Here is a 72,089-nt window from a genome sequence, read left to right as displayed (position 1 = left end):
GGTTCGCCTCCATCAGCCGCTGCTACACTGCTCGCCAGTCACTTCGTCCCGCACCCATTGAAGGGACGGCTGAGGCCAGAAGAAGTGACGACATGATAAGGTTTCACCCACAAATACGTCCCGAACACACTTCTACAGAGCGGAGCAGAGGACATGTCGCAATATTGCAGCCGCTTAATTTTTGCTTCAATTGCAAATGGAACAAGATAAAAACAAAACAAAAGAAAATGACCAGGTGCGAGTAGGAATCGCGCTCTGACGATTCACTATAAACTTATTTAAGCACACAGACTGTTCTTCCATCCCGGAAATTTTAAATCTGTACGATTTTTGTCCGTTATCTGCATTGATCCTGGCAAGATGTTGGTCCCGTGAGTTCCACGCCCTCCTAGAATATTTTAAATTTAATCTTGAAACTGGATAACAAATGACAAAAAAATCTGTTTTAATTACAAATTAACACTTTTCGGACGCTTTTGCTTTCCTTGTTGCTGTGGTCGCCCACTTCATACATCGTAGCTCCACTGTATCGGCATCCCACTTCGCTTCCAACCACCACGGGATGCCTGCATTACAGGGTGTATATTCACCAGGAAAACCTACGTCGTCTGTGTTGTCAACACAAGTATTTACCGGCGGCCACAACACAACACAACACAACACCAGGTTTAGCCGTGATAAAAATTAGCTGTTTTGAAGAGCGCGCCGCAGCGCGTAGTGTGAAGCAGTCGCCCTCCATTTCTGGTGGTGGTGCCGCTGAGGCAATCGCAGCTTTGGTGTCTTCCTCTGATGGGAAACCGGAAAGGCAGCCTGTTCACGTGCATTTAAGGGGCGCTATGAGCACGCTAGGCAGTGAGTCTGGTCAGTTGGTCAGCCGGGTCGGTGTGGGGCAGTCAGTGTCTGTCTGTCGTCCGGAGTGCTAGTACGTGTTAGGCCGCCAGTCTGCTCGAGTTTGTTCAGGTAATGGTCATTAGCGGTTGGATCGATCGGTTGGTCAGTCGCGCACTGGGACACAAGATGACTTGTCCACCTGGAGCGTCGGCGCATGTGAGGTCGCCACGTCAGTCCACTGGGCCGCGCCGTATAGCGAGGCGTAGTGGCTTCGCGGCCGACACGAGAGCAACAGGAGTCAACCCACGACATCGGTCTGGCCGGGGCGAGCGGCGACGCCTTGAGACGGGAGATCGGCGCGCCTTCCTGCGTCCGTTGAAGCGGCTGGCAGCGGACGATTCTGGAGAGCGTTTTGGAGGTGCTGCGCCAGGTCTTCGCCAGACATCGCAGTTTGGTAGAAGTTAAGTAATTCGTGATATGTTGTTTTATTTACTTGTTAAATTCTACTTGTTTTCTTGGTCAGTCTCTCGTCCCCAGCTTGCTCGTCTGTCTCTCGTCCGTATTTGTTAGGCAGTTAGTGTCTGTATGTCTGTCTGTCGGTCTGCCATACGTTAATAGCTGTCTCTGTCATGTTTGTCGGATTTGGTGTTAACGAATTTATTGCTTGAAATATAACGGCCGAATTCCTGAAATATGTTTTTATCTTCCCTATCATCTTGAGAGGCGATATATGTGTAATGTGAGGCATGTTTGTATATTTTATGTAAGACGGCATTTCATGGGTTTTTATTTAAATTGTCATTTTAGTATATAAAGTTACCACCCTGCCACCGTAAGAGATTTTTAAGAATCAAGTTGCACCTTCGGTGGCAAGTTAATTTTTTTTTACATTAGTGTTTTGTACCATTTCCCTCCCTCCTAAGGGGTGCATAGTTTATGCGCTTGTGTGAGTTGTTAAAATTTTTAGTTTAAAGTAATCTGGTGTGCTGCAGATTTGAACCAGTGTAGTCTTTCAGGGGTTGTTGTGAGCAGTCGTGACTACGGCCGTGTCAAAAGGCAGCGGCAAGGTTCTCAGCCCGAAAGCTCAGACTGTCAATATTTGTTCTTTCTGCCTCTGAATAAAATTGTAACTAGATATTTTGAGGGTGTTTTCTGATTATAATTTTAAATCTGTTTAAAAAAAGGGGCTTTTAGGAATAAAATTTCCATTTGTTGAAAGAAATTAAATTTGTTTTCATCAGTTACCCACTGGCAACTACTTCCACGCTGACATAGTGTGATTAAATGCGTTAATGTTATTGATGAATCGCTAGTAAATAATGTAAATTCTTAAGAAAAAGGTTTTGAAAGTAAATTCACGATTCACAGGTCTCCACCAACGGCCGGCAGGGACCTCTATCCGTTCGCGGAGCCTGCAGAACAGATTCACCAGAGATCGCAGCTAGCCCAGACACTACTTTGACACGCCAGGCGCGTGATCGCAAATAGTTCCGGCAGGTACATCCGCCAACCGGGCTTTATAGGACAGCGCACTGCCGGCAAAGAGCAGTTCGACGCACCGCTTGGTAGTATACAGAGCTGCCACCGTGGCAGCCACGGCCAGACGGCTCTTGTAGCTGGCCAATCTCTTGCAGATGGACTTCGGATAGTCGACGAACATCTTGACATTGTAGAACTGTTTTATTGCAATCAATCCCCGTCAGAGTCGGGTCTTTTCTATTATTATTTGTTACTTTATATTTGTGACTGTTGTGGATTGGTAAGAGAGCCAACCGACTATGAGAGGAAGCCGAAAGGCACGCGTTTTAGCTCACGCAGGCTGGCGTGAGGTCTGGAACCGGTCAAGGAAATGAGATTAACAAAAAACGTAAGTAGCTGCTGGAATACTTAAATTTAATCCATAATTGGTGAATATCTCTCTTGACGGTACATGTTTTACAGCATCAATAGTAACTGGTAATGGCGCCTTGCTAGGTCGTAGCAAATGACGTAGCTGAAGGCTATGCTAACTATCGTCTCGGCAAATGAGAGCGTATTTTGTCAGTGAACCATCGCTAGCAAAGTCGGTTGTACAACTGGGGCGAGTGCTAGGAAGTCTCTCTAGACCTGCCGTGTGGCGGCGCTCGGTCTGCAATCACTGATAGTAGCGACACGCGGGTCCGACGTATACTAACGGACCGCGGCCGATTTAAAGGCTACCACCTAGCAAGTGTGGTGTCTGGCGGTGACACCACATTCCTCCCCCGCAAATCGGCGGACGGTTGTGGCATAAGGCTTCCGCCCACCGGGGGAAGGACCCCATGATGACGTATGCGACGAGGTGGGGAGCCTAACAACAGGCGAGGCTGTGCCACCCTCACCCTGCCATTCGGTCCGAGGGGAGCTAGGAAACGCCTGATAACCTGCTCCAGGGTGCACGCCAACATGCGGTGTATGCGCCCGCAGAGAGACAGGAGGGGCCGAAGGGTCGACCTCCATCGGGCCGGGGCACCCGACGGGCGAAGACGCCATATGGTCCGGAGCGGGTAAGAGGTCCATTTCGGAGGACAACCGGTCACGGGAAGCGATCGGCGGCGCGTGACCCAGGGAGGCGCCCGGCGATTGCAGCGACGCGCCCACTGCGGGCGTCACCGGCGGGAGAACAGGCGGCGGCGGCGGCGGCGGCGGCACGTCGCCATGGGGCAAAATGGAAGGCAGCGTCGTAACACCTGGGGCTGAGGCGAGCCAGTAGATGGGTCTTCAGGGCGCTGACCGGACGGCACCGTCGCTGGAAGCATACGGGGAGCGGCAGATCCCGTGCGACGACAGAGGCGCAGCTGATTGAGATGCCGACACACCTCACCAGAGGCCCCCAAAACCAGATACATAGCGCGGCCGAGGCAGCGAAGAATGAGCCCTGCGAGCCAACGCCGTGAACCTCGATAGTTGCGATAGTAGACAACGTCGCCTGGAGCAAAAGCAGGTGTCTGCCGCTGCACAGGAACCTGATGCGGTGGATGTAGCAAAGAGATCAAGGTGCGATGAGGGCGACCGTGGATCAACTCAGCTGGCGAGCGACCATCTCGGGGCTGAGAGAGATACGAGGACAAAAAAAGCAATAACGCGTCCTCCCGAGAATGAGTCTCTTTCACCATCTGTGACTTGAAAGTCCTAACCAAACGTTCAGCGGCACCGTTTGACTGTGGCGGAAACGGCGCGGACGTCAGATGTTGAATACCATTGGCCTTGCAGAATGACTGAAATTCTGCGGACATGAATTGTGGGCCATTGTCGGAAATAATAGTCTGTGGAAGACCTCCAATGCAAAAGATAGCGGATAACGCTTGGATGGTGGCAGATGACGTCGTGGAAGACATCCGGACAACAAAAGGAAAATTACTGAATGAATCTACCACAACCAACCATCGACCATTCCAGAATGGACCAGCAAACTCGATGTGTAAGCGTTGCCAAGGGGAAGTGGCTTTTGGCCATGCAAAGAATGTCCGCGGTGGTGCTGATTGTTGTTCGGCACACACCATGCAAGAAGAGCACATATTCGTTATCGCGGCATCGACTCTGAACCAAGTACAGTGTTGACGAGCAAGTCGTTTCGTTCTCACTATACCCCAATGTCCTTGGTGGAGAAGCCGTAAGACAGAGGACTGTAACGAACGTGGGACCACGACCTGGACTGATCATTATCAGAACGCAACAGCAAAACACCACGTCGTTCAAAAAGTCTCTCCTTGTGAGCAAAAAATCGGCGAACCAACGGATCCTCGATCCGTGACTTTGACAAGGGCCATTGACTAGCAACGAAACGCAGAACGGTAGCCAGGACAGGATCGGCAGTTGTGGCTGTAGCTACACGACGAAAATCAATCGGAAACGAGTCGACCACGTCATCGGTTTCCGAATCAAGGAACATGCAAGCAAGTTCGGAGGAATCGAATGCTCTATCCTCAGCAACAGGCAAACGGGACAACGCATCGGCGTTTCCGTGCTTAGCAGTGGACCGATACAAGATATAGTAGCGGTACTGCGAGAGGAAAATAGAACAGCGAATGAATTTCTGCGCTGTACGTGGAGGTACAGGCTTGTACGGATGAAAAAGCGATGTCAAAGGTTTGTGGTCTGTGATGATGGTAAAGTGACGACCATACAAGAAATCATGAAACTTAGTAACACCAAACACGAGAGCCAATGCTTCTTTCTCGATCTGTGAATAATTTCTTTACGTAGACGAGAGTAATTTGGACGCAAAGGCAATAGGGCGATCGTGCGATCCATCTTTGTGCGCAAGCACAGCACCGATCCCAAAATCCGATGCAACCACCATCAACAAAAGGGGTTTCTGGGGATCGAATGGCGTAAGGCAAGTATTGGAAAGCAACGCCGATTTCAACTGGCGAAATGCGCGTTCGCATTCCGTCGTCCAGACGAACGGAACACCTTTACGGTGTAAGCGATGAAGCGGAGCTGAAATGGAAGAGGCGTGGCGCACATAGCGATGATAATAATTGATTTTTCCCAGCACACTCTGTAGCTGCTTCAAATTCTGCGGCGAAGGCAAGTCTTGTATGGCACGGAGGTGCTCTGGACGGGGATGTATGCCTTGGGCATTGAGTACATGTCCCAGATAGGGCAAGTCACGAGCAAAAAACACACATTTGTTCTTCCGCAAGCGAAGACCATTTTGTCGCAAGACCTGAAGTAATGTTCTGAGATTGGCTAAATGTTCTTCTTCCGTCTTTCCGGAGATCACAATATCGTCCAGATAGTTTGCTGCATTAGGGACCGACGCACAAACAGTTTGTAGATATTGCTGAAACAATGCAGGGTCGGATGCACACCCGAATGGCAGTCGTTTGAAGCGATACAAACCAAGATGCGTGTTAACCATCAAAATGCGCTGGGATTCTTCGTCCACCAGTATTTGCAAGTACGCATCTGCTAGCTCCAACTTCGAAAAATATTTACCCGGACACAGTTTATCAAAAAGATCTTCTCGGCGGGGTAAAGGAAAAGTTGCAGTCACTAGTTGTGGATTCACTGTTGCCTTGAAGTCCACGCAAAGTCTCAATTTTCCGCAAGGTTTTTGCAGAATTACTAAGGGTGATGCCCAGAGAGAAGCCTGCACACGTTGAATTACACCTTGTGATTCCAAATCGTGTAATGTTTTTGCGACCTCATCACGCAATTCGTGGGGAACATTGCGCGCTCTGAAAAATTTCGGTTGCGCGTTTACTTTCGGTTGCGCGTTTACTTTCAGTTCCAAATGTGCTTTATAGTTCTTAGCGCAACCAAGGCCCGGTGCAAAAATGTCTGCAAACTCTTCACATAGACGAGAAACACTGTCTGAAGGCACAGTCTGGTTCACTGATAGGACCTGATTGACTGTAGACAAGTTAAACAACTGAAACAAATCGAAACCAAACAAGTTCACTGCAGAAGAAGAACGAAGGACGTACAATGACACAAGTTTTGTTTGTCCCTTGTATGTTGCAAGAAGGCTTCACTGTCCTAACACAGGGAGCCCGTGACCTGAATATGTAGTTAGATTAACATTTGCGGCACGCAACGGAGGTGTGCCCAGCTGTTTGTACGTGTCTTGATTGATCAGTGAAACTGCAGCTCCGGTATCGAGCTGGAATGGTACCACTTTGCCGTTAATGTCCAAGTCTACAAAAAGTTTATTGTCCTGCTGACGACAAGAGCCACTGTCTCGTGCAACGTGAACTGACACTGGTACAAAATCACTTGTGACATGACGGGATTTCCGTCGATGTTTACTGTTCCGTGCAGCGCGCCCGGCGGGCCGGTTAATGTGACACACGGCTGGTGAAGTTTCAAATGATTCCTGAGCAAAGTCAAGTGTGTCCTGTCGACCCAATATGTCCATCACTTGTTGAAGGAAGGGATTGACTAGTTTCAAAATCTGTTCCCTTATACGAACATCAGAAACGTTCTGTGCAATTGCATCACGTACCATAGTATCTGAATAAGGGAGTCCACATTGACACTCAAAAGCACAATCCCTAGTAAGGCCTTGCAAAGTTGCAACCCACTCCCTATTAGTCTGACCTGCCGTACGTTTTGTACGAAAGAAGGTATTCCGTTTGGCAACTACATTGACTGATTCTTTGAAATATGCATCTAATGAAGACAAAATTTCGTCGTAGGACAGAGTTGCTACGTCGCGTGGAGGAAATAATTTGACTATCACACGGTACGTGTGCACCCCTACGGAAGAAAGGAGAAAAGGCTGCCGCTCATTACCTTGAATTCTGTAGGCGGCGAGATGGAATCCAAATTGGCGTGCCACTCCGTCCAGCTTTCCAGTGAAGCATCAAAAGGACGAAAGGTTGGTGCAACTGCGAGTTGTGGCTGCGTGAGCGGTGGAGCGGCGGCCGCCGCATCGTTTTGCATTGCACATTGACCCTGGACGAGCTGTCCAAGGGCATCCAGCAAGGCCTGCGTCTGCTGGTTCTGTAAGCGATAAAATTCGGACAGTACATCTGGAGATGGTGCCGAAGCCATTACACAAGTAAATCAGGGCAATATCGAAACGAACGCGGATTAGCCTCGTCGCCAAATGTTGTGGATTGGCAAGAGAGCCAACCCACTATGAGAGGAAGCCGAAAGGCACGCGTTTTAGCTCACGCAGGCTGGCGTGAGGTCTGGAACAGGTCAAGGAAATGAAACTAACAAAAAAGTACGTAGCTGCTGGAATACTTAACTTTAATCCATAATTGGTGAACATCGCTCTTGACGGTACATGTTTTACAGCATCAATAGTAACTGGTAATGGCGCCTTGCTAGGTCGTAGCAAATGACGTAGCTGAAGGCTATGCTAACTATCGTCTCGGCAAATGAGAGCGTATTTTGTCAGTGAACCATTGCTAGCAAAGTCGGCTGTACAACTGGTGCGAGTGCTAGGAAGTCTCTCTAGACCTGCCGTGTGGCGGCGCTCGGTCTGCAATCACTGATAGTGGCGACACGCGGGTCCAACGTATACTAACGGACCGCGGCCGATTTAAAGGCTACCACCTAGCAAGTGTGGTGTCTGGCGGTGACACCACAGTGACGACCCGCAATTGGGATCGAGTCAGTTGTTCTTTTGGAGACTGAATTATTGTTTCGTTTTGGTGAGTCCAATAAATTGTTTTCGGACTTGTTTTCCGCATTTCTATTCTGCTAGAGCAGATACTTCAGTTGCACTGTTCAACTTGCTTCTTTCCAAATATCCTCCAAGTTTTGATGATTCAGTTTGCGAGCATAAGAATATCTGACGTAAATGGCCATATAGTTTGATTTCATTGGCTTAGAAGCTTACATTTATTACACCGCCAGGGACCATAGACCTTGGTGTGTGACATGAATTTCAGTATGATACGACTATACTCGTTAGTGAGCATAAGGGCTCTAAACAGACGCAGCGACGGACAGTCAGGTAACATATTACAATTTTTCAAAAATGAGATCATTGCAAATTAATAATTTCGGATTTTTCCCTTGGTTGCACTGTGAAACCGTGCTTCTTGCGAAATTTCATGATATATGTCGATGGAAATTACCCTATACGTTTTGATGACTGAGTTTGCAAGTGTCAAAATACGTGACACAATTGGCCGCATGTTTTTATTCTGTTGACTTAGAAGATTCCACATTCTGCAGCCCCAGCGGACCGTAGTCCATAATTCGTGTCATAGATTTCAATTCGATAAGGGCTTCGTTCTTAAGAACTGAGGTACAGAACCATAAAAACGACAGGATATCCTCCTATGTGCACTAATCTGTCTTCTTTCTTCAAGGAAAATAAGCGCTGGAGCGCGAGGTAAATAGTAGTTAATTCGAAATACATTGGCTGACAAACAAAAACAGGGGGCACCCAAAAGGGGAGAAGGAAACGAAATAAAATTTCATGGTGAATACTGTATATGATGTTATTTCACTATTTACAAACTGAAGCATGAGTCCACCGTCCACTTATCAGTAGCTATGACACTGCAGCCCATGTATCCTGGAAACGAGCACCACTTCTCTTGGGTAGGGTACCAAAAGTAGCTGTATACCCCTTCGACGTAATCTGACCTAAGGTTGTTGTAACTCTTATTTTGTTTTTAATCAGTCTTATGACTGATTTGATGCTGCCCACCACGAATGCTCTACTGCGGTAACCTCTTCATCTCAGAGTAGTTCTTGCAATCTACGTCCTCAATTACCTTCCGGTTATATCGCAGTTTTTGTTTTCCTCTACATTTCTACTCTCTGCTCTCTGTAGTATTACGGAAGTTATTGCCTGATATCTTAACAAATGGTTCAAATGGCCCTGAGCACTGTGGGACTTAACTTCTGAGGTCATCAGTCCACTAGAACTTAGAACTACTTAAACCAAACTAACCTAAGGATATCACACACATCCACGTTCGAGGCAGGATTCGAACCTTCGACCGTAGCGGTCGCGCGGTTCCAGACTGTAGCGCCTTAAACCGCTCGGCCACTCCAGCCGACGATATCTTAACAGATGTCCTACCATGATACTTGCTCTGGGGACGGAGTTGGCATCCGAGCTGGTCCCACACATGTTCTAGTTGGGACATATCAGCGAATCTTGCTTGCCACGAGGATACCTCAACATTCACAGACAGCTGATATAGACACCTGTAACGTGCAGACGAGCATTGTCCTGTTGAAAAAGGGCACCACGAAACTGTCGCAAGAACATTTAACATATAACGACACAGGATTTGCGTGATGTTCTGTTGAGCCGTCACAGTTCCCTCAACCACTGCCAGCCGCCACCTGAAGTGATATCCAGTGGTTCCGTACGTCTTTGCACCAGGAGTAACGCCGTGCGTCTTCAAAACATCAATAGTATCTGACCTCTCCCCAGGTCCTATAATGCTGACCGGCCATGCTCTTCGCACGTAGAGGAGAACGACAATTCGTCACTTAACACAACGTGACGCCATTCATCATGTTTCCCAAGCATGGCACCCCACCAAACGTTCCCGTTTGCTGCGGGGTGTTATTGACAGCTAAGCGCTAAACGGTAATTCCCTGGTGCTGCTGCTGTTGGTGTCCGAGACATGGTGCGGGATGGTACAAAATGTTGCAGCGAGTCCATTAGTTCTGGTGTGGCAGGCGCAAGTCAGTGTCGATGACATCATTCACTACTCTATTTTAAACGTAAGTTTATGTACTAGGTTGTTGTTGTGGTCTTCAGTCCTAAGACTAGTTTGATGCAGCTCTCCATGCCAGTCTATCCTGTGCAAGATTCTTCATCTCCAAGTACCTACTGCAACCTACATCCTTCTGAATCTGCTTAGTGTATTCATTTCTTGGTCTTCCTCTACGATTTTTACCCTCCACACTGTCCTCCAATACTAAATTGGTTATCCGTTGATGCCTCAGAAAATGTTCTATCAACCGATCCCTTCTTCCGGTCAAGTTGTGCCACAAATTTCTCTTCTGCCCAATTCTACTCAGGACCTCCTCATTAGTTACGTGATCTACCCCTTTAATCTTCAGCATTCTTCTGTAGCATCACATTTTGAAAGCTTCTATTCTCTTCTATTTTAAACTATTTATCGTCCACGTTTCACTTCCATACAGGGCTACACTTCATACAAATACATTCAGAAAATACTTCCTGACAAATCTACACTCGATATTAACAAATATCTCTTCTTCAGAAATTCTTTCCCTGCCGTTGCGAGCCTACATTTTATATCCTCTCTACTTCTACCATCATTAGTTATTTTGCTTCCCAAATAGCAAAACTGATCTACTGTGTCTCATTTCCTAATCTAATTCCCACAGCATCACCTGATTTAATTCGACTACAATCCATTATCCTCGTTTTCGTTTGTTGATGTTCATCTCACATCCTATTTTCAAGACACTGTCCATTCCGCTCAACTGCTCTTCCAGGTCCTTTTTTGTCTCTGACAGAATCACAATGCCTTCGGCATACCTCCAAGTTTTTATTTCTTCACCGTTGATTTAAATTCCTACTCCAAATTTTTCTTTTGTTTCCTTTACTGTTTGCTCATTGTACAGATTGAATAACATCGGGTATAGGCTACAGCCATGTTTCACTCTCTTCCCAACCACTGCTTCTCTTTCATGTCCCTCGACTCGTTTAACTTCCATCTGGTTCCTGTACAAACTGTAAATAGCCTTTTGCTCCCTGTATTTCACCTCTCCCACCTTCGGAATTTGAAAGAGAGTATTCCAGTCAACATTGTCAAAAGCTTTCTCTAAGTCTACAAATGGTAGAAACGTAGATTTGTCCTTCCTTAATCTATCTTCTAAGATATTAATTGCTATAGTAGTGCCAAATTTTTACAGCTGTCAGCCAACTGCTAAGGCAATTTTTAATGCTGTCAACCAATTTTTGAACTGTATATTTTGATGAGGCTTTTGTTCATTTGAAGAGCGAAACGGTGAACAAAAACTACAATGTGGGAGTTGGGGCTGTCTTCGAAGACATCAGTAATGAATAACACCCAGAAATCCTCGGAGATCACAGCACTTCACATCTTCACTGAAAGAAAAGTAAATATCTCATTTTAAATGATCATGTTGATGGCTACATCCTTCTAACGCAAGCTGACTCAAACATATTTTCACCGATGTCAATGTGATAGCTACAATGGTGGCCACTTTCGCCGACTCACAGCGCCAGTGGCCCAGAACGAGCGGGAAAGTCGGTCCCCATTCAGCGGCTGGGAGGGATGTGGACGTGGGGGTTTCCGCAGCCACACAGTGGGTAGAGCGGCGAGTGCCCTCGCCTCACTGAAGAACAGATACCTTGCGAAGAGCATGGCAGTCAATGTGAAACGTACAGATAATTGGGAGGTACCTGGAGGGACTAAGAAAAAAATGCAATAATGCACATGTCGAGGTATGTAGCTTGCAGTAGACATTTTCATCTGCCTCTAAAAAGCGAGAAAGTGTCGAAAATTCAAGCATCTCCCACAGGCACTGGGATGGAGCGTAGACATAAAGTGCCAAAAATTTGTACAGGAAGACGTGTGAAACTAAAGAACTGTTGAAGAAGACACCCAGCTAAAAAAGAGAAAAAAAAAACGGTTTCTGGGAGTAAGAAGCTTATTATAAATAACAAACGGCAGCAGTTCCAGAGACTGGTTTGGGTTGGGGTTGGGTTGTTTGGGGAAGACCAGACAGCGAGGTCATCGGTCTCATCGGATTAGGGAAGAACGGGGAAGGAAGTCGGCCGTGCCCTTTCAAAGCAACCATCCCGGCATTTGCCTGGAGCGATTTAGGGAAATCACAGAAAACCTAAATCAGGATGGCCGGACGCGGGATTGAACCGTCGTCCTCCCGAATGCGAGTCCAGTTCCAAAGATTATCCTGGCCTCATAAAGAGATGGCCGATACAGATAATTGTTGTGTGGCTGCTGTCACAGCAACCAAAGTAATGTAGAAAAACATCGAAACAATGTCTGACCAACGATGGAAACAACCTAGACAATGAAATCGTGAGAAGGTAATTCTCGAGTCACGCACCAGCCCACCCTGCACTGGGAGGCGTGGTCATGAAGCGGCGATCAGTCACTGGGCGGCAACGCAAAATTAGTCCGTCAATAACAACGTCGGTTCAAATGGCTCTGAGCACTATGGGACTTAACAGCTGAGGTCATTAGTCCCCTAGAACTTAGAACTACTTAAACCTAACTAACCTAAGGACATCACACACATCCATGCTCGAGGCAGGATTTGAACCTGCGACCGTAGCAGTCGCGCGGCTCCAGACTGGAGCGCCTAGAACCGCTCGGCCACTCTGGCCGGCTAAGAACGTCGGGAGGAGGAATATTTTGAGGAGAGTGAGAGACCGTCGGTGAGACAGCGCCCACAGCCACCTCCCGAGACCGTCATATCGCTGCTTCCGCTATGGAAACGCACAGCGACAGCGGGGAAACCTTACCTGGGCCTCACCGTAAAGCAGCAGCTGCCGACTCTCCGCCGCCGCTACGAGGCGGCGAGCCGTACCGATCCGGCATCTCGCACCGCCATCACCATACGACGAACGACCACGAATAATGTTGACATGATTCATTCCCCACTCTCCTCCTCTTTAGTGTTTCATGTATTGGCCAAGCAAATCGGCTCTGAGATTTGTGACGTTTTTGTTTTGTGTAATTGGTACTGAAATAAATGTAGTCATTTCATGTTTTAATCTTCTTATCACTCAATTTCAATCTTACATGAGTCCTTTAATCTGATAATCTATTGCGGTTGGAGTGCACATAATTATTGCTGTCGCTTAGTTATTGACTCCCAGGATGGTGCGATCTCGTTGGTAATTTGTAGGCAGTGTGATCCCTCAGAGAATTTCGAAGGATCCACTATATTATTGGCGCCCAACGTGTGGAAAAATAAATATTAATCTTCATGTCAGTTTGTACTATAGATCAAGGAATTCTCGATTTACTACAGTTTGGCGCGCAGAGTGGGGCAACCTCATTAGCAATTTGCATACTATATCATAAAGAATTCTTTCTCATCACCAACTGTGAGGTCAGTAACCACCGCAGCAGAGAACAATTTGAAATAATGTGATACGAGAGTTTGGACATGTCTAGCGGTAGGAATTATACACATAAATATAGCTTTCGCAGACTATGGTTGTCATAAAAGGGATGTTAAGTTAGAGTTCCTGCAGGATAACAATGAGAAGTTACCTAAACAAAGCGATAAGCCCACAGCTTCTAAAATAGAAAGAATCTTCGACAGAGACGGCATTAGCATTTTGAATCAATTATAAAGACGGTTAACGAGACTCTGGACATGTCCAAAACTCCTTTACTTCCTTCAGAAAATCATTCCTTCTCTGTCCAATCATTTCCAAACTAATGCCACTGTTAAGTCTTTATAACATATTATACTGTCAAACACACCAATTTGCATTTCAAGTCTATTTCCTAAACTAAAGAATATGGTCTTATATCATCCCTGCTCCTTCGATTTTCTTCATAAGTTGAAGCTTCAGTACAGGAAAAATGCGAAGGAATCCAGAAAGAAATGGATAGTTTCAGGGTATAGAAAAGCCAAAGCAACTTTCAGTGTCCTCAAAAGTAAAGTAGATAACAAGTGTGCACTAGACGGCATCTGTCAACGTATGCACCATAAATATGAACTAATAAGCAGTAAAAAAAGCTGGAAAACAGAGCTAAATAATAGCAAAGTCAACTGAATTGTTTATATTGCCTTCATATCAAGAAATATTGGACCCAAGCAACGTTTAATTCACAATACACGTCGAAATACTAGCAATTATAAATGCTGAAGTTTCGTATAAGCGACTTAAACCATAGAAAACCTAAAGTGCGGGAGAGAATGATAAAATTGAGTGCATAATACTTCTGACTGTACGACTACAACGCGAGCCATAAACGAGCTCCCAACTCAGGAAAAGCCCAAAGACTCTGAACGTCTGTGGTATCCCACATCTAAATATCGGTTAATCTTCATAATTCATGAGGTGTTTAGCATGTGAAATGAGAGTAAAATAGATCGTATGACAGAAACAGCAAGCGAATGAAGTTATTCAGTACCTTCCATTAGCAATGACTGCAAATAACTGAAATGATCGCTCCAAGTCTCTAATCTTCTGTAAACTGCCTAAGGTGCTCGCTAGATCATTCGAAACCATGTTCTTTTTTTAAGTCATCTACTCGAAAGCACGGCCCAAGCTAACTGCCGAGCTCACCTATTGGTTGGAGGTGTGCGTAAGTCAGTACCTATACGGCATCTCCATAGTGGTTACTGGACGCAAAGATAGATAGCCAATTAAAGAAAGAAGACTGTGACGGTTCAGTCCAGTCAAGTCTGCGAGCTACTTCGAATATCCGCCCTACGGCCCCGGCGCGGCCAGCGCGCGTTGGCTGAGAGGTGTTGACGCCGGCTGCAACTGCTGAGTGGGAGCTGCATGGCCCCCTTCAGCTGTGCTGCTTTCCAGGGCAGTCGATACGTGAATGCCATCCTCCGATCTATATGTTGTTGTTGTGGTCTTCAGTCCGGAGACTGGTTTGATGCAGCTCTCCATGCTACTCTATCCCGGGCAAACTTCTTCATCTCCCAGTACCTGCTGCAACCAACATCCTTCTGAATCTGCTTAGTCTATTCATCTCTTGGCCTCCCTCTACGATTTTTACCCTCCACGCTATCCTCCAGTACTAAATTGGTGATCCCTTGATGCCTCAGAATATGCCCTACCAACCGATCCCTTCTTCTAGTGAAGTTGTGTCACAAACTCCTCTTCTCTCCAATTCTATTCAATACCTCTTCATTAGTTATGTGATCTACCCATCTATTCTTCAGCATTCTCCTGTAGCACCACATTTCGAAAGCTTCTATTCTCTTCCTGTCCAAAGAATTTATCGTCCATGTTCCACTTCCACACATGGCTACACTCCATACAAATACTTTCAGAAACGACTTCCTGACAGTTAAATCTACACTCAATGTTAACAAATTTCTCTTCTTCAGAAACGCTTTCCTTGCCATTGCCAGTCTACTTTTTATCCAATCTATAGTGCAACCATATCGGCAACATACTGGCAAGGCATTCGTCGTCATGGACGACCATTTGCGCCCCCATCGTGCACATCTTGTGAATGACTTCCTTCAGGGCAACGACATCGCTCGGCTAGAGTGGCCAGCATGTTCTCCAGACATCAACCCTATCGAAGATGGCTGGGTTAGATTGAAAAGGGTTTTTTATGGACGACGTGACCCACCAGTCACTCTGAGGGATCTACGCCGAATCACCGTTGAGGAATGGGACAATCTGGGCCAACAGTGCCTTGATGAACTTGTGAATAGTTTGCCACGACGAATACAGGCTTGCATCAATGCAAGAGGACGTGCTACTGGGTATTAAAGGCACTGATGTGTACAGCAATCTGGACCACCACCTCTGAAGGTCTCACTTTATGGTCGTACAACATGCAGTGTGAGGTTTTCATGAGCAATAAAAAGGGCGGAAATGATATTTATGTTGATCTATATTCCCATTTTCTCTACAGTTTCCCGACCTCTCGAACCGAGGTGATGCAAAACTTCTTTTGATCTGTGTAGGTACTTATGTACAAGTAACGCAGAACCTGAAAATTCGTTGTAGCACAGTCTTTGCTGTATCGACTTTATGTGGACACTGTGGGGAAGGGTAGCTTCTGACCACTACAAAAATTTAAAAAAAATACAAATTTCATTAACTGTCGTTGACTTTTATTCATAATACACTTTTTAAAGACATATAGATGTCTAAGAAGGGTTCTGAACCCGAAAACATGAGAGTGACATTGAAATCTGGTTTCGCAGGGCAGAGCGGAAAGGGGCCAAGGTCTATTACTGTTAGTTATATAAGAACACATACAACTTTATTCCTAGAAACCAATGAACAGTTTTCTCTTTAAAACAACAAAGACCCATTCGTGGCTGAGGGCTCAAGTAACTTCTCCAGAATAAGTTTCAATGATTGCTTTTAAAACATCAGGATTTAGAGTAACGGCTGAAGTCCTTACTTAAGTAAAATTACAATATCTTCTCGGTTAAAGGTCGAAATAATTTTCAGATCAGCTAGGAAAATTCTTTAAAAGCCAAGCATTTACAAATTCCTGATAAAGGCCATATTAAAGAAAATTCTAGTTGATTCTTCGGCTGAAAGCCCAATTAAAAATAATGTTCTTTACATAATAAAAGAGAGACTTTAAAGATAAGCTTTCACACACTACAACAGAAAAACATTTTAAGAAAACTTGAAGTATCTTGTCGGCTGAAGGCCCAAAAAATTACTCAAGAATAATTAAAGATAACCTTAAGATAAACATTTACAGAACACGGCTGAAGGCCGTTTCAAGGATTCGAGATAATTAAAGAGAAACCATACAGACAAAGGTTTACATATTAAAGCTACAGATTCTGAAACAAACACAGCTGAAGGCCTAAATACAGAGAAACAAGAATTTTCAATGAAACACGGCTGAAGGCCTAATATTAAAGTTGTTATGAAGTTCGTCTGACGGCTATGTCCTAAACATAAAACAGACAATATTAATACATGGCCGAAGGCCTGGTACAGTATCTGCGACTAAATAAAATGACAATCACAAACAACAAACAGTGGTCCTCAGAAGTGCTCCAAGGGTCGGCCTGGGGAGGAAACTCTAACCACAGTTTAGGTGAGACAGACAGCCAAGCGTAACACCTAACAATCGGACTGCAGCACGTCCTACGGACGGCTGACGAACCAACCAACCGCCTAATCAATTCCCTTCCACCTGACCAACAGCACGACAACCAAAGTATCAGCGAAGACGAGGATCGCAGCAGGATTATGTCTTAATAATAATTGGCGTATAAACGCAGTCAAGGCACAATAAACACTCAAAGAGTAAAAGAGAACAATACCAAGCTGTTGAACTGCATGCCGTGCAGGACAGCATCAACACGGCGAGGAAAACACACTGCCGCAAAACTAAGATAACGACCAGGGCAAGTAACCGGAACGTTAACAGCCATAACGCAAAACATACCGCTGGTGCACTTTACTAATAAATTGTAATCATTTCAAAGGTTAAACACCATACAGGGAGAAGGCTGCAAAATTTGCCGACTCCAACACACCGTCATGTTGCTGCTTGTGGGGACAGCCAAGAATGCTACAATCAGCAGTCACCGAAGAGATGTCACAACGCTTGAACTTTCGTGACAGGTTCACTGATTACTCAACTCCAGTATAGCGGTGGGCGACGAACTTAGCAGTTTTCGCAGCTAGTGCCACACAACTCCGACCGCACGTGCACAGCGCCAGTGGTCCCTGGCTGAGTACACGCCGCAGAGACTTCCTCGCTGCTCCGCCGCAACCGACCACCTGCCACACACACTATGACACGGAAATAAAACTGCCACACCAAAGAAGTTACAGCAGTACTAGTATCGATAAATTCTGCTGCTGGCAAGTGAGCAACTCGTTCAGATAGTAACTGAGGGAGGAATAAGACGCCACTTGATGGTGACAAAATGCACAGAAGGAAAAACGGCATTAACACGAGCAGCTCACGGCTGTGGTATGTTGTGAAAAGTCACATTCACTGCTAGTACTTAAAAATTTAAGTTTTTCTGAAAAATTTAAAACAATTAGGGAATTTGATATCAGAAATCAAAAAAAATAATACGCAATTTTTTTTAAAATTTTGAAGTGCAAAACTACATTACTACGCTTTCGAAAGGTGGTCGTAAAGTACACCACCCCTGGCTCCCCGTTGATACCGACACGGTTAAAAACTTATGTTTCATAAACCTATTATGATAATGCCGTTTATTCTATTTCTTCTGTCCTAATTGTGAGTTTAAATTTTTATAAATCCTGTAACTACCCACATATGTCGTGTTGTGTTGTTTGTTACACTTGTCATCAGTAGTTGTTATACATTGTGGAAATAAAGTTGTAAGGCTAACTGAGGCTTTCTATCCCGAATGACTTTTGTTTTAAAAAATGTTCAAATGTGTGTAAAATCTTATGGGACGTAACTGCTAAGGTCATCAGTTCCTAAATTTACACACTACTTAACCTAAATTATCCTAAGGACAAACACACACACCCATGCCCGAGGGAGGACTCGAACCTCCGCCGTGACCAGCCGCACAGTCCATGACTGCAGCGCCTTAGACCGACTTTTGTTTTAAATCCATATTTTTGTAATAAGAATTTTTTTGGGACTGTTGTTGTGCACATCTCTCAGCCTGTTACCACCACCTCTATCTACCGTGACATAAACTGTAGCAAGAACCGGAAGTGCCGCTTAATACGGAACTTTCTAGCTTACAGCACAGCTAATATACTATGCAAATGAGACCTTACGGTAGGAGTAGTACGACATAACTGATGATTGGTAGCTGATGTAAGGTACTAGGTTATATGCTATAATTTTAAGTAACCCTTACTATCAAAATGTTTATAGGAGGTAAATGTCCTATATTTAGTGTTGTCAAAGTTTATATAACGTAAGGACAGAAAGAAGATATTAGGAAATAAATGTTACTTATCCTGCTGAGGCTGTCTCATTGACTAGAGTGTTGGTTCCGTTGTGTACGGTGTTGGTTTCTATTTATGCTTTCCACTTGATGCGTCCAAGATTATTGTCAGCAAAAGTCGCTATATTTCTGTTGCTTTTTGACATCATAGTATTAGTTCATAAATCCTTGACACTTTTTACAACACCACTTTTAACTAAGTGCATTGTGCAACATTCCAGCACAACACAAAGTACTTGATAATTACACTGACCAATCTCGATAAAAACACGAACTATTACGGCACGTTTGGTGTCTAAAATTTCTGTTAAGTCCTATGTAGTTACAGATCCTTATAGAACAGGATGTAGTTCAAATGAATTTTAGTATGACTGACTTAATTAAAATTATTTAAAACTGAAACTCCGCCCCAACAGGCCATGAAGGGCCAACAGTACCTGCCGGTCGCCGTGTCATCCTCAGTCCACAGGCGTCACGGGATGCGGATATGGAGGGGCATGTGGTCAGCACACCGCTCTCCAGGCCGTATATCAGTTTACGAGACCGGAGCCGCTACTTCTTAGTTAAGTAGCTCCTCAGTTTGCCTTACAAGGGGTGAGTGCACCGCACGTGACAACAGCGTTCGCCAGACCGGATGGTCACCAATCCAAGTGCTAGCCCAGCCCGACAGCGCTTAACTTCTGTGATCTGACGGGAACTGGTGTTACCACTGCGGCGAGGCGATTGGCAGTTGAAATTACTTTTCAGGTGTAATTTACGTAACGTTATCTGGAAGTAATTATTTATATGAAGATTTGTGCTGCTTATAATTAATACTGAAAGCTGCAAATTTTGGCAATATAAAAACTATTACATTCCTGTTTTTTATAATCCTCGATGGAATAATCGGTAGAAAAACTGGAAAAATTGAAAAGGAAACAGAAATTTCGTTTGTTTCAGAACTAAAGCATAATATTATTAGTTTCACTGTAAAGTGGTATGCCGGCCGGGGTGGCCGAGCGGTTCTAGGCGCTACAGTCTGGAACTGCGCCACCGCTCGGTCACAGGTTCGAATCCTGCCAGGGGCATGGATGTGTGTGATGTCCTTAGGTTAGTTAGCTTTAAGTAGTTCTAAGTTCAAGGGGACTGATGACCTCAGAAGTCAAGTCCCACAGTGCTCAGAGCCATTTGAACCATTTTTTTGTAAAGTGGTTTCTGAATCGTTTAAGTAAACAATTGTGATTACTAATATTTTGGTCAAAGATCGATGTTGCTAAACGGGTCAATATGAAAAATAAAGTTTTATTATGAGAAAAATAGTGCTTTGGTGATCAGATATGTGTAAAATTGATTTTAAATGTGAAATATGTGATTTAAGTATAAAAATAACTCAAGTCATGCCGAAATTTATACGGGATGGAACATTTCAATCGAAGCACGAAAGTTCTAAGGAGGCAAGATTCATTACAATATTCAGTCGAGAACTAATGAAATAATAATTTCCTGCGTATAGCTCACCTCAGGCCGGAATTATCTCTGACGAAGCTTCCCCTGTAGCTGCCTGATTATAGAATGATAAGCGGCTCAGAGATGAAGTCAGAAAAATTACTCTGCCGGACCTGGCAGCTCCCACGGGGACAGGCCGGTCTCGTGCGGGGCCCGCCGGCTGACGAGTTGAAATCCGTTCGGCAGGCGTCCGGAGCACGTTCGCCCGCGCCCCTCCGCGCCTCACGCGGCAGTGTTCGTTCGCGAGGGATCGATGCGGCTCGGATCTTCCACAAATAACGAGCGCGCAGCCGGCTCTGATTTAATTACAGCCCGACGCGTGGCGCCCAAATATGTCCGCGTCCGGGACGGGACGGCTGCGTCGGCAGTTAATTAATCCTGCCGGCAGCGCCAGCGACGGGACGCCGGCGAAACCGCTAAAATCCCGGATAACCAATATGGAGACCCTAAATTCGCAACCTGTCGCAAACCTGGGCGCGCCTCTGCGGCCGCCGCCGCCGCCGCCGGGATGGCAAAATCGCGATGACGCACTGTCCCCCGCCGGTGGCCGCTCCGAGGGACTTTCATCACCGGATTTCAAACGTTGGCGGGTGGAGAGCAGATACAGTACACGTTCGCCGTATTTTACGCCTGCACCCAGCATTCAATTCTGATAACTTCCCGTGTCTTTTGAGGGGTGAGGGTCGTTGGAAGCGGATGGAGAGAAAGCGGCATGACCTTCATAAACCAATCGAGCAGCAACTGTGCTTGTTTCATCGGCTGCAGCAGCTTCAGCTGGCCGGAATTCATCCTTTGCGTAAGAGCGAGTCATTTCAGCGCTCCAGCCTTCCCCCACCACAGAACCATTCCGAGCAGGCGTGTAAGTGAGACGGATATACTCTGATGGCTGCACGCTCGGGAAACTTAGGAAGACGTGTTTGCAACAAAGGACGACTACCTCCCTGTAACATTCTTTTATAAGTAGAATTTTATTACGTGTCTTTACTTTCAACTTCTTGTTTTTCTGCCGCAGCAACAACTATTCTTATTTGAGTAATGCGTTGGATTACGCTAATACAGTGAGGACAAATACATATAACTTTAAGTACATGCATTGAACATTAAGTTCAGATGATTGTAAATTTATACACGTTTCAGTTTCAGATATCTAGAACTACGGTTCACAGAAAGTCAAACACATTTGGTTGTGCCGAAAAAAAAATCGCAGACATATGTTTAACCAAACAGTGAAACAACTTTAGCTTGCCTGTGCAATCGAGGATATTGTTCATGGGGTGACATTTTATAAAAGTCCTGTAAATACTTGGAATGAACAAACAAACGGTTGAGGGGGATAGTACACTATATGAGTATCAGGTCAAGTTCAGAATAATAAGGTGCATTAGTAGCCAAAAGTGAATAAATCGGAATCTGTAGTCATTCATGCAATTCTTGGAATCTCTTTGAGTAATCATGATGAAATATTTCCGTTACTTAAATTGTAAACGCTCGCCTCCCACAAACGACTTTCATGACTTGTGTAAAGTGTTCCATTTCATAAACCTGAACATGTTTTCTTTTTTATTTTTATTACATAGGACTAAATTTCACTTGATGCCATCAATCTTTACCGCCATATGTTACCAAATGATTATTCCCTGCATTAAAGCACTTAATGAACTCAAATAGTTCAAAATGTTTAAATGTGTGTGAAATCTTATGGGACTTAACTGCTAAGGTCATCAGTCCCTAAGCTTACACACTACTTTACCTAAATTATCCTAAGGACAAACACACACACACCCGTGCCCGAAGGAGGACTCGAACCTCCGCCGGAACAAGCCACACAGTCCATGACTGCAGCGCCATAGACCGCTCGGCTAATCCCGCGCGGCGAACTCGAATAATACGTGACGTTGACGACAAAACATTTTGTCGCAAGTCTTTTTACCTTTACCTCAGTTTTTACGCTACCGGATGAATTCAGTTCAGCCAGCATTCAGTGTCGTTTGTCAGAAAGACAAGTGCATCACATTGTCTTTCTGGCTGGTAAAGAACATTCAACACCCCAGATTGCATAAGATATTTCTTTATTTAGGACGACAGGTTTCCACACTATTTGCTGTCATCTTCAACTATTAAAAACCTTTTTATTGTGAAACGTGTTCATTGTAAGTTGAAACTCAAGCGAAATTGTCATGTTGTTAAAAATGAGAACATTATAATAGATCTGTCGTAACTAAAATATTTAAAAAAATATTAAACACATTGAGCAAGAAGCCATATGAGATACACTGGGTGGTCCGTTGGCAGTGACCGCGCCAAATATCTCACGAAATTAGCACCAAACAACAAAATAAAAACAAATCTGTTCGAGCGTGATGTGGGAAGACAGTGAGAGGCACCCACATGCCTTGCTCATACTGTCGCATCAAGCAGTCAGGCCTGCAAGATGAGTGGTCTGCCAAGCGAGTGGATTCATTCTTATTTATCGAGTAACATGAACTCTAGGTACTCACACTTAAGTTACAAGTTATCCTCCCATATGATTAATATGCAACGGAAACACGCATCTGACTATCAGTAATTTACAGAACTCTGACTGTACACTACGCACTGGCAATACCACATTTTCTTTTTGTCTTTTATTTAACGGCTTTTGTCAACATGTGGCCACCGCACTGAATATGAATGGCGCACACATTATAAATTCGGGACATTATGACAACATACAATTCGAAGGAAAAGTCCACCAATCTTTTTCTTTCACTATCTTATTTAATCCGATAAATTCTCTAACCTAAACACACAAATTCTACAACCTACAACAATAACACATGAGAAATTCCGCCCAGTGGGCATGGCTTTACAATGGTGAATCTCTATATTATGGTCTCGTAATTATTTTTAACGCTACAGTGCACTTTCTGGATAGGATGGTAGATCTTTTATTATACCTCACACTTCGACTCTCACAATCATCATCACTAAACTTTCCTCCAGACCGAGCGGTACCGAAGGAACAAGCATAACCCACTAATCTTTTGAAACTACCTCGCTACTCTCCCATGCAAACCACACATACCCAAATTACATGACATACACCACACTACAACATGAAATACTACACAGAGAATGGTCACAACATTATCACTTTCAGCTTTCCCACTTCAATCAATATTTATCCCAGTTTCACCCGACACTGCCCCACTTCATAATTCCACTTTCCTACTATGAACTCTGGAGATATTTGCACGTCTTCCTGTGCAATGCAAGCCAAGTGGCGTTGCTGGATAGACGGCCGACTCACCTTGCTTCTCTCTCAGAGTTTGAATCAAGCGTCACACGGAATCATATCACGCAAAGTAATATTACGAACATCACACACGTGAGTCCTCAACTGGTACCATGGACGAGTACTTCTATTTATCTTTTGTCTCACACACAGTTTGAGACTCACACAGTGCTCACCACGTGGAAGTACTCGTCTCTAATTTCAAGTCCTGCACACGCCATTTCTTAAATACACTCCTGGAAATGGAAAAAAGAACACACTGACACCGGTGTGTCAGACCCACCATACTTGCTCCGGACACTGCGAGAGGGCTGTACAAGCAATGATCACACGCACGCCACAGCGGACACACCAGGAACCGCGGTGTTGGCCGTCGAATGGCGCTAGCTGCGCAGCATTTGTGCACCGCCGCCGTCAGTGTCAGTCAGTTTGACGTGGCATACGGAGCTCCATCGCAGTCTTTAACACTGGTAGCATGCCGCGACAGCGTGGACGTGAACCGTATGTGCAGCTGACGGACTTTGAGCGAGGGCGTATAGTGGGCATGCGGGAGGCCGGGTGGACGTACCGCCGAATTGCTCAACACGTGGGGCGTGAGGTCTCCACAGTACATCGATGTTGTCGCCAGTGGTCGGCGGAAGGTGCACTTGCCCGTCGACCTGGGACCGGACCGCAGCGACGCACGGATGCACGCCAAGACCGTAGGATCCTACGCAGTGCCGTAGGGGACCGCACCGCCACTTCCCAGCAAATTAGGGACACTGTTGCTCCTGGGGTATCGGCGAGGACCATTCGCAACCGTCTCCATGAAGCTGAGCTACGGTCCCGCACACCGTTAGGCCGTCTTCCGCTCACGCCCCAACATCGTGCAGCCCGCCTCCAGTGGTGTCGCGACAGGCGTGAATGGAGGGACGAATGGAGACGTGTCGTCTTCAGCGATGAGAGTCGCTTCTGCCTTGGTGCCAATGATGGTCGTATGCGTGTTTGGCGCCGTGCAGGTGAGCGCCACAATCAGGATTGCATACGACCGAGGCACACAGGGCCAACACCCGGCATCATGGTGTGGGGAGCGATCTCCTACACTGGCCGTACACCACTGGTGATCGTCGGGGGACACTGAATAGTGCACGGTACATCCAAACCGTCATCGAACCCATCGTTCTACCATTCCTAGACCGGCAAGGGAACTTGCTGTTCCAACAGGACAATGCACGTCCGCATGTATCCCGTGCCACCCAACGTGCTCTAGAAGGTGTAAGTCAACTACCCTGGCCAGCAAGATCTCCGGATCTGTCCCCCATTGAGCATGTTTGGGACTGGATGAAGCGTCGTCTCACGCGGTCTGCACGTCCAGCACGAACGCTGGTCCAACTGAGGCGCCAGGTGGAAATGGCATGGCAAGCCGTTCCACAGGACTACATCCAGCATCTCTACGATCGTCTGCATGGGAGAATAGCAGCCTGCAGTGCTGCGAAAGGTGGATATACACTGTACTAGTGCCGACATTGTGCATGCTCTATTGCCTGTGTCTATGTGCCTGTGGTTCTGTCAGTGTGATCATGTGATGTATCTGACCCCAGGAATGTGTCAATAAAGTTTCCCCTTCCTGGGACAATGAATTCACGGTGTTCTTATTTCAATTTCCAGGAGTGTATTTCAACTTATGGTACACACGCTATTTCTTAAATATTTCAACTTATTGTACACACGCTAGTAATTCAGCTTAACTTAAGCACACGGAAGTATTTCAACTTATTGCTACACGTGGTTTCATTACCTGCCTGACATTTAATTCTCCCCACAAAAGTTCCTGAAATAGAGAAATTAATATTTCAAACTACTCTTAAATATTCCGCATGCATACCATGTCTCCACTCTTTCGTCATTATGGAGCACAACTAAAACAGGTCTTAACAGCACAAGATCCAGCGGCAGAGAGCTGAAACATGGCCGTTCTCTAGGTCCTCTCCCATCTCTGTCGAGGTGGGGGAAGCACCTTGCTATCGTATTGGTCAGCCACATTTCAGGCGCTCAAAGCTCTGGTAAATTTCATCTCTTTGGTCCCACCAAAGGTGGCCAAAGGATCGACTCAAAGATGATCATATATTCACACTCACTATCTGCGGTTAGCAGACGACCATACATTCATTCATTTCACAGATCTCACCAAACTGGATGTAGGGATTTACTTTGTGGGAGTGCACATGTGATCAATTAAATAAATAGTCGTTATTTCCCACACTGGTATCCGGCTTCGCTGTATTAATTGAAATTGAGTTATTTTACAAAAAAAAATGTGTTGTTCTGACAAAAATAATGAAGTATGTTGTACCTATTTTCAATGTCGGGCGGTACTATACCCTTTCAACAGACGGCGCTATGACTGGCCCACTAGATGGGGCTCCCATAAGTCATACTGATAGAAACCGCATTTTTTTAAAATAGGTACCCCCGTTTTTTACGAGTTTTACGTATTCGTGTAGTACGTAAATGAATATGAGTGTTTGATTTCAAACATTTGTTTTGCTTTGTGATGAATGGCCCTGTAATATTCCAACACTTGTAATATGCCTCCCCCATTTAGATGAACAGTTGGTAACAATGTGGTTTTTTAAACTGAAACACAAAAAGTAATTACATTTGGATTTTATTTTCTATTGCTTTTGTGACCTTATCATAAATTATGGGAACGCATGCTGTTACTGCGTGACCGTAATAACCTCGATAATTTAATAAATGCTCAGAATAATGTCCTCCAATTTCAGTGCATTTGGCAATACGCGTGACGAAATTCCTCTCAACAGCGAGTAGATTGCCTTCAATAATTGTCGCACATGAATTGACAATGCACTGGCGCATGTTTTCGGGCGTTGTCGGTGGATCACCATAACAAATACCTTTCAATTTTCCCCAAAGAAAGATGTCCGAAGATGTAAGATCCGGTAAACGTGCAGGCCATGGTATGATGCTTCTACGACCAATCTACCTGTCATTAAACATTCTATTTAATACCGCTTCAACTGCACTCGTGGATCATGTTGAAAGTACATCGCCACTATGTCATGAAGTGAAACATCTTGTAGTAGAATCGGTAAAACATTAATTAAGAAATGGGCATACATTGTACCATTTAGATTGCCATCGATACAATAAGGGCCAATTAGATGTCCTTCCATAATTCCGCACCATACATTAACCAGCCAGGGTCGCTGATGTTCCACTTGCCGCAGTCATCGTGGATTTTCCTATGCGCAATAGTGCATATTATGCCGGTTTACGATGCCTCTATTTGTGAATGACGCTTCGTCACTAAACAGAACTCTTCAAAAAAACCTATTGTCGCCTGGTAATTTATTTTGTGCCCAGTGGCTAAAATTTACTCGATATTCAAAATCATCGCCATGCAAATCCTGGTGCATAGAAATATGGTAAGGGTAAAATGTATGATGACGAATTCTCAAAACCTACGTTTCTCAAATTCCCGATTCCCGCCCAATTTATCGGCTACTGATGTGCGGATTAGCCTCAACTGGAGCTAAAACACTTATTTTGGCATCTTCCATTGTTGCAGTTCTTGGTTGTGTCCTCTTCTTTGGCCGTATGCGTCATGTTTCTTTAAATACATTAACTATCCGACGAAAGGTCCGGACACTTGGATATTGTCTGTCAGAAAAACGATTAACATACATGGTACAAGCGTGTTGGTCATTTTGATCACAATAGCCGTAAATAAACACCATATCTACCTGCTCTGCGACTCTTAAACGTTCCATTGTAACAACATTATGTCTTCCGATAATTATTATGACAGGACAAGCGTTTTTTTTTCTTTATTGTGATTTCATTCCCCTGCCACATATGGGCAGGGGAGGGCTGTCAGCGGCACAATCTCCCGCTCTTCAGCCAAGTGACATGCCATCTGATACAAGGATAAAATGTTACATACAAAAGGCAATAAAAAAGGGGGACATAAAACAGAGTAAAGGGCGATAACGGAGGTAAAAACACACTGACATGGAGACGTTAATGGGGGGCACAATTAAAAAAGTCGACATAAAGTTAAAAACACACAGATGGCGATTCTTAGAGCACAAAAAAGACATTGAAGTCACACACACAGGTTAAAAGTTGGCCACAGTAAAAAAACACTCCAGAACAACACACTTTAAACCCACTTGAAGCATACATGATGAAGAATAAAAGTGCCAGGCGGGACCTGCTGGGGGAGAGGCTTGAGAGGATATAAAAGGAGAGGAAATCTAGGTGGAGCAGGGGAGGGGACGACATGAAAAGAGTAGGGGCGTCAGTGGGTGCACCAGGAGCCAGAAGACAGGTGGGGCAGGAGATGAAGAGCGAAGAAAAGGCAGGAGGGAGTGCAGAGTCAGTGAAGGGGAGCACAGGAGAGGGAGGAGGGGTAGGAGGGGAAAGCCACTCAGGGGAAGGGAGTGGGAGGAGAGGGAGCCCTGAAGAGGAGGTAGGTGGCTGGTAGGAAGGGTAGATGTCAGGGCAAAGCTCATCATCCGGGAGGTAGATACTGGAAGTTGCGTTGGGAAAGGAGATGAAGGGTGTGGAGATGGAGAGAGGGTGGAACACAATGGTAAAGGCGCGGCAATGGGCTGGGGGTGGAGAGGAAGGGAGACACCAGGGGGTGAGGGGGATCTAGGTGGCAGACAATATACAGGGTGCGGATGTATTCAAGGAAAAGGAGAAGGTGGGGGAAGGGGATGAGGTTGTAGAGCATGTGCGTGGGGTATGGAAGGCAGATGCAGAAGGCGAGGTGGAGTGCATGGCATTCGAGGATTTGGAGGGCTTTATAGAATCTGGGAGGGGTGGAAATCCAAGCAACGCTGGCATAACAAAGGAAGGGGCGGATCAAGGATTTGTAGGTGTGGGGCATAGTGGAAGGGTCCCATGTCCGGCTGGACAGGAGTTTCAGGTGGCGGAGTCTGTTTTGAACTTTGGGTTGGATATTAAGGAGATGGGAAGTCAAGGTGACGTGGCGGTCGAGGGTGAGGCCAAGGTATTTGAGGATTGGAGTGATGTGGATAGGATGGCCATAAATGGTGAGGTATAAATCATGGAGACGCAAAGAGCTGGTGGTGCGGCCTATCATGATCGCCTGGGTCTTGGAGGGCTTGATATGGAGGAACCACTGTTTCACCAAGCGGTGAATTGGTCAAGGTTGGTTTGGAGGGTACGTTGAGACCATTGAAGGGTAGGATAAAGGGCTAGGGAGGCAGTGTCATCGGCAAATTGGAGGAGATGAAGAGGCAGTGGAGATTTGGGCATATCAGCAGTGTACAGGAGATAGAGGAGAGAGGAAAGGACAGAGCCTTGGGGCACGCTGACAGAGGGATAGAAAGTACAGGAGTTGGAATTGTGGATAGTCACATAGGAGGGACGACAGCAGAGGAAGGAAGCAACAAGACGGACGAAGTTGATAGGGAGAGCATAGGTCTGGAGTTTGAAGAGTAGCCTGTGATGCCAGACATGGTCGTAGGCGTTCTGGAGGTCAAGGGAAGCAAAGATAGCAGAGCAACGGAAGTTGGAGGAAAAGAAGATAGGTAAGGTTAAGGAGCTGGTCGTTGGCTGAGAAGGAAGGCTGGAAGCCACACTGGGTAAGGGGAAGGAGGTGGTGAACGTTAAGATGGCGGTGAATATGGCGAGAGAGGATGGTCTCGAAGACCTTAATGAATACGGAGGTGAGGTAGATGGGATGATAGGAAGAGGTATCAGAAGGGGGTCTGTTGGGTTTATGGAACAGCACTACATGGGGTCGGGGTAGAATCCAGTGGAGAGGAGAACATTGTACAGAGTAGCAAGGACAGCCAGGAAAGATGGGGGGGGGGGGATTCCTTGAGGTGGCGGTAGGTGACACCATCATGACCAGGGTCGGTGTTACGTTTGGAGTGGAGGACGAGTGTGGTGTGTGGTGATGGAAGTGTTGATGTCTGAGGGGAGGGACAAGCGTATTACCATACCTAATTTAAGTAATGAATTGCACACTGTTCTATGAGGTGTGTTGACACATTTGTGACAATTTTACAGTGCCATACATCACAAAGCGAAAGAAATGTTCCAAATCAAACATTCCTATTTATTTATGTACTTTATGAATATGTAATAAAGACGGGGGTACCTATTTTAAAAAGAGCAGTTTCTATCAAGTCGATCTATCGCAGCGCCATCTAGTGGACCATCCATAGCACCAACTGTTTTCACCCGTCACGCTCGAACAGATATGTTCTTATGTTTTCGTTTGATGCTAATTTTGTGAGATATTTGACCCAGTCACAATCAATGGACTACCCTGGTTCAAATGGTTCAAATGGCTCTGAGCACTATGGGACTTAACATCTGAGGTCATCAGTCCCCTAGAAATTAGAACTACTTAAACCTAACTAACCTAAGGACGTCACACACGCCCATGCCTGAGGCAGGATTCGAACCTGCGACCGTAGCGGTCGCGCGGTTCCAGACTGAAGCGCCTAGGACCCCTCGGCCACAACGGCCGGCGGGACATATATATATATATATATATATATATATATATATATATATATATATATATATATCTCTGTGTGTGTGTTTGTGTGTGTGTGTGTGTGTATTAACGTGACCTTTTCAGTAGGTGCTCCATATTTTTTTAACATTTTAGTTATGACAGACCTTTACAATGTGCTCATTTTTATCTACATGACAACTTGACACGACATTCAATGTAAATTGAACTCGTTGCTCAACAAAAAGTTTTGTAAGACATGAAGGCATCAGCAAAATCTGTCGGTGGTGGTGGTGGTGGTGGTTAGTGTTTAACGTCCCGTCGACAACGAGGTCATTAGAGACGGAGCGCAAGCTCGGGTTAGGGAAGGATTGGGAAGGAAATCGGCCGTGCCCTTTCAAAGGAACCATCCCGGCATTTGCCTGAAACGATTTAGGGAAATCACGGAAAACCTAAATCAGTATGGCTGGAGACGGGATTGAACCGTCGTCCTCCCGAATGCGAGTCCAGTGTACTAACCACTGCGCCACCTCGCTCGGTAAAATCTGTCGGAAAAGGTTGTCTTAAATAAAGAAATATATTACATAGTCTAGGTTGTTGAATATTTCATAAGAAATAAAACAGATCGCTCCTTCAGTACTCTCAAAAATAAGAAAATTCAATTTCTAGTTGGTGCTGTTACGACGTTCCTATTAGCGTTTTCCAGCCATCATAGTGCATTGCAAGTCAAGCACTTTGCGTTGCCTTTAAACGGTACAAGAAGTAAGTTCCCATATGGCATTGAACGATGTGTGAATCATATTTTTACTTTTCAGACAAGTTGTAGACACAATGGTATTCCTAACGCAGATCTTAAATCTAATTTAGCGCAAGTAGTATTTTCGACAAACCGCTTGGTGTCATACAAGGAGAAGGCTTTGCTCATGTGGCGCCTGGCTGCAGCCTTCTGGTTGCTTTTCCTCCTCACCGCTCAGCCCCTCAGCGCTGAGCTTGGAGCACAGCCAGAGGAGCGCTCGTGGAGCGTGGTTTGGTCACGTCTGATACAGGGCGAATGTCTCAAATATCGCTCTTCAACCTACAGTACTCTGCATCTACATCAACGTACATCTTTGCAAAGCACTGTAAGCCATGCAGAGTGGCCGCGCGGTTTGAAGCGCCATGTCACGGATGGTGCGGCCCCTCCCTTGGGATATCCAAAAGGTCATTATCATTGGCCTTTGGGCCAAGGGTGGAAGCACTCCGAAATGGCTAAGTTTGTAAACTGTTTGCTTGCCACCTTGTTTAAAATATACAGTGCATGGCAAAATTATGTTATCCAAGCCCACCACTGAGACAGTTGTGCTGCACCAGAGGCAAAAGCTGTGATTGTAAACGACGGCTGTGGAGATGTGTAAGGCCAAACAGACGAGCAACTGTGGAGAAACTCTCATCTCAGATGAACCAAGGGGCTACCAACAGTGTCTCCCCATCAACTGTTCAGCGAACATTGCTGCATGTAGGCTCTTGCAGTAGGCACCTGCTTCATGCACCAATGGTAACCACTATCCATTGGCGCCGAAGGCTAGACTTTGCATGCCTGTACCACACAGATTGGCAACAAGTGGTCTTTTCAGATGAAGCACCTTTTCTGCTTCATCGGACAGTGCCCAGGCTGGAGAGAGGTTTAAGGTCTGGAGAATATTTTCATTGCATTCCCTGGGTGATCTCACCATTCTGGAAGACACTTAGTGTGAATTGCAGAGTAGTCATGCAAATGTAGATGAGCCGGCGGCTAGTTTTCGGAAAGGCTTGATGTCTCACAATGTGTCGACAGCACGGCCACTTCTCCTCAACAAAATATAGCCCTACAATAAACAATGCAGTGGAACGTGCACCGAAAAGTTACCTTTGCGCAATGAGGTTGAACCTATGGGTTGACGTGCGAGCGGATTTTCCGTTGCACATATTCTTTACTTCTGCATCCTGACGTGTCCTAGGAGATGCAAATCGGCGTCGTCTGGCCATAGTATTTTCCATGGCCATTCATTGTCCACTTCCAAGCGAACAAGAAATTCTAGGGACAGACGTATGCCTTTGTGGCAGGTATGCAAGAAATTTTCTGAACATGGGTAATTCTGTAGCAATAACAATGGACCACGTTTTGTAGAATTTTACTCACTGTACTCACAACCATGCCGAAAGTTTGGGCAATTCTCTGTGTACTGCATGTTTGCACACCACCGCCCCCCCCACCCTATGAAATGCCATGGCCACAGCTTCTGCTGACATCGGAACAATTGTTTTCCTCCCTCCAACATGTTGCACTTTAACAGAACCCGTCTTTTAGAATTTTGCAATAGACCCATGACACTATCGTACCATAGCCTTTTTGCATACACTTGAATGTCTGGAACTTCTACAGAGCGACTGGTACACTGTCAAAGTACTTATAAAAGAGCTTTACCAGCAGTGCACGATTCTGGATTGACACAGGCATTCCGAGCGTGATGCAAACTGAGGAGGAACTATGTCCCTTGAGTCTCTTCTTTTGCATTTTCCGCAGATCCATTAATTTTTATCCAAAACATTTCCAAATTTTTCTATAGTACTCTGTATAAATTTGATATCAATCTGAACAGTGGTTCGCTTTTTACACTGTTTTGACACAAACTTTAATTACACTGACGAGTCACATTAACGTGACCTCCATCAAAAGCCTGAAAAACCAGCTTTTGCAGTGTGGACGTCCAGGAACAGAGGCAGTAAGGTACTGGAAAGAGGGTTTCTCGGTAGAGAATGTTAAGTGGGGTGGTCTCCTGACCTTCATTTCTTACATATTCCGTCCTCACAATCGTACTCTGCACATCAATACGCTTCATGCGAACCCAAACTCGATAAGGTAGAGACAATTTTGTATGAATTCATGTAAGTGATATGCAAATCTAATAAGTAAATCACAAGTACGCACCTAGGTTGAAAAAGTCGAGGATGGCGTACACAACATGATGGCCACAGGAATTTTCGTTCTAAAGAGGAAACCAGCCCGCAGGGAAGACCGTCCCTTCAGAGTGCTGGGTCAACAACATACCTACTTCGGCCGAAGCGACCCAAAGAGATGACAGCTCTTGCCAGAGCGAAGGGATAACGCCCCCTGTGTTCGACTTAAAAGCAAATTCCGCTACACTGTGTGGGAGCCCCCAGAAGACGCATTTTTTCATGGACCGACTGCGTAGTTACGGAGTTCTCACAGGAGGACAGTATATGCCTAACGGAAATGCTACAAATGCCGGCCGGAGTGGCCGTGCGGTTCTAGGCGCTACAGTCTGGAGCCGCGTGACCGCTACGGTCGCAGGTTCGAATCCTGCCTCGGGCATGGATGTGTGTGATGTCCTTAGGTTAGTTAGGTTTAAGTAGTTCTAAGTTCTCGGGGACTGATGACCACAGCAGTTAAGTCCCATAGTGCTCAGAGCCATTTGAACAATTTTTGAATGCTACAAATTTCCGCATTGGTCGACTCAAACGAAACGTCACTCTCCCGTTTAAAAGAGCAACGCTGATTGGCGAAATATTTCTGATGCAAACAGCCAGAGGAGTGAGGGAAGGCAGTGAATGATATAGCCATGCAACTTTTCCAGAAAAAGTGGCCGTTCGGTTGTCACTCTTGGAGCAGGATCACGTAACGAGAGCGAGTGCGCTCGTACGTTTACACAAAGAGCGAGGAACTAAGTCTCTCCTAGTACTTCACCGGGAGAGCACATCTGTCGTTAGCGAATCGGAGTGACACTATATTGAGTCGCTCGCGATTAAGTATTGTTTACTGTGTTGGCCGTCATACTTACTGTGCGGTGTGAACACAGACAGAGTACTAGTTAAACTCCTGCATGCGAATATTGAGTGACATCGCTGTGGACTGGTTATCTGACCGGTGTACCATGCCAATAGTTAGACTAGGGGCGGAAAAACGCAAGGATTGTTGGAAAAATACGGAAGAGGTTTGGCAAATGAACGACCATTCATTAACACAATCAAAACAGAAGATTCATGTCTTGGGAGGAGATAAATCGAAACTAGAAAACATTGACAATAGCCGCAATTCAGATAGACAGGGACTTATGAAAATTTTCGATAAAAAGTCAACACCAGATACACTTGAATTACGCTACATAGCCTGGGAGAACAGTATACAACGGGAAAATTCCGAAAGGGAGCAGGAATTGCCACCATGTCCGTGTGCAAAAGAATTAAGCGAGAAAGAATTGTTAATGGGACTTAGCGATATGTTTAACGAGAATCAAGTAAATGAACGCGATAATACAGAGCAAGGTATCTTGGAAGAAAACGAAGACACCGCGAACGCAAAAGCCACATAATGTGTATAACATGAGTGTCTATGGGGAGACAGAGAGAGAGTATATCCGGAAATGTTTGGAAATGCAGCAAAAAGAGATACAACCCATATTAAAGATAAACATTGTGAAATTACGACACAAGCAATCATAGATAGTGGGAGTCAAGTGACTGCTATATCAGAAAGCCTATTTGAAAGGTGCAATAGAGAGAAAGAACTACCGATTTTAACGACACAAAGGATAAGAGGTTTTGGAGCCTGAGGAAAACAATGCAAGTGAGGTGAAGTACGAAACACAAGTTTGAAAACAATTTTGTAGTAGCACCAAAACTTACAGCTGATATGATAATTGGGGTGGATTTTATTAATGAGCGTAAGGTTCACATTTGCATACCACAAGGCTTCGTAACAATAAATGATGTAATACTATATTTTATTCAAACTCTGAATGACGAAAAAGAACTGGGAAAAGTAACGCAATTGCATTTAAGTCAAGAAGGGGATGAAATAGAGAAGGAGAGACACCCTAGATATAAGTTTGAGGAAAACCCAGACCCACTCCCACCAGAAATTATAGAAGAAATTTATCAAGAGATTGGTAATAAGATAGAGGAAATAGATGATATTTCGCTCCAGGATAGAAAAAATTTGGAAGGCTAATTGAGATCACATGCAGAGGAATTTGCACCAAAGACAGGTAGCATTAAAGATTTTCAATACAAATTTGAGGTCAAAAATCATAACCCTTTTGTGTTCAACCTTATTCCATACCATATAGTTATCCAAAGCAATGATTTCTTGAGATCAGAAAAATGTTGGATGATGACATAATCGAACCAGCCAAGTCACCATATAATTCACCCTAACACATTTTGAGTAAGAAGGATAGGAGCCTACGTTTGGTGCTCGATTGGAGACAATTAAATACAATTACAATTTCGGAAACAGATAGACCGGAGAAATTGGAGGAGTTGATTCAGAAGCTTCATGGAGTACAGATCTTTTCATCCATGGATTTGCATTCAAGTTTTTGGCAAACAGAATTGGAACCCTCATGTCGAAAATACACAGCCTTTATTGTCTTTGGTCGTTGCTACCAATTCAGACGTTTACTATTTGGTCTGAAAATTTCGTTAGCCGCCTTTATTCGCGGTCTGAACTCTATACTGAATCTCGACATACTTCAGAAAATTACTTGCTATGTGGAAGACGCTCTTGTGGCGGAGGCAACTTGGGCAGAACACCATTATATACTGGATAATTTCTTAGAAATAATGAAAAAACATGTGGTCACCGTTAACATTGCCAAATGGCATTTTGGAAAGTCAAAAATTAAATTTTTAGGACATATCTGCAGAAGGTATAACGCCAGACGAGAAGAAGATGGACGCTATTCGTAATATCCCTACTCTCTACAACATGAAAAGTTTAAGGAGATTCTTGGGGTTAATAAATTTTTACAAAACTTTGTATAGATAGACACTCTTGCGGCACCTAGACTATGTTCACTGACAGGAAGAAACACACCCTAGATATGGGATAAACAGGCAGATGAAGAATTTCATAAGGTGAAGGAAGCATTGAATAATACTCCGATTTTATCACACCGAGCTTTAAGTCAGGAGTTCTTTCTAGTTACTGATAGTGCAAAGATCAGGCTGGGGGCGGTACTATTTCAACAAATTGAAGAAAACGGTAAGAAAATACATAAAACAATAGCTTTTGCAAGTAGAGTACTATCGAAAGCAGAAAAAAACTACTCTACAACAGAGTTATAAGCTCTAGCCATAGTATAGGCATTTCAAAAATTTCGACATTTTCTGTTTGGCAGAAAAACATAAGTTCTCGTTCACTGCAAAGAATGCAGAGGACCAGAAAATCAACATTGAAGATGAAGAACGAACTATCCATTATCTAAAAAATGTATCATTTGAAAATTTTATCACAAATGCTTTAAAAAAATTTTCTGACGAACAAAAGATTAAACACAAACTTATTGACAAAACAAACACGGAAATTAGAAAAAGTTACATAGCAAAAGACAATATTTTATTTTTTTAACGTACTGATGATACTGCACAATGGTTAGCATACATCCCTGACGAACATATTAATAAATACATTTGGTATACCCACTTCAGCAATGGACATTTTGGACTAAAGAAATGCTATCTAAAAATGAAACAAACACTACACTTCCCATATATGGAGCAACGTATTCGACGCGTTCTTAAAAGTTGTAAGAAATGCATAAAGTCAAAACATGTGACATATCAGACCAGACCACCAATGTATCCAATTATTCCCGATAAATTAAGACAGATTACTGTAACCGATATTTATGGTCCAATTCCACGAACAAGGAAAGGTTTCATCTACATAATTGTTGTAATTGAACTAGCATCAAAATACACTACATTTACAAACTTAAAGGAAGCCGTTGGATTTACAATTAGTAAAGCATTTCAAAAGGAATTCATACAGCAAATTGGGCGAGTGAAAATAATCGTCTCAGATAATGGGCCTCAATACAGATCAGTGCATTGGAAAAACACGTTAGACAAATTAAAAAACAAATCTACCTTTATTTCTAAATATAAACCTAGTGGAAATCCTTCCATATGTACCATGAAAGATTTAGGAACACTTTCGAGACTATTTTGCAGAAAGAACCATTGCACTTGGGACATATATCTACGAGACTTCGAAGGCTGGGGTGGCCGAGTGGTTCTAGGTGCTACAGTCTGGAACCGCGTGACCGCTACGGTCGCAGGTTCGAATCCTGCCTCGGGTATGGATGTGTGTGATGTCCTTAGGTTAGTTAGGTTTAAGTAGTTCTAAGTTCTAGGGGACTGATGACCACAGCAGTTAAGTCCCTTAGTGCTCAGAGCCATTTGAACCATTTTTTACTACGAGACTTCCAAGAGGTATTTAATGAGACACCACACAGTACCACCACATATCCACCAATTACAGTATTAAAGAATATAGAACCACCAGAAAAAATAAAAGAAATCATTAAATTTCCAGTTATTCCCCGAAAGCAACACAAAAAAATTGTCGCTTCTGCCTTACGAAACATTCGCTCAGCAGCAATGAGACATAAGATCACTTAAGACAAGTCTGCCACAAAGAAGTGCTTCACGCTGGGCCAAAAAGTATTCGTGAAAACTCATTACCTTCCTCATAAGAGCCAACATAAATGCAGTAAATTTTTTGCAGTCTATAAAGGGCCAATGATAATTTCCAGGATCGCTCACGAAAATGCCGTAGAGCTAACAAACCCAGAAACAGGTAAATGTATTCGCATCTACGACGTGAGTCATTTAAAAGCATGTGAATGAAAGGAATGGTAGAGGAGAAGAAAGGGAAAGAGACAGAGGGGCAAAGGAAACACATCTTATGCTAACCACTAAATAAAAGTTAAATTAATAGATCAACAGAACATAATTTAAAGGAAAAAAAGGGGACACAAAACAGACTAACAATTTATTGTAGTATTGAGTATCCCGCAACATGCACACAAACAAGAAATGACACACAACCCATAAAAGGATGAAGAAGTGGTAGGACATAATTAGAATAAGGAAATATATCAATCTAATAATTTTTTCCGCCATCAGAAAATTTTTGCATTATAAAAAATCTGAGTTTTTTTGTAAATAACAATAACAAAATAACAAATAAGTAAAACAAAAGTTGCAAATATTTTTACGCGTCAGAGGGACATCGCCACCAACATCAATCCCCGGCTCCCTCAACACCAGATGCTTCGAGATAGTGATGGAGAGGGTACAGACATGTTGAGAAAGCACTTAGGGCAATGACAACAACATGAACACCAACGCCACACTGGATATGCAGGTTGCAACCAGGTTGGACTTCAGAAGAACAACGCACAGCATGGACATGTCATATGCCACGATACTGCTGCTTCATGGACAAGTATGGGGAGAACCATAATACAACGAGACTACAAAGAAGGCACAAGAAATAAACTCATCAATTTGTATTTTGGAAAGGCAGTCAGATCCCACAAATCCTATATCTCTCCTACATTAAAATACACATATTCCTAGCCCAAGAAGAATAGAAGAATGCAAGAAAGCAGAGAAGAACAGAATATGCAAGATGAAGAAGGGCAGAAGACAGAAAGATATCTTTCTCTCTTATCCTACATAGAAAATTGTTACAAACGTCTTTCCATGAACTTTGAGGCATGGTAAATACTACACCCACCTCGCCAAAAATAAACCTTGAGTAGCCAAACAAATACAAACGAATGGCAAATGGAATATTAAGCTGTAACAACAAACATTATCCAGAAATGGATTCAGCAAAATGAACATCATCTCCCTACCACATCACTAAATTGCTATTCCGAACCAGGTGTGGAGTACCAAGACATCACAGCATATACATTAGGTGAGGATCGTCGGTAATCACCAACTTACTACAATCTTCGAACTGCCCTACCACCCCAGGTGTGACAGCAAAGGAGTACCAAGACATCACCGTATACTCAATAAAACCCAGTCACCATCATTGGTTAAAAATACCATTTCATGATGACAACATCAACAAATGAGACCCGGCATCGCATGTTAGAGTGCTTCTCACATGATTTGTGACACCCATATAAATGAGTCGATGCCTTCCAGCCCTTCCATGGGGATCGTCGAACAAAGAAACGGACAGAGTAAATACAACCAGTGTAAATGATAAAAATCAGATATATGCAAATAATACTTACCTTATTATTGGTAAAAGTAATTATTTTACTAAACATATAAAGTCCCGAATTTATACATACCTCAAATTTTTGGAGAAAGAAACTAAATTAGGATAGTCATAAAATCTCTTATTTTCTTTACATCTAGAATTAGGAAAAGAACTATGCAGCATTTTCCTTCTGTAAAGAACGTTCATAAATACATTTTTGTTGCAATCATAACATTAGTACTGAGGACAGAATTAAGAGAAAGGCTTCTTCATTCTTTAAAAGAAAAAAAAAACCAGTGAAGAAAAAAAAATAAATAAATGAAATGAAGTGACACAACAAAGCTTTTGGAAACATTCACACAAAGATAAATTATAGAAAAGAAATAGGCAACTAAGACAAGATACAATGTACTCTAACGAGTTTAGAAAAATTAATATTGTAAAGGCAACTTTAAGAAATGAAGAAAAAAGAGGCACGTATGGCAACAACAAAGAAAATCAACCTTTGTAAAGTCTACGTTTGCTAACAACAAAACACAAATTGTAAAATTTATAAACTAGAAACAATAACTATAAATAAATAATTACAAAATTGTTAAGAATGGCTGAGAAAGTTTATTGGAAAATCTAAAACAACAATTTTTGCCTGACTTTATCAATGTTTTCCTTGGGGGGGGGGGGGATGCTATGTAAGGTTACGTCGTCTCCTGACTATCGACCTTCATTTCTTACATATTCCGACCTCACAATCGTACTCTGCACATCAAGACTCTTCATTCGAACCCAAACTCGATAAGATCGAGTCAATTTTGTATGAATTCATGTAAGTGATATGCAAATCCAATAAGTACATCGCAAGTGCACACTGAGGTTGAAAACGTCGAGGCTGGCGTACACAACATGACGGCCACAGGAATTTTCGTACTAAAGAGGAAACCAGCCCACTGGGAAGACTGTCCCTTCAGAGTACTGGGTCAACAACATACCTATTTCGGCCGAAGCGACCCAAAGAGAAGACAGCTTTTGCCAGAGCGAAGGGATAACGCCCCCGATGTCCGATGTTCGAATTAAAAGCAAATTCCATTACATTGTGTGGGAACCCCCAGAAGACGCATTTTTTTCATGGACCGACTGCGCAGTTACGGCGTTCTCACAGGAGGACAGTATACCCCTAACAGAGATGCTACAGATTTCCGCCTTGGTCGACTCAAATGAAACGTCATTCTCTCGTTTAGAAGAGCAACGCTGATTGGCTGAATATTTCTGATGCAAACAGCCAGAGGAGTGAGGGAAGACAGCAAATTATATACCCTTGCAACTTTTCCAGAGAAAGAGGGCGTTCCATTGTCGCTCTTGTAGCGGGAACGCGTAACGAGAGCGAGTGCGCTCGTACGTGTACGCAAAGAGCGAGGAACGAAGTCCCTCTACAGTACTTCACTGGGAGAGCACCTCTGTCGTTAGCGAATCGGAGTGACACTCTATATTGAGTCGCTCGTGATTAAGCACTGTTCACTGTGTTGGCCGCCACACTTTTTGTGCGATGTGAGCATGGACAGAGTACTAGTTAAACGCCTGTGAGCGGATATTGAGTGGCATCGCGGTGGACTGGTTATCTGACCAGTGTATTATGCCAATAGTTAGACTAGGGGCGGATAGGAGTGCTTGACTTCATCAAGGCTTAGGGAGAGTTTGACTGGAGAAGGTCAATCCAGACAGAAAGAGATAGTTGTGTTATTTATCAGCAGCGAGCGACGCAGGCAACAGTCGTTGCAGCTCACGGTATTGTGCGCTACACCGTATGCGAGCCCCATCTGTCCTCCATAACAGTACAGTCCATTACATTTCTCATGTGACAGCCTTGACTGTACCTAGAAAAGTTATTCAAGTTGTGTAGGCACGGCTCTCAGCCATTCTGTGGAGTGAATAACTTTCTTAAAGAAAAGGGAAAAAAGAACCTTTCCATATTTTGTAAAATAATAGCATTCCTATCCATTAAAGACAATCTACTGTTCCGAAAATAATCCGGAAATGTATTATTTTTTATATAAGAAAAATTTTCACCTGATTTCTCACAATTTTTTTTTTTGGCAATAAATAATATTTTTCGTTCGTTTAATGTTTTTCTTACAGTAACTAGCAATGCTCCCATAACCAAGTATTCCACTAGTTATGTAAGAATACGGAACATTTTTGTGTCTTTTCCTTACAGTGAACGACTCCAGAAGATATTTGTTGCTGAATGTTTTTCTTGCAGTTCTTGTTGGTACATTAGGAGCGTCTGTCTGACTTCTGTAGTAGAGTGGGGTAGAAATTGTTTCTTGCAGGAGCCAAAGGGTATTTGTTGGATCAATTCATTGTGCAACTTGACAAAATAAAACCCTCACACTCACTATGATCCGTGACGGGAAGTTCCTGATCCAGGTGGTCCCACAGATTCTCGATTGGGTTTAACTCCTAGGGGTGGGTGGCCAGGGGAGTACAGTGAACTCATCCTGGTGCTCGAACTACGTACGTACACTGAAAGGTGTGTGGCATGTTGCATTTTCTGCTAGTAGATGCCATCATGCCAAGGTAAAACAAACACATTGTATGGGTGGACATGGTCGCCAAAGATAGGTGCATGGGGCTCTTGAACCACCTTCAGACCATTCCTCTACCGTTTCACTCTCTAACAGAGTGTGGGAAACATGAACTCATAGATCTTTCACTACGTGTATGATTTCTGTTATTCTAGTATATCATTTATTCCTATGTAGGTTGGCGGCAATAAAATTATTGTCGCATACAGAGGAGAAAGTTATTGACTGAAATTCTGTGAAAAGATCACTGCACAGCTTAAAAAGCCTGTGTTTTAATGATTGCGACCCCAGCTCACGTACCATATCCGTGTCATTCTCTCCACTATTCAGCGATAGTACAAAACATGCTGCACTTCTTTGAATTTTTTCAATCTGCCCCGTCAGTCCTATCTGGTAAGGGTCACATACCACACAGCAGCACTCTAGCAAAGGACGGACAAGCGTCGTGTAGGCAATCTCTTTACTGGATCTGTTGCATGTTGTAGGTGTTCTGCCAAAAATCGCAGTCTTTGGTTCCCTTTGCCTGGAACATTATCTAAGTGATCGTTCCAATTTAAGTTGTTCGTAATTATAATCACTAGGTATTAAGCTGAATTGAGTTTTGAGTTGCATGATTTATCGTCTAATCACAATTTTGTGGATTTCTCTTGTACTCATGTGGATGATCCCACACTTTTCCTTACTTAGAGTCAACTGCCATATTTTGCACTATACAAATATCATGTCTAAGTCACTTTAAAATTGGTTTTGATCTTCCGATCACTTTACTTAAGCCACTTTATAATTGGTTTTGATCTTCCAATCACTTTACTAGATGATAAATGACTGCATCATCTGCAAACAACCTAAGGTGGATTCTCAGACTGTCTTCTTAATCGTTTATACAGATCAGGAACTGTAGAAGGTCTATAGCACTTCCTTGGGGAACGCCAAAACTCACTTCTGTTTTACTCGATGACTTTCCGTCGACTACAATGAACTATGACATTTATAACACGAAATCAAGAATCCAGTGGCACAACTGAGACGATACTCTACAGGAACGCAATTTAATCAAAAATATCCTGTGAGGAATGGTGCCAAAAGCCTTCCGGAAATCTAGAGATATGAAATCAGTTTGACATCCCTTTTCTATGTCTTTCATTAATTCATGCGAATAAAGAGATAATTATATTTCATAAGAACGAAATTTTTGAATTCGTGCTGACTATCTGTCAATAGACCTTAATGTTCGAGATAATTCTTGATATTTAACCTTAGCGTATGTTCCAAACTCCAACTGCAAATCGTCGTCAATGATACGGATCTGTAATTCATCGGATTTTACCTATGTATCCTGTGTAACTTTCCAGTCCTTAGGTACGGATCTTTCTACGAGCGACTGCTAAGTATGGGGCTAATGTATCAGTATACTCTGAAAGATCATAAATGGTACACCATCTCGCCCAGAAGTTCTAAGAGATTTAAGCTGCTTCGATAAATCGAGGATATCTACTTCAAAGTTAGTCATGTTGGCAGCTGTTCTTGATTCGAATTCTGGAGTACTGGCTTCGTCTTCTTTGGTGAAGACATTTCGGAAAATTGTGTTTAGTATCTCCGCTTTAGCGACTGTCATCGGTGTTGTTACCATTGGTATCGCACAGTGAGGTTATTGATCGTGTCTTGCCTTTAGTGGACATGAGACCAGAATCTTTTTAGATTTGCTGCCAGATCTCGAGACAGTTTCGTTGTGGAAATTATTAAAAGCGTCTCGCATAGAAGTCCGCGCTAAGTTTTGAGCTTTAGTAAAACATTAACAGTATTGGGGACTTGGTTCCCTTTTATATTTGGCTCGCTTTTTCCGTTGTTTCTGCTACAGTATTCAGGCCTGTTTTGTGTACCATGGTGGCTCAGTACCATCTTTTAATAGTTTATTCGGTATAAATCTCTCACTTCCCACCGATACTACTTCTTTAAATGTAAGCCGCATTTGGTCTACATTTACATAGTTTAGAAGGAGTCTCTTAGGGAGGCATCAAGCGAGTTTTTATCTGCTTCTTTAAACAGATATATTCTTCGTTTATTTTGGTGCATTTGGATGTTGAGGTTGTCAGTCTTTCTGAGACGACGTTGCGGTAATTAACCCCTAACGTCAATCTTCAAGCTTCTATCAATTTACGTTTTCCAGCACTTTCATAACATTCTCACGTGAGTCAATCAAACCTGCGCTCATTCTAGGCTGGCAAAATCTTTCCAGCACCTTTAAAGAAACGTAATTTCTGTCACCTGCTTTACCGTCATCTGAGCATATGTGATCATCCCTTTCCATATCCTCGCAGATTGTTAAACCCAGCTATTGGTATGAGTTACAGTATTCCAGCTGTCGGAGCTTAGCCCATTCCACCACTGAAAATAGCTCCAGCGGGAATAATCCATAAATATCACAAAGTAAATTCTTTCACTCTGGAAAATCGTTAAACCTTTTATGGAAAGTCATATATTACATACCGTTGTAGTTCTCTCTTTAACGATGTAATTAAACGTTAGTTTTAGAGAACTCTAAGCGACTCTCTTCTGGGAACGGCTGCAGGAGAGTGGATGAGTGAAGGATGTGGGGGTAGCACGAGTAACGAGGAATTGTCGACAGTTACTAGTTTCCTAAGAAAAGATGCATGGTAGAGGAGAGTGTTTTGCTATGAGAATAGTGTAACTAGGAACCCATTACGTCTCCTGGCTGATGTTTCGATATAGTTATCGGTTTTAGATCACTAGAGGGAATGCGCAGTACAGACCGAGGTAAGAAGCTTCCGTCATGATAACTCAGTTGCTGTGAGATATGATGTGTTTTGTGTATCATTTGAAAATATTTTACGTTCCTGTAGATTTAATTTCTGTAGAATACACACATAAAAAAGTTTTGCATCACCTCGGTTCCGAGAGGTCCAGAACATGTGCATAAAATTGGAATAGAGATCAACATAAACGTCATTTCCGCCCTTTTTATTGCTTATGGAAACCACATATTGCATGTTGTACCACCATACGACGAGACCTTCAGAGGTGGTGGTCCAGACTGCTGTACACACCAGTACCTCTAATATCTTGTAGTACGTCCTCTTGCGCTGATGCATGCCTGTATTCGTCGTGGCATACTACCCACAAGTTTATCAAGCCACTGTTGCTCCAGATTGCCCCACTCCTCAACACCGATTTGGCGTAGATCCCTCAGAGTGGTTGTTGGGTCAGGTCTTCCATAAACGGCCCTTTTCAATCTATCCCAGGCATGTTCGAAAGGGCTGATGTCTGGAGAACATGCTGGCCACTCTAGTCAAGTGATGTCGTTATCCTGAAAGAAGTCATTCACATGATCAGCACGATGGGGGTGCGAACTGTCGTCCATAAAGACGAACGCCTCGCCAATATGCTGCCGATATGGATGCACTATCGGTCGGAGGATGGCATTCATGTATCGTACAGCCGTTACTGCACCTTCCATGACCACCAGCGACGTACGTCGGCCCCACATAATGCCACCCCAAAAGAGCAGGGAACCTCCACTTCTCTCCGCTCGCTGGACAGTGTGTCTAAGGCGTTGAGCCTGATAAGGTTGCCTCCAAACACGTCTCCGACGATTGTCTAGTTGAACGCATATGTGACACTTATCGGTGAAGATAACGTGATGCCAATCTTGAGCGGTCCATTCGGCATGTTGTTGGGCCCATCTGTACCGCGCTGCATTGTGTCGTGGTTGCAATGCTGGACCTCGCCATGGACGCCGGGAGTGAAGTTGCGCAACATGCAGCGTATTGCGCACACTGTTTCGTGACACAACGTCCTGTGGCTGCAAGAAAAGCATTATTCAACATGGTGGCGTTGCTGTCAGGATTCATCCGAGTCATAATCCGTAGGAAGCGGTCATCCACTCCAGTAGTAGCCCGTGGGCGGCCTGAGCGAGGCATGTCATCGGCAGTTCCTGTCTCTCTGTATCTGCTCCATGTCCGAACAACATCGCTTTGTTCACTCGGAGACGCCTGGACACTTCCCTTGCTGAGAGCCCTTCCTTGCACAAAGTAACAATTCGGACGCGACCGAACCGCGGTATTGACCGTCTAGGCGTGGTTAAACTACAGACAACACGAGCCGTGTACCTCCTCCCCGGTGGAATAACTGGAAGTGATCAGCTGTCGGACCCCATCCGTCTAATAGGCGCTGCTCATGCATATTTGTTTAAATCTTTGGGCGGGTTTAGTGACATCTCTGAATAGTGAAAGGGACTGTGTCTGCGATACGATATCAACAGACAACGTCTATCTTCAGTTCTGGGAACCGGGCTGATGCAAAACTTTCTTTGCTGTGTGTATGTTAAAGCTATTTGGAAGTTATTGTTGGTAAAATTCTATGTAACTAGTTACATGACGTATTAATGGTTAAGCTGCAATTCGCCGGTTGCGCGCCATCTTTTACTTTGAAGGGGATAAAGGCCTACTACCATGAAAAATCTGATATTTTCAGATGACCTGAGTTTCTGCAATGCCTCAAAAATTTTAACTACCTTTCAGGTGTCAACCTCTGTTAGTTTACAATAACTTCTATTTCAACATGTGTCTGCCTTTTAACTGGCTTTTGATTATATTTCTACTTAATTTAATTTGATCTACTGCTTATTGGTGTTTGATAGACTAGTAATGTGTCAGATAAACTATTAAATATAGTACTGACAAGATTTTTTCGATTGCGACACTTTTATATTTCAACAGAATGTTTGTTCCTAGGTACATGACCATGTTGTACCTTGGACGTTTTTCCACAGTTTAAAAGATTTTATTTTTCTGGAGTAATTTTTATGGTTTCCGGAAAAGACTGCAGCACACAAAAATTGAATGTTATGAATGTTTAAAAATAAAATGAAGAAATGTATCACATGTCTATTACAGGCCTGTATAGAGGCGAAAATTTGGAGAGAGTTCCGAGGTACAACAGTTTCCGCTACGGAAAAACATAAAACTTTTATCAATACAAGCACAGAAGAAGAAATAACTTTCGTGAATACGCTAACGTATGAAAACAGAGAACCTAAATGGGTGCATTTGTACCTTCGATGCGGAGTGATTTCACTGAGAAATTATGACGTTGCCCGTTTCTCCGTCTCGTTGAAATCAGCATATTTCCAATTTCCGATATCGAGATGCTTCGTTTCAGAGGCTAAAAAAGAAAGTAAGTATAACGTAGACGTGGAAATTGTAACGGATACAGAACCATTTAGATGATATTTATTCAGTGCAGTGAACAATTATCGTAGATAACACTGGAATGGAACACTAATGAATGTTGTTGCACTAGTTCCCGAAATTGTCAGTTTAACTGTGGCTTGTAATCCCATCCGTAAATCTTTGCTAACTGCCATGCCAATGCTCCGACCTAGTTGTTCGATCTGTGGAAAAGCGACGTCGAAGCGAACGGATGTAGTTTGCTACATCCGGAAACATAGTACGGAATGGACAAGCGCTCAAGAGATTTGTCAGTCGATTTCATAGATCTCAGACGGTTTTATTACCACATATATTCCAGGTGATATATTTCTTGCACTGAAATTCTGTGCTAAGCTGCAGTTATTCTCTTTCGTATTCCCCTGCTAAATACCAGGTTACTCACTATGCACACGCCAATCTATAACACTGAAGCAAAAAATTGATGAAGTTGAGAACAAAAATTTAAATATAATAATTGTGAGTTTAGAATGAAAATCAATATACTTTAAATACTTATATAGGACCAGGTCCTATGGAAGTCAAGTATGATAGTGCCAAGACGATCTAATGAAATGATTGTACCAGTCTTTCCTCTCCATGCGGCGTTCTTTAGCGCGGTCACCGAAGCTACGAAAACAATCCCTTCTCTGTGGAATCAGACTGCACGATTTAAATTTGTGATTTCATAGTTTACCATGAAAGGTATTGTGTTAATTAAAAACGACATTTTGAAATTAATTCTGCTGTTCATTACTTATCATCAATCATTCAGCTGGTTTGATGCTGTCTGTTCCTATACTATACTAACATGTCTGTCATCACAAGTGTACTACAGTCATCAGCCTCTGTAGCTACTCTTGTATTTTCTAATCTTTATCTACGTCAATAATCTTTACTTCCCTACTTCTCCTTAAAGCCTCAAACTAACTAATCATGTTGACACATCGGAAGTCCGCCAACTACCTGGTTGCTGTTTACCATACACGTTCTTCGTCACCTGTTGTTCCTGGTATCTCATCTTCCTGTGCTTCATCTTGCAGTCACTTAAGTTTACCAACTTTTGCTAGTGCCCTTTTGTGAACATTTACAGTTCTTTTATTTCGTAGTTTCCCGACGATCCCTGTTTCACTTCCGTACATCGGTGCTCTCTAGACACGTATTGAGAAACGTCTACTACAACGCTAAGTCAATATCTTAGCATACGGTAAAAAACGTTTTTCGACACCGGCAATCCACTTTCGAAACTTGTCTAGGTTCCACCATATTCCGAAAACTCGCTTCCTACATTGGATAACTACTCCAGATATTTTATTACGATTTCTCACTTTTGTTATTAAACGGGTATCTACTTCGTAATCCTTGTTCTAGTTACACTGTTTATTCCGTTCGATGCGTTTTGTTCCTATTAGTTTTATTTAGTATCGCCTTCTATGTCTTTGCAATCTTACTGAAGAATTGTGCTCTGTAACTTATTTCATTCTGAAATTTTCTTTCGATTCGTAGACAACTTTTTCGACAAACAAGGAAAAACAACTATAATGTAACACTGCCCTCCACACTTCTAAACATACACTTGCATTACTTCTATATGTGTTTTGTATAGCTTCAGTGAGTTACTCGCCTGTTATTGCATCGTCTCCCTATTCAGCTCAGGATTTCGTACATCCTTTCATTGGCTAATCACTACATTCAAAAATGTTAAAAGTCTACTACATTTTTCATTTTCTAGCGTAATGTCAGGATTGCTTCTCAGGTGCATTACTAGTTTCTGAAAGCATACCGCTTTTGTTCCGTGTATCTTCGTTCCTGGTCAGCAGCTCCCAAGCGTGAAACGCTACACTGTGAGATAGAGGGATTGAGGTTTGTAGTGTGTGTGTGTATGTGTGTGTGTGTGTGTGTGTGTGTGTGTGTGTGTGTGTTTGAGTGGGGGGGAGGGGAAAGGGGGAGGAGAGAGAGAAAGCTATGGGATGTGATACCGATGGCAACGGATAGTATTTTACTGTTTTCACTCAGTCCAACACTACAGTTTTCCCGACCACCTACTGATCCTGGTAATAACGTATTATTCCAGCTTTTTTTTAAAAAAATATTAGTATTACTTTCCATGGCCGTTCTGCTATCTTTAAACACACAGATCCTAAACAAAATATCGCTAGGCCCTGCCCTCTGGAGTAATTTACACAGAGAGTCCATACCTCATTGAATAAGTGACATTTGTGTCCTCGTTATGTTTCAAATCACACTCTCTATTAACTTTCATAGGAAGGGAGGAGACGTGTTCGAATCCTGAACTTGGTACAAATTTTCATTTGTGGCCTCAGTCTGCATGTATACACCATATACATTTGAGACCTGAAAAAGTTCCGTGGAACCTTATAGTTTCACATGATTAAAGCGACTGTGCCTGGGTTTCAGGCAGGATCCCCCGTTTCGTTTGATGCTGAGGTGCTATTGTTATACAGCTCTAGAACCCCTGCGAAGCTGTTCGAATTTAGGGGGAATACCAAATGGGCTGAAGCGCGAATGTGAATTTGGTCTGAGGAGGGAGGTATGCTATGGTAGTCCTTGCAGTTATGCATAACCACTTTGTCAAAGTGGCGTAGTGGTTACCGTATCTGCCTAGTGAACAGGAGGCCACGGCTCGAATCCCGGCCTTGGTACAAATTTTAAGTCATCGCCTCAGTCTGCATACATACGTCATACATGTTTGAGATCTGAAAAGGCTTCTGGAACCATACAGTTTGATTTGATTAAATTAGAAGGAAACAGCGTAGAAAAGAGGAAAAAGGAGTAATTTTATGCTATGCAGAGTATGACACAATTCCGCCCTGGTTGTGTTTTTATTTATAACGTAAAGTATGTGATACAGGAAAATTGAGAAACGTAGCATTAGAAAAGAGACAAAAAGAAGGGGGAAAGGGGCAACCAAAGAATAACCACCTAAACGTTTTGACAGTCTGCCGATGTGTGATTTAGGACTGTTCTAATCTTACCAACCTCCTACATCTACATAAACAAAGTAACGTAAAAATTAAACTTGAGCTATGTACTCAATGAAACATTGCACATGATGGGGCCCTTTATGTGTTACTGTGTGCAATGTACTCTTATTGCATAGGTGCTTCTGTTACTGTGGAGTCTTATACCAGAATTCAACGAAAAAAACCAGAATTTCCTATCTGGACTTCAGCAGTTCTTAAGCCTTAATCCGTCCGCACAAGGACCTACAGGAAACCAACGCAACGGGCACGGGGATCAACATCGACAACTGGCTGCCGACTAGCTACCAACGCAGCTCCGCACATGGGGCAATTGAGAAACAGGAACCTACAATTGCCCTGTGCGAGCGTGGAGGGAGACTATCGTTTGTCGCACCCGGCATCTTTTGGCTACACTCGTTACGTCGAGCACACATTGAAGCTAGAGGAATGTGTTGTTCTGTACTGTTATTACTCAGAAATAATAGACGAAAAAAATGCTGGATTCATTCGTGCATCAAAACAAATATAAATTGTAGGCTGTCTGTATCGGTAAGCAGCTGTAACAGGCAGGCATACCTTCTTATAGAACGACTAAATAGTGGTACAGTGATTTGACGTAGCTGATTTCTTGCGACGTAGTACATCGTTACTTTTACTGTGAATACATGGAAATGTGGTAAAGACGATTAGTGCTCGTTGTATCGTTTGTACGTGAACACTATTCTATTTACACGTATCGGAGATTTGTTGCTCGTCATTGTTCGTTTCTATTTGACAATGTAATTTTAAGGAACGACAGAGCCTGCTACTCACACAAAGTTATTTACAATCTTTTGTACATTTGCTTCCATCGACGTACCGCGTGCACCGAGTCGCTGGCAACCGATTGGCAACGAGCAGCAAGCCGCTCAGCAGCCGGGCCGTCTGTGGATCCATATTTAACTACACAGCAAGTGAACAGCAGCAAACCCGTTACCATTTCACGGCTACAACGAGTTGCTTTTGAGTCGTTTCGTGTTCGGAAAGCTTTACAAGGAAGTCCTTGAGTGCGAGATCGCAAAATGCCCCTAATGGTTACTGCTCCTGACGCCCCTTATATTGTCTACCATGCAGTAACAATATTGGGTGCTATTGGTAACAGGGGCAGGACTAGAGGTATCCAATGGTGAGCACGGTTCACAACAGTGTTCCAGTGCTGGTGATGATACAAAAAGAGCGCTAGCAAAGATCAACAAAGCAAACATTGCATTATATGTACAACAGTCGCTAAAACTGTCATTTCGTCAGAAAGCAATCCCAGAAATTTTGCAGAGTGACAAAGAAGTCGCAGATGAAATATTACCGTTTCTGATGACGATACGTGCTTAACAAGTGAACGTGATACTGAATCAGGTGTCGAGCCATGAAGTTCACCATCCTTGTGGAACATGCAGCCATAACCCCGTCTCCAGTGAAACGCAGTAAAGGACAATATTGTACAAGGAAGATCATCCGCAGCGTAGTAAAAAGAACAATTATTAACCGATTTCGAATAAGTCCACAGCAATATGACCATGTAGTTCATAAGAGAAACTACGATTATATTCGAGGGAGGACAAGGTTCACTTGTTAAAAAACTGGTTGTTACCCGTTTCACGGATGTTTGATACAATTTACAGGATGTGGATGATAGTGGCCTGTTAAGTTACGCACATAAAATTGCACGCGACATACAATAAATTGATTCCAAGCGAAGCAGCGGAATGTTGCATAGCTTGACAGTGCTACAGAATTGTAAAATGTAAGATAATGAAACTGCAAACAAAGTTTTTTTTTGGTGGGGTTTAAGGGCGCTCAACTACTGAGGTCATTAGCGCCCTGTCACAATTGTTAGAGCACATAGAATCTAGTAAAACTCAAGGGGAGGGGGGGACACCAGAAAGTCCTTACAAAGATGCAGATAAAATAAGTAAAAGAGTTAGATGTCTTTGGACAAGCCAGTCAAAGTTATAAAACGCAGAACACGAGCAGCTGCTCGAGTGTCATCAGCTAAAATATCCGGTAAAGTAGATGGCAGGGACAGGACAACACGAGATTGACTAAAGTGGGGACACGACAATAAAACATGGCACACTGTTAATGCCTGACCACAAGGGCACTGCGGGGCTGGGTCACCGGAGAGCAGGTAGCGGTGGCTAAACCGGCAATGCCCAATCCGCAACCTGGTCTGAAGGACCTCTTCTCGCCGAGATGGTTGGGAGGAGGTTGTCCAAGCAGTTGGGAGCGGTTTTACTGCCCAGAGCTTGTTCCCTTGAAGGGATGACCAAGCATCCCACCACAACGACACAAGCCACTTACAAACAACCCCACGAACGTCAGATGACGGGACACAATGGGAGGCTGGCCGAGGCAGGAGGACTGCAGCCTTGGCTGCAGCATCAGCAGCCTCATTCCCAGGCACTCCTACATGTCCGGGAACCCACAGAAAGCCGACAGGAGAACCATTATCAGCGAAAGAATGGAGGGACTGCTGGATCTGTTGCACCAAGGGATGGACCGGATAGGGAGCTCCAAGGCTCTGAAGAGCACTGAGTGAGTCAGAGCAGAGTACATACGATGAATGGTGGTGGCGGCGGGCATACTGAACGGCCTGATGGAGAGCAAAAAGCTCGGCCGTAAAGCTGGAACATTGGTCGAGGAGCCGGTATTTAAAGGTGACGGCCCCGATGACAAAGGCACAGCCGACACCCTCGTCAGTTTTGGAGCCTTCGGTTGGTTGGTTGGTTGGTTGTTTGAGGTTTAAGGGACCAAACAGCAAGGTCATCAGTCCCTTGATTCAAATATGCACCATTCCGCTAATGGGACAACTCAGTAAAGTCAGAACAATAAAACGGAAAACGGGAAAAAATGTAAAAAGGCAGTCATGTTGTCATTGGTAAAAAACAAAATGAGGGAAGTCGGCAAGAGAACGAACCCAACACTATGCTGAAGCAGCATAGGCAAGACCACCTGTGCCTTAAAAGTTACAACTGCTATAATGTAGAAAGTACGTATGGGAATAGAAAGACTAACCAAGCCTTAAAAAAAGGGTAAAAACAAAGGAAAAGGGGAAGAAAAGAGGATTTCGGTCAGAGAGGTGAATCAGGAATCTCCGAACACTGCTTACAGTGGGAGACACCCAAACACTCACCGCCCTGCCCCAACACCAGAGAGAGATTAAAAACCTTAAAACTGAGAATAAAAACCACTTTCCCGGAGGAAACCGAGAACCAGAGAGACCATCCGGGAATCGTCAGCCAACATCAAAGGTAAAGTGTGGGGGAGCCTGTACTTAGCACGCAGAGCCAAAAGAAGGGGGCATTCAACCAAAATGTGGGCTACTGACTGGAAGGCTCCACAACCACATAGTGGGGGTGGCTCATCACGCAAAAGAAAACCGTGGGTCAACCGAGTATGGCCAATGCGGAGACGACACAGTGTGGTCGAGTCCATTCGGGAGATGCGAAAGGAAGAACGCCACGGGCCTGGTGTCACCTTAATTGCACGAAGTTTATTAGACAGGGGAGTAGCCTCCCAAGAATTGTCCCATGACTGTGCGAAGTGGGATTTGTTGTGAAGCCATAAATCCGCTGCAGGAGGGGCTACAGAAAATGAGGGGTAAGTAACTGCTGCCCCAGCCAAACGATCAGCAAGCTCATTACCCGGGATACCCACATGGCCAGGGACCCAAAGGAAGTCAATGGAACAAGCAGCACGGTGAATATCAGCGAGATGGTCATGGATGGCAGTGACCAAGGGATGGCGCGTAAAACACCGGTCAATAGCAAGAAGGCCACTCATCCAGTCCGTGCATAACAAAACGCGGTTGTGTTGGGACTGTTTAATAAAGGTAAGGGCCTGGGAAATTGCCATCAATTCCGCAGTAAACACCCCACATGTAGGTGGCAGCAGATGACTTTCCGTTGCAACAGAGGACGTGAAGGCATACCCAACACGATCAGCAGATTTAGAGCCATCAGTGTAAAAAACAACAGCATCCTGAAACTCCCATAAAATTTGGCGGAAAAAGGAACGGAACACCACCGGGGGGATGGAATCTTTCGGACCGCGGCGGAGATCCATCCGAAGTCGAGGCCGAGGAACTAACCAAGGAGGGGTGGAGGGGAGGGAGCGAGGAAGACAGGACAAAGAAGGAAGCTGAAAATCTCGGCAAAGAGACGCAAGGCGCAGCCCAACCGGTAAACCCGCCCGAGGGCGGGAGTCGGGTGGGCGACGTCCAAGATTTTAAAGGAGAGAATTGAAACCCGTGTGAGAGGGTCCATGCAGAGGCACGCCGTATAGCTACCTGGAGCTGCCGCTCTGCAGATGCCATCGAGGAGGAACTAACCCAAATGCAGAAATCATCCACATACAGGGCAGGGGCGACCAAGTGACCGACAGAGGCCACAAGTCCATCGATAGCAATGAGGAAAAGAAGGACACTCAAGACAGAACCCTGTGGGATGCCCGTCTCCTGGGTCTGTGGAGAACTAAAAGCAGTACCAACTCGAACTCTGAATGACCGATGGATCAGGAACTGACGGATAAAAATCGGGAGTGGGCCCTGAAGACCCCACTGATGAAGGGTAAGTAAGATGTGATGGCGCCAGGCCGTATCATAGGCCTTGCGAAGGTCAAAAAACACTGCAACCAAATGGCGGCGCTGGGAAAAAGCCTGCCGAACTGCGGATTCCAAGCAAAGTAAATGATCAATTGAAGATCGTCCCTCTCGAAAGCCACACTGGTAAGGCGACAATAGATCCCGAGATTCGAGGACCCAATTGAGCCGATGGGCTACCATCCGTTCAAGTAACTTACAAACAACATTGGTCAAACTAATTGGCCAATAGCTGTCAACAGATAGGGGGTTCTTACCAGGCTTAAGGACAGGAACCACAATGCTATCCCTCCACTGAGAAGGAAAGTCACCCTGGAGCCAGATATGGTTAAACACCTGAAGAAGATGTTGCCGTTGTGGAGCACTGAGATGTTGAAGCAGTTGGTTATAAATGGAATCTGGGCCAGGGGCCGTATCATGAGAAGAAGATAGAGCAGAAAGAAATTCCCATTCAGTAAAAGGTTCGTTGTAAGATTCTGACTCACAAGGGCTGAAACATAAGGTGGAAGCTTCAGCCAGCTGTTTTTGATGAAGGAAAGCAGATGGATAGGAGGCTGACGCTAACGCCACTGCAAAATGGGTCGCAAGATGTTCTGCAAGAACTAATGGGTCCGTACAAATGCTATCTGGGAGGTGAAGGCCTGGGAGGGTGGACTGCCGATGGCAACCTTGGAGAGAACGAAGTGTAGCCCATACCCGTGACAGAGGGACAGTAGAACCAAGGGAAGAAACGAATCGTTCCCAACATATCCGCTTACTCTGTTTGATTAAATAACGGGCTTTAGCACGGAGGCGTTTAAAGGTAATAAGGTTGGCTACGGATGGGTGCCTCTTAAAGTGTTGCAAAGCTCGACGGCGATCATGGATGGCAATGGCAATGGCCGTACTCCACCACGGGACTTGCCGGCGACGAAATGGTCCAGATGAACGCGGGACAGCAAGGCTAGCAGCGCGAACAATCGCGTCAGACACGTCACGTAGGACGTCATCAATAGAACCCGACAAAGAGGGAGAAAACTCGACCTGTGCAGTGTATAGAGGCCAATCGGCGCGGTGGAAAGACCCACGAGGTAACCTGTCCATCGGGGAGCGGGACGGGAGCGTGATAATCAACGGGAAATGGTCACTATCACAAAAGTCGTCGTGTGGCGACCAGTGTAATGAAGGGAGGAGAGAGGGAGAAGAAAGAGAAAGACCAATGGCAGAAAAGGTACCATGACCGGCACTGAAATGAGTAGGGGAGCCATCATTAAGAAGGCACAGGTCGTGGTCTGCAATAAATTGGTCTATAAGAAGACCTCGTCTAGATGGAAAGGCACTGCCCCAAAAGGGATGATGAGCATTAAAATCCCCAAGGAGGAGGAAGGGAGGAGGAAGTTGCTGAATAAGGGCGGCTAAGGCAGCATGTGTAAGAGTCCTGTCAGGGGGGAGATAAAGATTGCAAACTGTGACTGCAGAGTCTAAGTGAACCCTAACAGCAACCACTTCCAATGTAGTTTGGAGAGGAATCCACGTGCTAGCGATGTCTGTACGGACCAATGTACAAACGCCACCAGAAGCCCGCAAGGGTCCAACACGATTTCGACAGAAGACACAGAACCCACCGAGGGTCGGTGATTGAGCATCAGTAAAATGAGATTCCTGGAGAACCACACAAGCTGCAGAGTAGGACGAAAGAAGGGATTTCAATTCCGGAAGGTGACGATAGTATCCAGTAAAATTCCATTGGAGAACCACAGAACGATGGTTTAAATGGGGGCTGAACACACTAAATCCAGTCATACCGCCAGGTCCCCACCCATCACCGACAAGGAGGGGGCGACATCCATGAACGACAGGTCAGAATCCGGTTGTGAAGTCGGGGAAGGGACCTCCGGTGACACCAGAGGCTCTTTGTCCCGGGACTTATTTCTTCTTTTCAGGCTGAGATCGAGGAGGGCTGTGTGGCATAAAGGAGCCAGCTGCAGCAAGATCAGCAACAGAAAGAGACTGGGCGACCTGGGGGCTGACAGACCGCGGCTCTCGCGGTCGTCGCGCGGCAGCAGACCTTTGGCCTGGAAGGTGCCGGGAAGGGGCATCCCGGGAGAGGCGCCCTTGACCGGCAGACGCCGAAGGAGTGGGACACTTCTCTAGCTGGGGAAGGGGAGCAGCGCCCATAGGAGAAGGTGTGGGAGCCGCAGGGGAGGGGGGAGGAGAGAGGTCCGGGATGGGGGTAAGGAAGGGGGAGGAAGGGGTGAAGATGTAACCAAGGTGTAACTAGATGTCATGGACACAGGGTGCAGTCGTGCATATTTCTTATGGGCCTCTGTGTAGGTTAAACGATCGAGGGACTTATACTCCTGTATCTTTTTCTCTTTCTTATATACTGGGCAATCTGGTGAACGTGGAGAATGACTACCATGACAATTTACACATACAGGAGGGGGAACACAGGGACTCCCCTCATGGAGTGGACGTCCACAGTCACCACAGAGAGGGGCCTGGGAACATCGAGAAGACATGTGGCCAAAACGCAAGCACTTAAAACACCTCATAGTAGGTGGGATGTACGGCTTCACATCACAGCGATAGACCATAATCTTAACTTTCTCAGGGAGGGTATCCCCTTCAAAGGCCAGGATAAAGGCACCGGTATCAATACGATTGTCTTTAGGACCATTCTGAACATGCCGAACAAAGTGAACACCCCGCCGTCCGAGATTGTCCCGAAGTTCCTCATCAGTTTGAAGGATGAGGTCCCTGTGAAAAATCACACCTTGTACCATATTTAGAGACTGGTGAGGGGTAATGGACACAGGAATTGTGCCAAGATGCGTACAGGCATGAAGGGCCGCAGATTGGGCAGCTGAAGCAGTTTTTATCAGCAACGAACCAGACCGCATCTTGCTCAGGGAGTCCACTTCGCCAAACTTGTCTTCAATGTGTTCCACAAAGAGACACTGGTGAAAGTATCTCCATCAGTCCTGGTGCCAACTAGATAACGGGGGAAAGGTTTTGCCCCTAGACGATGGGCCTGACCCTCTTCCCAGGGGGTAGCCATGGAAGGGAAGGCCGAAGGGGCAAGAGAAGCAGCACTTGAGGAATCAGTTCCACGCAGAGAGATGGCCGCAGAAGAACAGCCAGAGTTTTGGACCCGTATGCGTTTCATTTGCATAGCGTCCGCCCTGATACCACCCACTCCGATCAGGGGCTCTCCTCACGGGCGCCACCCAGCCACAGAAAGGGCAGTCTGGCACGGCGGCCATTGCCGGGAGTTCTGATGCTCCAGGATGACGAGCAACCACTCCAAGGCATGCATGAGGAGGTCACAGCTCAGGTATCAGAAGTGTGATCCCTGTGTGTTCAGGGGGCTCAACCAAAAGGGTAAATAGCGACCCCACCACAAGGGCTGGCTACCGTGCTGGCTATGCACCCTAGCATCAGACAATGACGTGAAAGAAAAGGTGGAATATACTAGGAGGGCGCACATCGGAGACACTAGGTAAGGTACTCTTCCCCAAATGGCTCACACTACGGAGGAGAAATTTTTTAATGGAGGTCAAACCCTAGAGGGGGACCAAGGAATGCCAAAAGGAGGAGATGATTATGCAACAAAGCCGAACTGGAAAACCAACAGAACCAGGAGGATAGCGGGGGCCAACATAAGCAAGGACACCAAGAGAGGGAGAGGAGATTTTTTTTTTTTTGTGGGGTTTTAGGGCGCTCAACTACTGAGGTCATTAGCGCCCAGTCACAGTTATTAAAGCACATGGAATCTAGTGAAACTCCAGGGGAGGGGGTGACACCAGATAGGCGTGACAAAGTTGCAGATAAAATAAGTAAGAAAGTTAGATGTCTTCGGACAAGCCAGTCAAAGTTATAAAACGCAGAACACGAGCAGCTGCTCGAGCGTCATCAGCTACAATATCCGGTAAAGTAGATGGCAGGGACAGGACAACACGAGATTGACTAAAGCGGGGACACGACAATAAAACATGGCGCACTGTTAATGCCTGACCACAACGGCACTGCGGGGCTGGGTCACCGGAGAGCCGGTAGCGGTGGCTAAACCGGCAATGCCCAATCCGCAACCTGGTCAGAAGGACCTCCTCTCGCCGAGATGGTTCGGGAGGAGGTTGTCCAAGCAGTTGGGAGCGGTTTTACTGCCTGGAGCTTGTTTCCTTGGAGGGATGACCAAGCATCCCACCACAACGACACAAGCCACTTACAAACATCCCCACGAACGTCAGATGACGGGACACAATGGGAGGCTGGCCAAGGCAGGAGGACTGCAGCCTTGGCTGCAACATCCGCAGCCTCATTTCCAGGCACTCCTACATGTCCGGGAACCCACAGAAAGCTGACAGGAGAGCCATTATCAGCGAAAGAATGGAGGGACTGCTGTATCCGTTGAACCAAGGGATGGACCAAATAGGGAGCTCCAAGGCTCTGAAGAACACTGAGTGAGTCAGAGCAGAGTACATACGATGAATGGCGGTGGCGGCGGGCATACTGAACAGCCTGATGGAGAGCAAAAAGCTCGGCCATGAAGCTGGAGCATTGGTCGAGGAGCCGGTATTTAAAGGTGACGGCCCCGACGACAAAGGCACAGCCGACACCATCGTCAGTTTTGGAGCCATCGGTGTAAATAAAGGTGTGACCGCCAAGTCGAGCACGAAGTTCGACAAACCGTGAGCAATACACTGCAGCCGAAGTACCCTCCTTCGGGAGTGAGCTGAGGTCGAGATAAATATTAACCGGAGCATGGAGCCAAGGTGGTGTCGGGCTCTCACTCTCTCTGAAGGTGGTAGGGAGAGCAAAATCCAATTGTCGAAGCAGGCGATGGAAGTGGACTTCAGGGGGCAGCAGGGCAGACACATACAACCCGTACTGACGGTCGAGAGAATCGGCGAAGAAGGACTGATAAGAGGGGTGGTCAGGCATTGACAACAGCCGGCAGGCATACCGACACAGCAATACGTCGCGCCGGTAGGTCAATGGTAATTCGGCAGCTTCAGCATAAAGAATCTCGATGGGACTAGTGTAGAAGGCTCTGGTTGCAAGACGTAACCCCCGATGGTGGACGGAGACGGCGTAAGAGGGATGGCCGAGCAGACGAGTAGACGAAGCTCCCATAATCCAGCTTCGATCGGACTATGGACCGATACAAGCGAAGCAGGACAGTGGGATCCACTCCCCAAGATGAACCACTAAGAACTCTGAGGACATTAAGGAAATGTGTACAACGGGCCACCAATTAAGAGACGTGTGGAGACCAACAAAGTTTCCTGTCCAATTTGAGCCCTAGAAACTTAGTTGTTTCCACGAATGGGAGAACAACGGGACCGAGATGTAAGGATGGCGGAAGGAACGCTTTATATCGCCAAAAGTTGATACAAACCGTCTTCTCTTCAGACAACTGGAAGCCATTTGCCATGCTCCATGAGTATAGGCTGTCTAGACAACGCTGAAGGCAGCGCTCCAGGAGGCATGTTCTCTGGGCACTGCAGTAGATCGCGAAGTCATCGACAAAGAGAGAGCCTGAGACATTAGGTGGATTGCAATCCATAATTGGATTGATCGCGATGGCAAAAAGGGCTACACTCAAGATGGAGCCCTGAGGCACTCCGTTCTCCTGGAGGAAGACGTCTGACAATACGGAACCCACACATACCCTAAACTTTCGATCCGTTAAAAAGGAATCAATAAAAAGGGGCAGGCGACCGCGTAGGCCCCACCTGTGCATAGTGCGGAGGATACCTCCTCACCAACAGGTATCATAAGCCTTCTCCAAATCGAAGAACATGGCTACCGTTTGGCGCCTATGCAAAAAGTTGTTCATGATGAATGTCGACAAGGTCACAAGGTGGTCAACAGCGGAGCGGCGGAGACGAAAGCCGCATTGGGCATTGGTAAGTAGCCATCGAGATTCAAGAATCCAGACTAACCGAGCGTTAACCATGCGCTCCATCACCTTACAGACACAGATTGTAAGAGAAATGGGGCGGTAACTAGAAGGAAGGTGTCTATCCTTCCCGGGTTTGGGTATAGGAACAACGACGGATTTACGCCAACGCATGGGAATCGGACCTTCGGTCCAGACGTGATTGTAGGTATGAAGAAGGAAGCTTTTGCCCGCCGGAGAAAGGTGTGCCAGCATCTGAACGTGAATGGCATCTGGCCCCGGAGCAGAAGACCGGGACAGTGCAAGTGCACGTTCGAGTTCCCGCATAGTAAAGGGGGCATTATAAGTTTCCAGATTCAGCGAGTGGAAGGAAGGTCGCCGAGCCTCTTCAGCCTATTTCCTGGGAAGGCAGGGTGGTAATGGACGGAGCTTGAAACCTCCGCGAAAAAGCGGCCGAAGGCGTTGGAGACAGCCACAGGATCAACAAGGACCTCATTACCTGAGGTCAGGCCAGGTACCGAGGAGTCGGCCTTAATGCCCGACAGACGGCGCAGGCCACTCCAAACGACAGAAGAGGGAGTAAAACTGTTAAAGGAGCTGGTGAAAGAGGCCCAACAAGCTTTTTTGCTGTCTTTGATGACTCTACGGCATTGCGCTAGGAGTCGTTTGTATCCAATACATTTCGCCAACGTAGGATGCTGGCGAAAGGTGCGTAAAGCACGTCGTCGAGCACAGATAGCGTCTCTACAAGCCTCATTCCACCAGGGGACAGAAACGTGATATGAAGAAGAGGTAGTATGAGGAATGGAACGTTCGGCAGCATTGATGATAACAGCCGTGAGGTATTCGACCTGACTGTCACAACTGAGAAAATCGTGGTCCGGAAAGGTCGCCAGGGAGGAGTAAAGTCCCCAGTCAGCTTTCAGTATGTTCCAGCTCGAAGGACGTGGGGGTGGGGTGTGGTGCAGGAGACAGAACGACACAGGGGAAGTGGTCGCTCGAATAGGTGTCAGAAAGGACATACCACTCGAACCGACGGGCAAGAGTGGTAGAACAGATCGAAAGGTCCAAGTGGGAGTAGGTAAGAGTAGAGCCCGAGAGGAAAGTCGGGGTGCCAGTATTGATGCAGACAAGATTGAGATGGTTGAAGACATCCGCCAAGAGGGAGCCTCTTTGACAGGATGCAGGAGAGCCCCAAAGGGGATGATGGGCATTGAAGTCGCCAAACAAAAAAACGGTGGAGGAAGCTGAACAATCAGGTGCACCATGTCAGCCCAACTAACTGCGGATGACGATGGAGTGTAGACGGTACAAACTGAAAAAGTGAAGGCAGAAAGAGTAATACGGACAGCTATTGCTTGGAGTGGGGTGGTCAATGGGATGGGATGGTAATAGACATCATCCCAAACTAGCAACATGACCCCACCATGAGCTGGAATACCGTCCACAGGGGTGAGGTCATACCGCTCCGAGGTATAGTGGGTAAAGGCAATATGGTCAGTTGGGCGCAACTTGGTTTCCTGGAGACCAAGGACGAGCAGACAGTGCAGGGGGATTCCTTCCGATTAGATCGAATACCTCTTATGTTCCAATGTAACAAGGCCATCGCTAGTCAGAAAAAAAGGGGGGAACGAGACGGTGGAAGAGCTGGTCACCTCGACGGCCGCGGAGGGCCAGGTTTCGAGGGAACAACGCTACAACCGGCGGAAGGCGGATCCTGTTCCATCGAGTCGTTGCCAGCTGCGGCTGCTGTCCCGGGTTGCATAGGAGGGGCAGCATCATTTGCCGACAAGAGGCCAGCTGAGCGCCTGGCAGCAGAGTGTCCCAGCGAAACTGAGGATGGCCAGGAGCAGCGACTCACGGATGGAGCGTCAGACGAAAGGCGCCGGGGTGGAGATGGGGATAGAGACTTCTTCTTGGAGGCCTTCTTGGAAGTCCGAGGAGGCACAGGGATGGTGGGCTGGACCCGAAGAAGTTCCTCACGCGCGGGGTCCGTTTTGGAACACCGGACCTTGGAAGCCGGGGTCCGGAACGTTTCCTCGATGAACGCCTGAGAAGAGGATCGCTTCTCAGGCGGCGGGGGGGAGGGGTGGAGGAGGAGGAAGGGTGGCCCCTGGGGCAGAGGGGGCGGGGACCGCGGGGGAGGAGGCTTTGGAAGGGAGGGATTTGGGAGGCGGAGGCATAGACCCCGGATGGGGGGAGGAGGTGGAGGGGGGACAGGATAGGGGTGAGGATACTGTGGAAGGAGTGGACACGACTGAGGCAAACGAAGTTGTCAATGTCACGGGATGGAGGCGGTCATATTTCTTTCTTGCCTCAGAATAAGAGAGACGATCCAAAGTTTTGAGTTCTTGAATCTTCTTCCCCTTCTGATGCGCGGGGCAGTCTAAGGTTCTAGGCGAGTGGATGCCAGGACAATTAACACACCAAGGTGGTGGGGTGCATGTATGTTCCTCACGAAGAGGACAGCCACAATCGCCACAAAGGGGCTCAGCCTCACACCGTGACGACATGTGCCCAAAGCGCAAACACCGAAAGCAGCACGTAGGAGGCGGGACGTAAGGTCACACGTCGCACCGGAAGCACATCACTTTTACCTTCTCCAGGAGAACGTCCCCCTCGAATGCCAGGATAAAGGCCCTGGTGTCAATGCGACGGTCTTTGGGGCCGCGCTGGACCCGCCGGACGAAATGCGCACCTCGGCGCTCCAGGTTGGCCCTGAGCTCCTCATCAGATTGCAGCAGGAGGTCCCGATGAAAAATAACCCCCTGCGTCCTATTCAGTGCCAGATGCGGGACAATGGACACTGGGATGTCCCCTAGTCGGTCGCACGCCTGGAGCGCCGCCGACTGTGTGGCGGAGGTGGTCTTTATAAGAACGGACCCTGAAAGCATCTTGCTGATAGCCTCGATTTCCCCGAAGATGTCCTCGATGAGCTGAACAAAGAACATGGGCTTGGAGGTGGCGAACGTCCCCCCATTGGTCCGAGAACAGACCAAATAGCGGGGGAAGTACTTCGCCCCAAGCCGGCGGGCCTGTCCTTCCTCCCAGGGAGTGGCCAAGGGGGAAAGGGCAGGAGAACCAGAACCAGAGAGAGTACCTTTCTTTTTAAAAGACTCGGCCGCAGAGCGACCTGATACATGTTGACGTTTCATCTGCGAAACGTCCGCCCCGATACCACCCACTCCGACCAGGGGCTCTCCCCACGGGCGCCACCCAGCCTCAGCAAGGGCCACCTGGCAGGATGACCGTTGCCGGGAGTCCCGATGCCCCAAGGAGACGGGCATCTACTCCTTGGCCGACGTGGGGAGGGTGCAGCTCAGGTATCGGCAGTACGATCCCTGTGTTGTCAGGGGGCTACAACCTAGAGGGTACATGACGACCCCACCACAACGGGCTGGCTACCGTGCTGGATTTCAGGTGCCACGGAAAGTCCATCATGATCGTAGGTGCAGATGGGGATGCACTATGGGCGTAACTTGTACAACCCATCAGGCGTTTAGGTCCAATTTGAGGAATAGTGGGTATGGTTACAACGCCGTTACAATGCTGAGTGCCAAGATCTTAGTGCACGGAGGACCAGTGATACACCACGTAAGGCGTCCTTCCACAAAAGGCTCGTACTTCTGTAGAATTTTGAAAAATGGAGGTCAAACCCCAAGGGGGACCATCAGATGGAAGGCCGAAACGGTTGAAACTCCTTTTAGTCGCCTCTTACGACAGGCAGGAATACCTCGGGCCTATTCTTACCCCAGACCTGCAGGGGGGGCAAACAAAGTGTCAACTTGACGTCTCATAGCGAACTGTGGGATCGGCCAGAAAATTTGTAGATGAGACAGACTTATCCCATCGTTCAGTAAGGGATCTGTGTACCACTCTGACCAATCGGGATTTGGTGAGGAAATGCATATGAAAGGAACCCTGGAAATTGAAGGTACCAAGAGAGTTGTATAAAACCAACTAACGTCAATGCCTTAACGCATTCGCATACAATCATGCCGACTGTTAATCTGGGTGGTAAATTGGCTGGAAACTACTCACTATGCCGCGAGAAGCTTGAGATGCTATGTACCCTACGATTCGTTCTCGTGTGCGTAGTCTTGCAAATGGTTCAAATGGCTCTGAGCACTATGGGACTTAACATCTGAGGTCATCAGTCCCCTAGAATTTAGAACTACTTAAACCTAACTAACCTAAGGACATCACACACATCCATGCGCGAGGCAGGATTCGAACGCGCGAGCATAGCGGTCACGGGGTTCGAGACTGTAGCGCCTAGAACCGCTAGGCCACAACAGCTGGCAGTGGTCTTGCAACTGCAGTAGGGAATTTTTACGTCATATCAAACAAGAGTGGGAACAGGAGCGTAAGAGAGTTACAATTATGGTGTGAGAACTGTTTATGGCCAAGAGCTGGTCAAAATAATTTCCTTTTGCTTCATTCCTGGTCTGTGTATAAAAATCCAACCCCTTTAGAGTAAACCATCCCTCCTGAAAAGTGTGTGTCATTGTACTTCACATCATCAGGTACAACTGGACAAATAGCTACGCCTTAAAGGACAGCCAGTTTCACGATAAGCTCCACGACAAACTATTTCGCATTCGTTTGCATGGTATCACATTCCATCACTTCTCATCACCCCGTTCACCAATATGCACTCTGTAAGAGTGGATCCTAGCTGAACGCCCTGCACGGTTTGTTACTCCCAAGGAGTTTGCCTTCGATCTTGATTATGTGAACCCTTGTGATCACTATGGCGCACCATTTTTCATTCGGTGTTCATGGTTCAAGTTATTGGTTTGTTTTTAACCTTTCTTGACAGTGGACGAAGTCCATGTTGTGAAATGTAATAAGTACATCCCATAGAAGCCTGCTGTCTGCTCCTGCCGAACACTGGGTTCCTTGTTAGAGACGGAAAATTATTCTTGAAATCTGACAGCTGCAGGTGGTGGAAGGCTCTAACCTGATTGGCTTGAGTCCCCTCTGTGATGTGGAATGAAAAAATATTCCACGTTCGTCGTCCGACTAACGCTGGAGTCACTGATCAAATTACGAGGAAGAAGGGTCTTGTGTAGCAGTTTAAATTTACAGTAATTCAACAGTGCTATCCTCCTCAGATTTCTGAGGATACAATTACGCGAAGGAATACACATTTCAAATATACAGGGGGTGTCAGCACAGAAGTTGCAAATTTTCTGGAGAGGTGGGGTACACCCGGACGATGGAAAATCACATGATAATGAGTGGTTTAAAACGCTCTCCAGGTGCGACAGTGACTCCATAAAGCACAGGATGAGAAAACATGTTAGTTATGCTTAGTGCAACAGAAACCACGAAATAAGAACAAACACATACAGAAAGGCGTTGGAAATTACGACCCCAGACCGTGAAGCATGCCTCGCATCACAGGCGAATGCAAAAATTATCGCAAAATCTGCTTCAGAACTCATGTCTAAGTTGCTGACAAGAAAAATGTACTGAGAAATGGAAAAGGAAATTGAAGATCTCTTAGGCAATGATAAGTTCGGCTTTAGCATAGGAAAGGCACCAGTGAAGCACTTTTAACGTGGAAGTTGAAAATGGAAGCAAGAAAAATCTGGATTCCTTCGCAGGGTTTGTCAATCTAGAACAAGGTTTCGACACTAATCTGGTGTAGAGAGTTCGAAATTATCAGTAAAAAAGGTGTAAGCTATAGGGAAAGACGGTTAATATACAATATTTATAAAAACCAAGAAGAAAAAATAAAACTGGAAGGGGAGGAACGAAATGGTAGGATTACAACGGATGTAAAACAAGGATGTAGTCTTAGCCGTTCCGTACTGTCGAATCTATATATAGAATAAGCGACGACAGAAAAAGAAAACTGGCAAACTTCGAATAGGACTCGCGCACTGAGGATTGAAGTATAATCCAGAATCTCAACGATTTTTGCCTGTTTTCGATATTCGTACGAGCAAGACATCGTTCTCGGGAATTCCAACATCGTATTAAAATCTTTACAGTTGTTCCTCAGACGAGCACAGACATACAAAATGGAGCACGATGGGTCTTCTGTGTTTAAATACGTAGGTATAGAAGATTTAATAATATATTTTTATCTACTTACTAAAACATATCTACAATTTACATTTTATGTTGGCACGCAGTAATTTTCGTCTTTATGCTTTTGATGAATGCAATGCTTGTTCTAATTGGAAAAATATATTTTCATGTGATTTAATTACAATTACACAACATAAAATTTTTTTACTGTGCTAGTACTGTGAAACCTTCCTTCTTGCAAAGTTTCACGATTCTACGTCAATGGGAAATACCCTACGGGTTTTGATGATTGGGTTTACGAGTATCGAAATATGTGACATACGTGGCCAAATCTTTTGATTGCGCTCACTTAGAAGCTTAAATTTTTTGTACCTACGAGGAGGCACATTCCTTAGTAAGCGATGTAATTTGAATTCGATACGCGAACCTGTTCACGAGAAAAAGTGATCGTAACAGACGGAAAGCAAAAAGACAGAAGAAAAAATTACAAAAGGATATTTGTGCGTGTTACATAATTAGAAATTAAATTTCCTGACTTTTTCCTTCAAATGTAGCGTGAAACCTTGCTTCTTGACTAATTTCATGATTCCAGGTCAACAGGAACTACCCTTTAGGTTTTGATGAGTGAGGTAGCGAATGTCAAAATATGTGACATAAATGGCCGTATCTTTTGATTAATTTAATTTAGAAACTTAAAATTTTTTCACCGCCAAAGGGCTATAGACGTTAACAGGTGGCCTAAATTTGAGTTTGATACGTCGAATTGTTCCTGAGAAAAAGGGGCCTTAACAGTCGGACAGAGAGACAGAAGGACAACGAAGTGATCCTATAAGGGTTCGGTTTTTTTTTTTTTTTCACAATTAGGCACGGAACCCTCAGAAGATAGGGTAAAATGATGAAATTTGCTGATGACATTGTTATTGTCAGTGAAAGCGAGGAAGAGTTACAGTACATTCTGAATGAAATGAACAGTGTAGGACAGAAAGTAAACCGGAGAAAGATGTTTTTTATGGGGCGTAGCAGAAATAGAATTAGCGATAAAATTAACGTCAATATTGGGGACCACGCTGTAGATGATGTGAAGGGATTCTGCTGCTTTGAAAGCAAAGTAATGCATGACAGATGAAGAAAAAAAGGGCATAAAAACAGACTAAGATACGCAAAGAATGCATGCCTGGGCAGAAGAATCTACTAGTATCAAACAACAGGTATAATCTGGGCACGAGATTTCTGAGAATGTGCTCCCGAAGGACAGGATTGTATGGAAGCCAATCATGAGCCCTAGGGAAAGGCGAGAAGAAGAAGAAGAAGAAGAAGAAGAAGAAGAGAATGTAAGTGATTGATGTATGGTGGCATGGAAGGATGTTGAAAATTAGGTCGACTGATAAAACATGAGGTGACAGACACACATGTGGAAAACATTGAAAAGGGATTTGTGGTAACTTGTAAGGTACTAGAGAGAGCTGCAGAGGGTGAAAACCGTTAGGAAAGATAGTGACTGGGGCGTATCCAATAAATTATTGACGATGAAGTGTGCAAGTCGTACTCTGAGCCGAAGAGGTGGTGCAGGAGATTTACTCTTGGCTTGCCTTGCCGCATCAAAGCAGTCGGAGGACCTCCACCTCCGCTCTAAAGAAAACCGATTTCTCGTATGTTTTGACTATTAACAAGAAGGGTATTATCAGCATTCGAGTCCGAATGAGCTTCATCACGAAACGGCAGTCTTAATCCACAGAAGAAATTCCTCTCACTTTTTGCATTGTAATTATTACAATACTGAAGTTGTATATTTTGAATCAATGTCATTCATTCTTCGAAACTCATAATTTTTTCACCTCCTCTAAGAGGCTCAATTTTCCTTGAAAATACTTAGTTTTGATTGTGCCGGAGAGTAAGGTATTTTCAAAACAAACGCTCACCGTGCATCTCTAGCTCGACTAACTACTGTACCTAGTTTGTGCATTTTGTTACAATTGCAGAATTCGGCGAGAAAACAACTGATCAGTTGATTATAAATTATCGCTATGTTTCTTGCGATGGAAAAAGAATCTGCGGATCTGCTGAGATCTTCACGCGCAAACGTCTAATTTTACTCAGATTAACTCGCTTAGAAGTCTCCGACAGATATGCGGCTTGAAAAAAAATGAAAAGATGTATTCTTAAGATTTAGTTCCATAATATCTTCACCGAAAAACAATAACAAAAAAATCGCATGTTGAGGAATCTGTAACATTCGCAGGAAATGCATTTTCGTTAATTGACCTTGTATTATCTTAAGAATGTGTTAACGTAAATACAACCAAAATGAGAATGTTTTGGATCTTCCACAAGTCCCTGAATCGTTTGGTACTTTAAGCTAATTGAACGAAATGTAAGATTACGTGTGTGTTCTCTGGAGGTCGTGACAACTATGCTCGTTGGCTCCATGAGTTTTTGCCTAAGTGTCAGTCCTAAAGTAATTTCGAGCGGACTATAAATGTTGCCTCTCGATCGTTCTGTAAATTATAATTTTTTTCGTTAAGACAAAGACTGCAAGAAAATAACTTCAAAAAATGTAATTAATAGTTGGAAGACACAAAGATTGAAAAATGTATTTATAAATTTAAGTTAGATATAGTTTCTGTTAACTTCGCTCTACTTTCCTTAATCCTTCTGAAAACAGTAAAACTTATACTTCTCAACGTCATAGGAATAGTGTAGTTTTTCACAAAATGTCCACATCTGATTCTGTTTACACCTTTAAAATTTTCACGTTACAACCGAATTTATTTAGCAGAAACATATTGCTGTTCCGCTGTTAGTAAAATACAATCGGTATTCACTATTAAGCACAAATTTTAGCTGGCTGAATTACGTTTGTCGTTTGCTAATAACATGATCGATATGGAAAGCACGGCTCAGTGGGAAATTGATGAAGTTAAAGGTATTTGTTCTAATCAAATTTCCCTTAGCTCAGTATTACGTTAGCTGTTGAGATAATCCCATCACTACCACTCCAGAAGTACTCAGTGCACCCTCTGCAGAGGTAATTTACTAATGTGTTGCGGAAAATACGGCAGCGTTGTCAACGCAAACGACAGTAAGGAATCGCTGTTACCGTTCTCTCCCCCATACCTTCCCTTTTCCATCCTAATTATTTTGCTAGCGTCCTCTCATGTTCGTGTGCCACCATCTCAGACAACATGCAAAGCTAAGTACAAAGGTTCTGTTATACTATTTGTGTAACAACCGCTAATTTGAAGCAGTGCAGTGAGACCTATAAACTGCTGAAAAACCTTTGTCACACACACACACACACACACACACACACACAGGAAAAACGACATATGTGAGACACCCGCTAAACCTGCCGGGCAGAACAGGTAATTAGGATTGTGGAAAGGACCAAATAAGGTTGGGGTCAGTTTCACCTTAAAATTGTAATTTACTGTAATTTAATAACACCTTTAAACCATAACGGCACATAGCCGAACCTTTAGAACTACGAGTTTCAAAAAGGTAATTATTTCATGGCTGAGGACCTCCAAACAAGAAATCTTAAAAGTCAACAAAATAAAAATGCAGTGAAAATAGCAAATAAAATAATTAAAATATATATGGTATCACAGCTAGGCTGGAAAGCCTCAAGGCAAAAGTAGATACGACAGACATATGCAAGGTGCAAGACAAGTGGCTGAGGGCCACAATTAAACTTGAAAATTTTATAATATATTACCATAATCTTTTAAGGCAGAAGGCCACAATGTTTTTGCTTAAAGGGTAGTTTCAAGAATAAGGTTTTAAGCGGCTGAAGGCCAACAATTGATTTTCCAAAATTCAAAAATACGTAAGGTCCAGTAAAAACAAGAATCTTTAAAGCATTGGCTATGATAGATTATAAACACACAATTAAACACCGGTGAGAAGGACAATAAAGGAAACGGCACTCAGAAGCCTCCAGGGAGGTCGGTCTGCCCTCGTTCACTTAGGTGACACAGGTGGTGAGCCCAACTACACCTGATCCGTCGAAACCCAACCAAGGGACAGCCACGGACCGACCGACACAACGACTTGCTTGCCACCAATCAGTACATGAGAACTCAAACACTAAAGGTTACGAACGTGCTTATGCACAATGAAATACGTATCAGCTGTCAAAACTACTCACCATGTTGGACAGCAGCCACAGGTGAGGAAAGGAAGCTGCCTGAAGTTATGCTAGTGGCCAGGGCAGGTAACCGCAGCACTAACGGCCACAAGGCACAAAATTCCGATGGTGCACTCTAATTGTAGTCAACCGATATAGTTAATTGCACCGCATGGCGGCTAAATTTCAGCAATAGAAACATCCGGTGTTGCTCACAGGAAAACCTCCCCAACAGCGAACTACCGAAACGAACCACACAACATGAATGGACGTGGCTTGAGTACTTAAGACACCACTCAACTTTGACGTCCTGGGTCAGTGAGCCACGAAGCTCGTAGCGATCGGACAGCTCTACACATGCTCCGACACTGCGCAGAGATTGCCAGTGGACCAAGCGGACTGCGCCGCGCGGAGATAACTTCCCTGGTCCGTAGCAACCGACCGACTATCCCCAGAATGCCGACAACATCTAAAACAGTCGCCAGTGGAAATAACACCAACTACACACACAACCTGACAAACACTGCACGAAGACCTGAACAATACTCAACAGTAACTGTGGTGCGAGTACTGTAAGACCTTCGGTACACACACCATCAGATTATTTGACTTCTCACTCTAACGAAGTAGGCGAGTGTCAGTAATATGTCTCGTGGTCTTATCGTGACGTGTTTATCTTCTGCCGTTAAGTCAGACGATAGAAATGCCACTTGCATGCTTAGAGTAGCAGATTGATGGTGACCAACTTTAAACAAAACTTGATTAAGTTTCACACACATTTATTAAAATAACAAAAAAACATAGACATTACGTAACTTAATTCTGGATGCTGTTTACAATTGACAATCTGAAGTTCCCTTGTCTTGGTACGTTAATCTTATTCTCACATATCTCTGATACTTGACAAAGTGTCTATACATTTCTCTTCATGGCTATGTACAGGAAAATGATAATCTTATTACGCCAGTCTGAAGCTTGACTACAGACTAATGCAGACAAATGCTGACTCGTACAGACTAATGCAGACAAACGCAGATTGACTAATTGGAGGGCTGTACACTCGTTGTAATACCACGCGCGTTCAGGTATCACTGCGCGAGAGCGCGGATCGGCGGAAGCAGAATTTGGTCCGTCTCTAAGACAGCGCCATCTCGTAGTGCGGAGACGGATGGGCGCTGCGCCTGCGCTGTTGTGCTTATCGGGGCGCGCTCTATTGGGAAAGTTGTGTATGCGCTGACTACGCGGAACTGTGTACACCACACTAACAAACACGCATGAAGACAAATCGGGAGTTGATGCGCACACACACACACACACACAGCCGACTCACGGACGATCTGGGAGCCAAAACACATCGTCCGGTATGACGACCGACCGACGATCCACCAAGACCGTGGCCCAGTTCAAGTGATGCGGGGCGG

Source organism: Schistocerca americana, chromosome 4 (genome assembly GCF_021461395.2).
Source record: "Schistocerca americana isolate TAMUIC-IGC-003095 chromosome 4, iqSchAmer2.1, whole genome shotgun sequence".
NCBI lineage: Eukaryota > Metazoa > Arthropoda > Insecta > Orthoptera > Acrididae > Schistocerca > Schistocerca americana.
Note: the sequence above shows the minus strand (reverse complement) of the source record.